The 60,948-nt window shown below is 53.3% G+C and overlaps 1 protein-coding gene across 1 annotated transcript; it reads left to right on the top strand.

Moving 5' to 3' along the window:
- The first annotated feature begins 15,706 nt into the window (after window positions 1-15,706).
- TOLLIP (toll interacting protein) lies at window positions 15,707-51,607 on the top strand. Its single transcript, XM_054438566.2, has 6 exons — window positions 15,707-15,925; window positions 29,634-29,783; window positions 35,341-35,523; window positions 36,591-36,743; window positions 39,776-39,866; window positions 48,714-51,607. Exons 1-6 carry the CDS (start codon window positions 15,893-15,895, stop codon window positions 48,926-48,928), a joined length of 825 nt encoding a protein of 274 aa, XP_054294541.1. The 5' UTR covers window positions 15,707-15,892; the 3' UTR covers window positions 48,929-51,607.
- Window positions 51,608-60,948: the final 9,341 nt, after the last annotated feature.

Below are 60,948 nucleotides of genomic sequence, written 5' to 3'. Positions count from 1 at the left end.
TTGCACTGGTGAAATTTGTCTATCCCCATATCACAGTCTTAATTATTATAGTTTTATAATACATTTTTATATCTCCTCTGACATTTTCCTCCTACTGCCTCCTTCTCCTTTTCTTTCTTTTATGTTTTGGCTATTAGTCAGCCTTTGGGTTTTTTTTGTATGAATTTTAGAATCCATTTGTTAAATTCCTTTTAAAAACATTTATGGAGTTTTAATGGAAATTGCTTTTTGCAGAATGATTTAGGGGAGAATTGACATATTTTTAATACTGACTCTTTCTATCCACGAATCTGGTTTATAGTCCTCGATTTATTCAGGTCTTCATTAATGTCTTTCAATAAAGTTTTATAATTTTCCCTTCACACTTTTGCCCAGTTTAAAAATATCTTATTTTCTGTTCCCTCCTTATTTGTGTTGCTTTTTTCAGTGATACATTACAAAATTGTATCTTCTGGTTATGGCTGATATTTGGATGCATGTGTAGTATGGTTTCTCAATTCTCTCTGTCTTTCTCTGCCTTTATTTGTGACCCAGGAAGCTGGTGTCTAACAAACTGCATCACTTGGTTGGGCTAATGGGAGGCACCTGTAGATGAGAGGCAAGGAGAAAGGTCACAGTTATCTATTTCCTGAGATCCCTTCTTGTAGGCTTGTGGTTTGGCAGTGACTTTATTTCTCTATGTAAGACCACAACTTCTGCCAAATAAGTCCCTTTCTCTGGTAACTATGACCTTCCTTTGTCCTTTCAAGGCCAGGAGTGGTAGCAGCTTCCTAAAGCTAAAAACGTCTTGAGGCTTCACTATACCTTGTTCATTCACTGAACTCTGCCCTTCCTTTGTAAAGAGTCCATTTATTACAATCAACCCAGTCATCTTTTCCAGCTCTCTTTATATTATTGATTTCTCATTTAATTTAACTGTGGTCTGAGCATACTGTATGATTGCTATGATTTTAAATTTGTGAAGATGTGCTTCATAGCCCAGAATATGGTCTATCTTAGTAAATATTCCATGAGAGCTTGAGAAAAATGTGCATTTTGCTGTTGTTGGGTAATTTAATCTATAGGAGTCCATTATATTCAGTTGATTGATGGTCCTGTGGAGTTTAGCTATATCCTTACTTATTTTCTGCTTGTTGTATCTATCCATTTCTGATAAAGGGTGTTGATGTCTCTAAAGTGTATTCCTCTGTTTTAATTAGTTTTTTTTTTGTTGTTGTTTTTGTTTGTTTGTTTTTTGAGACAGTCTCACTCTGTTGTCAAGGCTGGAGTGCAGTGGCCTGATCTCGGCTCACTGCAACCTCCACCCACCGAGTTCAAGCGATTCTCCTGCCTCAGCCTCCCAAGTAGCTGGGATCACATGTGACTGCCATCACGCCCAGCTAATTTTTGTATTTTTAGTAGAGATGGGTTTTCACCATCTTGGCCAGGCTGGTCTTGATCTCCTGACCTCGTGATCCACCTGCCTTGGCCTCTCAAAGTGCTGGGATTACAAGTGTGAGCCACCGCACCCAGCCAATTAGTTTTTTCCTCATGTATTTTGATGTGCTGTTTTTAGACAGATATGTTTAAAGGATTGTTATGTCTTCTTGGAGAAGTGATTCCTTTATCATCAAGTAATACCCTTCTTTATCCCTAATAATTTTCCTTGCTCTGAAGTTTGCTCTGTCTGAAATTATTATAGCTACTGTAGTTTTCTTTTTCATCATGGTATATATTTCTCTTCCTATTTACCTTTAATCTATATATGTCTTTTTATTTATTTACTATTTATTTATTTATTTTGAGACAGAGTTTCATTCTTGTTGCCCAGGCTGGAGTGCAATGGCGTGATCTTGGCACACCGCAACCTCCACCTCCTGGGTTCAAGCGATTCTCCTGCCTCAGCCTCCCGAGTAGCTGGGATTACAGGCATGCACCACCATGCCCAGCTAATTTTGTATTTTTAGTAGAGACTGGGTTTCTCCATGTTGGTCAGGCTGGGCTCGAACTCCCGACCTCAGGTGATCCACCACCTTGGCCTCCCAAAGTGCTGGGATTACAGGAGTGAGCCACCGTGCCCGGCCTGTATATGTCTTTATATTTAAAGTGAGTTTCTTGTAGTCACCATATAGTTGGGTTTTATTTTTTAATCCACTTTGACAATCTCTGTCTTTAATTGGTATTTTTAGACTATTGATGTTTAAAATGATTATTGTTATAGTTGGATTAATATCTACCATGTTTGTTGCTATTTTCTATTTGTTGCCTGATATGGTTTGGCTGTGTCCCCACCTAAATCTCATCTTGAATTGTAGCTCCCATAATTCCCACCTGTTTTGGGAGGGACCCGGTGGAGTTAATTGACTCATGGGGGTGGTTTCACCCACACTGTTCTCATGGTAGTGAATAAGTTTTATGAGATCTGATGGTTTTATAAGTGGAAACCCCTTTCACTTGGTTTTCCTTCTGTCTTTCTTGCCTGCCACCATGTAAGACATGCCTTTTGTCCCCACCCAAATCTCATCTTGAATTGTAGCTCCCATAATTCCCCCCTGTTGTGGGAGGGACCCGGTGGAGTTAATTGACTCATGGGGATGGTTTCACCCACACTGTTCTCGTGGTAGTGAATAAGTTTTATGAGATCTGATGGTTTTATAAGTGGAAACCCCTTTCACTTGGTTTTCCTTCCCTCTTTTGCCTGCCACCATGTGAGACATGCCTTTTGTCCCCACCCAAATCTCATCTTGAATTGTAGCTCCCATAATTCCCACATGTTGTGGGAGGGACCCAGTGGAGTTAATTGACTCATGGGGGTGGTTTCACCCACACTGTTCTCATGGTAGTGAATAAGTTTTATGAGATCTGATGGTTTGATAAGTGGAAACCCCTTTCACTTGGTTTTCCTTCTGTCTTTCTTGCCTGCCACCATGTGAGACATGCCTTTTGTCCCCACCCAAATCTCATCTTGAATTGTAGCTCCCATAATTCCCACATGTTGTGGGAGGGACCCAGTGGAGTTAATTGACTCATGGGGGTGGTTTTGCCCACACTGTTCTTGTGGTAGTGAATAAGTTTTATGAGATCTGATGGTTTGATAAGTGGAAACCCCTTTCACTTGGTTTTCCTTCCCTCTCTTGCCTGCCACCATGTGAGACCTGCCTTTTGCCTTCTGCCATGATTGTGAGGCCTCCCCAGCCATGTGGAACTGTGAGTCCATTAAACCTCTTTTTGTTTATAAATCACCCAGTCTCAGGTATGTCTTCATCAGCAGCATAAAATCAAACTAATACATTGCCCTTGTTCTTTGTTACTATTTTTGTCTCTACTCTTTTTCTGCCTTTTGTGTTTTTTACCAAGCATTTTATATGATTCCATTTTCTCTCCTTTCTTAGCATATCAATTATACTTCTTTTTAAAATACTTTTTTTAATGGTTGCCCTAGAGTTCACAATATACATTTACAACTAACATAAAAGTCCTCTTTCAAATACAACTATACTGCTTCATGAATAGTGCAAGTATGTTATAATAACAACATAATTCTAATTATTCCCTCCCAGCCCTGCATTACTGCTTTATTTTGTGTAATTACTGTGTAATTACACTTACACTTAAACTGTAATCATCAAATATATTGTTGCTATTATTTTGAACAAGCTATTATCTGTTAGATGAACTAAGAATAAGAAAAAACTATTTTACCCTCAATTATTTCTTCTCTGATGCTCTTCCTTTCTTTATGTGGATCTGAGTTTCTGACCTGTATTATTTTCCTTCTGTCTGAAGAACTTCTTTTAGCATTTCTAGCAAGGCAAGTGTACTGGCAACAAATTCTCCCAATTTTTGTTTGCCTGAGAAAGTCTGTGTTTCTGCTTTACCTGTGAAGGATTTTCACAGGATACAGAATTCTAGCTTGGTTCAGTTTTATTTTCCTTTCAACCCTAAATATTTCACTCCACTTTCCTCTTACTTGCATGGTTTCCAAGGAGAAGTCAGATGGAATCATTATCTTTGCCCCTCTATAGGTGTATTACTCTAGCTTCCCTCAGTGATCTTTCACTTTCTGTAGGTTGAATATGATATAACTAGGTATAGTTATTTTGTGTTGTTTTTGTTTTTTGTTTATCCTTCTTGGTGTTCTCTGATCTTCCTGAATCTGTTGTTTGGTGTGTGACAATTAGGAGAAATTCTCAGGCATAATTACCTCAAATGTTGCTTCTGTTCTTTTTTTTTTTCTTTTGAGATGGAGCCTTGATCTTGTTGCCTAGGCTGGAGTGCAATGGTGTGATCTTGGCTCACTGCAACATCCACCTCCCAGGTTCAAGTGATTCTCCTACCTCAGCCTCCCAAGTAGCTGGGATTACAGGTGTCCACCACCAAGCCTGGCTAATTTTTGTATTTTTATTTTTATTTTTTATTTTATTTTATTTTTTTTGAGACAGAGTCTCGCTCTGTTGCCCAGGCTGGAGTGCAGTGGTGTGATTCCAGCTCACTGCAAGCTCCGCCTCCTGGGTTCACGCCATTCTCCTGCTTCAGCCTCCTGAGTAGCCGGGACTCAGGTGCCTGACCCCACGCCTGGCTAGTTTTTTTTGTATTTTCAGTAGAGACGGGGTTTCACCATGTTAGCCAGGATGGTCTCGATCTCCTGACCTCATGATCTGCCCTCCTCGGCCTCCCAAAGTGCTGGGATTACAGGCATGAGCCGCTGCACCCGGCCCTGTTCCTTTCTTTCTTCTCCTTCTGGTATTCCCATTCCCATTACACGTATTTACACCTCTGTAGTTGTCCCACAGTTCTTGGATATTCTGTCCTGTTTTTTTCAGGCTTTATTAATGTAGCCTCAAGTTCAGAGATTCTTTCCTCAGCCATGTCCAGCCTACTAATAAGCTCATCAAAGGGAATTTTAATTTTTATAGCAGTATTCTTATCTTTAGCATTTCTTTTTTATTCTTTCTTAGAATTTTCATCTCTCTGCCTTCATTTTCCATCTGTTCTTGCACCTTGTCTACTTTATCCACTAGGGCCCTTAGCATATTAATCATAGTTGTTTTAGATTCATGATCTGATAATTCCAACATTGCTATCACACCAGGGTCCAGTTCAGTTCTGGTGCTTATTCCATCTCTGCAAATGGCATTTTTGTTTCTTTGTTTTTGTTTTGTTTTTGACTTTTAGTATGCCTTGTAATTCTTTGTTGAAAGGCAGACATAATTTGCTGAGTCAAGGGAACTGCAGTAAATAGGCCTTTAGTAATGTGGTGGTGAGGTGTGAAGAGAAGGAAAGCATTTTACGGGCCTGTGATTAGGTCTCCTGGTGAGTCTGTCCTGCTGGGTTGTGAACCTCATAAGTACTTCTCAGGTTTGTTTTTTGTTTTACACCCCTTTAGGCGGCACAGTGTCCATAAAGGGAGCTGGAGTTGAGGACTTCCCTCCTCCAAAATGGAAAACTAGAGGGAGCTGGAGCTGGGCATTTTATTTCCCCCAGGTCAGTTAGGTTCTGATAAAACCCCAGTAGGGTAGGCTCTGGTAAACTAGTTTCTGTTGAGGTGAGGCCTTTTTAAGAAGAACAGAATGTTTTAACCTATTTCAAAATGGTTCCTTTTCCTTTCCACCTGCTGTAAACCCCAGGAGATTTTTCTCTGCTCTTCACTGCGAGAATCTGGTAGAACTCCTGGAGGTAAAACTCACAAAAGCAGAAGGTGGGGGACGCCTCATTACTGTGGGGTGCTGAAGACTGACTCGGTCCTCCTGAAAGAGCAGGGTGAGGGGGGCTGATGACTGTGGGGGGGCTGATGACTGCCTGGGTCCTCCTGAAAGAGCAGGGTGCGGGGGGCCTGATGGCTGTGGGGGTGGCTGATGACTGCCTGGGTCCTCCTGAAAGTTTTCCCTTTCAGACCGGTGAACACTGAGCCTCCAGAAATTTACCAACTACAGTTGCGGTTTTCCTCCTCCAGTGCGGGTTCTTGCAGAGGTGGAACTCTGCTTTGGTAAGTTGTGATTGTCTGTATCCACCTGTTTATCTCTCTAATTCTGGGGGCAGCAGTTTGCCCAGAGGTCTCACTTCTCTGATGGTTCTAAAAAGAGTTGTTGATTTTTCAGGTTTTTGGTTTTTTTTTTCAGCTCTTTGCTTGTTTTTAGGTCAGAGCATCAACTTTTTTTTTTTTTTTTTTTTTTTTTTTGAGATGAAATCTTGCTCTGTCGCCCAGGCTGGAGTGCAGTGGTGCGATCTTGGCTCACTGCAAGCTCCGCCTCCTGGGTTCACACCATTCTCCTGCCTCAGCCTCCCGAGTAGCTGGAACTACAGGTGCCCGCCACCATGCCTGGCTAATTTTTTTGTATTTTAGTAGAGACAGGGTTTCACCATGTTAGCCAGGATGGTCTCGATCTCCTGACCTCATGATCCACCTGCCTTGGCCTCCCAAAGTGCTGGGATTACAGGTGTGAGCCACCGTGCCCAGCCCAGAGCATCAACTTTCAAGCTCCTTACATGATGGACCCAATTAATTATCTTTCTGAGTATGCCATCGGTTTCATAATGGGACCTTGACTGATACAGTCATTGGTATCGGAATTGGTCCCAAGAAACGGACTCTCAGAATGGGATTCTAGGACTGGCTTGCTCATACATTTGATGAACACAGGGATAAATCCTTGCTGAGGGGAAACAGAACACGGGGAGCTTACGTCACACAGTAGCACCTCAGTTCCTCAAGTTCTCATCAACAGCAGCATGGGGTACCATGCACGTGGAGGGAAAATAGATGGGGAATCACATGGCTGAGACACGCAGTTGCTTCAGCAAAGATGGGGATTACAAAGACTGTGGAATGGGCTGGCTTCCTCTGACGGCTCTAGAAAGTGTTCACAAAGGAACAGGACAATTCAAGCCTCAGATGTGCCAACGCCTCCAGTGAAAGACCACTGGGAACACACCTGTAATGGAGCAAGCTGGGTTTATCACTCGTTGCAGTGAAGCAGAGCACACACACACCCTGGAGAACTACAGGTTAACTTCGTAAGAGGGCACCGGAAAGGACTTACGGTGGCATTGGGGTTTGTGGAGGTACTCTGGGGAGGGTTTAAGGAAGTGGGGTTTTGTTCTGGGTTTGATGCAGTCAGGAAGCAGGGGTAGTTCCATGACTAGGCTTCTTTTTGTTTTTCCTTTTTTTTTTTTTTTTTGTGAAGGAGTTTTGCTGTCGTTGCTCAGGCTGGAGTGCAATCACGCCATTTCAGCTCACTGCAACCTCCGTCTCCCGGGTTCAAGCAATTCTCCTGCCTCAGCCTCCCGAGTAGCTGGAATTACAGGGATGTGCCACCACGCCTGGCTGATTTTGTATTTTTAGTAGAGACGGGGTTTCTCCATGTTGGTCAGGCTGGTCTCAAACTCCCGACCTCAGGTGATCTGCCCGCTTTAGCCTCCCAAAGTGCTGGGATTACAGGCACCTACCACCACGCCTGGCTAATTTTTTGTATTTTTAGTAGAGACTGGGTTTCACCATGTCAGCCAGGCTGGTCACGAACTCCCAACCTCAGGTGATCCACCCACTTCGGCCTCCCAAAGTGCTGGGATCACAGGTGTGAGCCACTGCACCTGGCTGATTAGGCTTCTTAGTAATTTTTCTCTAGAAGGAGGGAAGAGTAGGCAGAGGCTAAAGTTGTAGTTGGTAAAGCAGCAGCTGTCAGACTGGCCAGGGTAGGTGATCTGGTCATTTGTCTTGGACAGTATTCAGACGTGATTAGAGAGTGGTGTGTTTTTGTACCGAGGCATCATGACCACAGAGTGGCCTTGTACGATGCGACTCTCCAGCGAAGCTGATATGTTTAACAGAACACCACGCCCTAACTGGGAGTGCCAGGCCAGCTCATAGCAACACCAAGGCCTCACTGAAAGAGAGCATTTTCACCTCTTTCTCTGATGGAAATTGTGAAAGCCTCAGTGGAGACTTGACAGGAACTTCTTATCTACACCAGCTTCAGGGCAGATATGGCTGAGGCACTTAGCAAAGAAAAGGAGAACGTGAAATGGATGGTGGACTAAGGAAGCTATGAGTATCACCACAGGCCTCATCACAGATACAGAAATGGAGAATACAGCAGTTGTATATTCTGTTTCTGGTTATTGTTTTCCCTAACAAGTCACAGTTGGTAGCTAATGCTCCAATTCTTGCTGTAGGTGGTAATATATCTTAGTTGACCCACCCATGAAAATATGGTGGCGAATGGCACCTTGTGTTTCTCCTATGCTGGGAACACAGGGCTTTTTGTCCAGAACAAAGAATAAGAATCTAAGTAAAAAACAGTATAAAGAGACAAAGAAGGTGGCTGGGTGCAGGGGCTCACGCCTGTAATCCCAGCACTTTGGGAGGAGGCGGATGGATCACCTGAGGTCAGGAGTTTGAGACCAGCTTGGCCAACATGGTGAAACCCTGTCTCTACTAAAAACACAAAAATTAGCCAGGCGTGGCAGCATGCGCCTGTAGTCCCAGCTACTTGGGGGGCTGAGGCAGGAGAATCGCTTGAACCCGGGAGATGGAGGTTGCAATGAGCTGAGATTGTGCCACTGCATTCCAGCCTGGGTGACAGAGTGAGACTGTGTCAAAAAAAAAAAAAAAAAAAAAGAGAGAGAGAGACAAAGAAGGTTATTATATAATGATAAAGGGATCAACTCAGCAAAACGACGTAGCAATTCTACACAAATATGCACCCAACACCAGAGCACCCATATATATAAAATCAACACCATTTAATCTAAAGGGAGACGTAGACTCCAATACAATAATAGCAGCGTCAATAGCCCACTCTCAGCATTAGACAGATCATCTAGACAGAAAATTAACAAAGAATCATTGGACCAAATGTAAATTACACACTAGACCAAATGGACCTGACAAATGTTTACAGCACATTCCGTGCAGCAGCTACAGAATACACATTCTTCTCATCAGCTACACAGAACATTCTCCAGGTTCAACCCTATGTCAGGACACAAAACAAGCCTCAACAAGTTTTTAAAAATCAAAATAATATCAAGAAACTTCTCAGACTACAATAGAATAAAAACTGGAAATCAATAACGAGAACTTTGGAAACTGTACAAATACATGGAAATTAAACAATGTGCTCCTGCTGGGTGCAGTGGCTCATGCCTGTAATCCAGCATTTTGGGAGGCCAAGGCAGGGGGATCACCTGAGGTCAGGAGTTTAAGACCAGCCTGGCCAACATGGTGAAACCATGTTCTACAAAAATACAAATATTAGCTGGGCATGGTGGTGGGCACCTGTAATCCCAGTTACTTGGAAGGCTGAGGCAGGAGAATCACTTGAACACGGGAGGTGGAGGTTGCAGTGAGCCAAGACCATGTCATTGTACTCCAGCCTGGGCGACAGAGTGAGACTCCATCTCAAAAAAAGAAAAAAAACAAAAACAAAAACAAAAAACAATGTGCTCTTGAACAACCACTGGATCAGGAAGGCATTTAGGAGTAAACCAAAAAACTTACTGGAAATAAATGAAAATAAAAGCACAACATAGAAAAAACTATACAGCAAAAGCAGTGCTAAAAGGGAAGTTAATAGCAGTAAATGCTTACCTCAAAAAATAGAAAGATTTTAAATAAATCATCAAATGATGTACCTCAAGGAATTAGAAAAGCAAGAACAATCCAAATCCAAAATTAGTAAAGGAAAGAAATAATAAAGGTCAGAGCAGAACTAAACAAAATAAGAGAGTAAAAAGATGCAAAGGATCAACAAAACAAAATGTTGGTTATTTTGAAAAAAAAAAAGTTGGTTATTTTGAAAAAATAAACAAAATCAATAAACCTCTTGCTAGACTAACAAAGAAAAAAGAAAAGAGACTCAAATAAGCACAATCAGAAATTAGAAAGGAGACCATTACATCTGATACCACAGAAGACAAAAGATCATCAGAAACTATTATGAACAACTATACACACTAACAAACTGGAAAACCTAAAGAAAATGGATAAATTCCTAGGCACATACAACCTACCAAGATTGAATCAGGAAGAAACAGAAACCCTGAACAGACCAACAATGACTAATGGGATTGAATCTATAATAAAAAGTCTCCCAGGCCGGGTGCAGTGGCTCACGCCTGTAATCCCAGCACTTGGGGAGGCCGAGGCGGGCAGATCATGAGGTACAGAGATCGAGACCACGGTGAAACCCCGTCTCTACTAAAAATACAAAAAAATTAGCCGGGCGTGGTGGCTGGCGCCTGTAGTCCCAGCTACTTGGGAGGCTGAGGCAGGAGAATGGCGTGAATCCAGGAGGCAGAGGTTGCAGTGAGCAGAGATTGCACCACTGCACTCCAGCCTGGGCGACAGAGAAAGACTCCATCTCAAAACAAAACAAAACAAGTCTCCCAATGCAGAAAAGTCCAGGACCAGATAGCTTCACTACCAAATTCGACCAAACATTCAAAGAAAAACTAATACCAGTTCTCCTCAAGCTATTCCCAAAAAAATTAAGAGGAGGGAATTCTCCCTAACTCATTCTACAAGGCCAGCATCACCCTGATACCCAGACAAGTATATAAGGAAAAAATACGACTATAGGCCAATGTCCCTGGTGAACATAGACATAAAAATTCTCAATAAAATACTAGCAAACTGAATCCAACAGCACATGAAAAAGATAATATGCCATGACCAAGTGGGAGTTATCCCAGGGATGCAAGGATGGTTCAACATATGTAAATCAATAAACGTGATACATCACATCAACAGAATGAAGGACAAAAATCATATGATCATCTCAATAGACACAGAGAAAAGCATTTAATAAAATTCAACATCCCTTTATGATGAAAACTCTCAACAAACTTGTATAGAAGGAACATACCTCAATATAGTAAGGACCATATATGGCAAACCCACAGCTAACATCATGCTGAATGGGGAAAAGTTGAAAGCCTTTCCTCTAAGATCTGGAACAAGACAAGGATGCTTACTTTCACTACTTCTATTCAACATAATACTGGAAGTTCTAGCCAGAGCAATCAGGCAAGAGAAAGAAATAAAAGGCAAAAAAAAAAAAAAGAGAGGAAAATAATAATTCAAATTGTCCCTCTTTGAAGATGATATAATCTTATATTTGGAAAAACCTAAGGACTCCACCAAAAAATTATTAGATCTGGTAAATAAATTCAGTAAGGTTGCATGATATAAAATCAACATACAAAAATCAGTAGTGCTTCTATACACCAACAATGAAATAGCTGACAAAGAAATCAAGAAGACAATTCCATTTACTACAGCTACAAAAAAAATAGGAATAAATTTAACCAAGTAGTTGAAAGATTTCCACAAGTAAAACTACAAAACACTGATGAAAAGAATTGAAGATGATGCAAACAAATGGAAAGATGTCCCATGCTCACCGATCGGAAAAATTAATATTGTTAAAATGACTATACTGCCCAAAACAATCTACAGATTCAATACAATGCCTATCAAAATACCAACATCATTTTTCACAGCAATAGAAAAAACAATCCTAAAATATTTATGGAACAAAAAAAGAGCCCAAATAGCCAAAGCAATCCTGAGCAGAAAGAACAAAGCTGGAGGCATCACATTATCCAACTTCAAAATATACTACAAAAGTATCAAAACCACAACAGCATTGTATTCATATAAAAACAGACACATAGACCAATGGAACAGAAGAGAGAATCCAGAAATAAATCCACATACTTACAGCCAATTGATTTCTGACAAAGGCACCAAAAACACACAGTGGGGAAAGGACACCCTCTTCAATAAATGGTGCTTGGAAAATTGGACATCCATATGAAGAAGAATGAAACTGGACTCCTATCTCCCACCATCTGCAAAAGTCAACTCAAGATGAATTAAAGACTTAAAGTAAGACCTGAAAGTATAAAACTACTAGAAGAAAACACAGGAAAAACACTTAAGGACACTGGTCTAGGCAAAGATTTTATGGCTAAGATCTTAAAAGCACAGGCAATAAAAACAAAATAGACAAATGGGACTATATTAAACTAAAAAGCTTCTGCACAGCAAAGGGAATTATCAACAGAGTGAGGAGACAACCTGTTGAATGGGAGAAAATATTTGCAAAGTATTCATCCAACAAGGGACTAATATCCAGAATATACAAACAACTCAACAGTAAAAAATCAAAAAATCCCACTTAAAAGTGGGCAAAGGACATGAACAGACATTTCTTTTCTTTTTTTTTTTTTTTTTTTTTTTTTGAGAAAGAGTCTTGCTTTGTCGCCCAGGCTGGAGTGCAGTGGCATGATCTCAGCTCACTGCAACCTCTGCCTCCCGGATTCAAGCAATTCTCCTGCCTCAGCCTCCCAAGTAGCTGGGATTACAGGCATGTGCTGCCACGCCAGGCTAATTTTTTTTTTTTTTTTTGTATTTTTAGAAGAGATGGGGTTTCACCATGTTGGCCAGGCTGGTCTTGAACTCCTGACCTCAAGTGATCCACCTACCTTGGCCTCCCAAAGTGTTGGGATTACAGGCGTGAGCCACCACGCCCAGCCTGTATGTCTTCTTTTTAGAAATTTGTAGGTACTGTTAATACATTTAGACTAACTCTGTCATATATATTGAAAATGTTTTCATTAACCTTTTATTATTGAGATAAAACTTACATCCATACATCAAAATGCACAAATCATAAGTTTACAATCATGTGAGTTTTGATAAATTTACACATTGGTATAACCACTCCATCCCAATCAAGATATATAATCTTTCTACCACCCCAGAAAGTTCCCTCATGGTCCTGTCTAGTCAATCTCCAGTCCCTCACCTCCAACACACATAGATAACCACTGTTCTGAAATACATCGCCATAACATTTTGCAAGATATTTCAATTGACATATAATTTTTTTTCTTTTAGCACTTTAAAGATGTCACTCCATTCACATGACTTACATTCTTTCCAATGAGAAGTCTGCTATTACTCTAATCTTCATTCTTCTGGATGTAATGTGTCATTTTCCTCTGTCTGCTTTTAAGAGTTTCTCCTTGCTTTCTGTTATCAGCAGTGAGAATATGATATGACTAAGTGTTTTGTTTATTTGTTTGGAATCCATTGCTTCCTAAATATTTTGTTTGGTGCCTACCATTAATTTGGAGAATTATTGGCCATTATTTCTTCAGATTTTCTGCCTCATTCTCCATTTTTCTTCTGGAATTCTGATAATGCTTAAGTCAGATCATGTGGCTGTAAGCTTAATGACTTAAAACAACACATACTTATCTCACAGTTTCTGTGGGGCAGGAGTTCAGGCACAGCTTAGCTGGCTTATTGTTGGGTCTTATGAGGCTATAATTAAGGTGTCAGCTGGGTTGCATTCTCATCTGGAGGCTTGACTGGGGAAGGATCAAAGCCCCCTCAGATTCTTGGCAGAATTTGTTTCCTTGAAGTTGTGGGAATTATGGCACCTTGCCTCTTCAAAGCCAGCAACTGAGAGACCCTTGAGAATAAGTCTGAGAGCAAGATGGAGTCTTTTATAACATCAGGTAATCATGGGAGGGACATCCCATCACCACTGCCGTATTCTGTTGTTTAAAAGCAAGCCACAGGCTCTGTCCACCCTCAAGATGAGAGGATTATTCAAGGATGTGAACACCAGGAGGCAGGGACCATGCGTCTACCTTAAAACCTGTCCACCCCATAGGGGAAGAATATTAAGGCAAGAGCTGAATCTAGTGTCTAGCGGAGGTCCTGGTGGGAGATATAGATTTTAGGATCATCAGCATATGGATGGCATTTAAAGGAATGGAACTGGATGAGCTCACTGAGGATGTAGATAGAAAACATGTGCAAGGACTGAGCCATGAGGTGAGGCACTCCGATGTTAAGGAGTCAAAGTGTTACCAGTGCACTCTGGCATCTTGTAATCTCCCAGGATAGAAATAAAGAGAGATCAGCAGACATAGCAGCGAGGAGAAAGAGAAATCTTTATTTAGCTTGTGCACAAGGAAGTCAGCACCATGAAAGGCAAACGGTGGGCTGCCACGTGGGTGGCACGTGGGTTAGTTTCACAGGGAAGGGATTGGTCCAGGCATGGATAGGAGGGGTTTGTCTAGTGCTTCTCAGTAGCTTTGCATGCTTCTTCATGCATCGCATGCAACATTCACATTTTAAATCTCTACCCCTAGGTGTGATTTTTAGCATGAAAATGAGGAAGGGGTAACTATAGTTGAAGTATAAGTCTAACTGCACATGTGGGGCCCGGGGAAGTCCCTAGGCCCCTAAAGCAGGAACTTGTGGTTAATAGCTTCTTGGGTCTTGTGCTGTGGACTGGCTGGAAGTTAAGCTACAACTTCATGAAGGGGCTTTCGTTCTTTTTCTCTACACCCCATCAAAACAGGCAAGCGGCCAGGCTGCCGGTTTTAAAAGGAGAGACTGGTAACCGAGACCTGAAGATGTGGTCTTTGGGATAAGAGGAAAGTGAGAGCACATGGTGTCCTGGACGGGAAGTGAAGAAAGCATGTGTAGCAAGAATGACTATCGATTCTGCTGTAGTTCCCGGAGGACGAGGACTGAGAACTGACCACTAACAATATAGAGAGATCACTGACAAGAGTTTTTAGTGGAGTGGTTGTGTTACCCAAAAAGCGTCCTGATCCAGACCCCAAAAGAGGATTCTTGGATCTTGTGCAAGAAAGAATTCCAGGCCAGTCCACAGAGTAAAGTGAAAGCAAGTTTATTAAGGCAGTGAAGGAATAAAATAATGGCTACTCCATAGAGCAGGGTGTTCCCAAAAGCACGAGGAGGAAGGCGTCCACCTGGGTACGCTTGTTTATATGTAAGATAAAAGCCAAAAAACATCACGGGGGAGACGTGCTGTACTATCTGGGCTCGTCAAAGGATTGCTAATCTTTGCGTAACGCCTGTCCTCCGCAAGCATCTATATCATTATCTTTAAAGCGAAACTTCAACTAAGAATGCTTCTTGTACTTAAGATACCCGGACATCGGGACCTAAGTCCCGGGTCTGCTGCGTAAACGTTTATTAACCTGTTCCCGTGACCGTAAAAGCCCGACTCCTGGGGATGCAGCCAGCGGGGTTCAGCCTCAGTTTACCCAGCGCTGTTCGAGCTGGAGTCGCTCTGGCTGGAGCGCCTGACCGCGAGGGGCGAGGTCAGGCCGGACTGGGGTTGTCCGGAGCGAGCAGGAGGGGAGCGGGGCTCCTGCGGAGCGGCACGGCGGGGCGGCCGAGGGCAGGGCGGGCTCGAGCTCGGGCTCTTCTGGCAGCGCCTCCATCCCCGTTCCGTTCACCCGGCAGCCGCCCCGTGGAGGAACCGCGCCCCATCTTTAGCCCTTTGAAACAGAAAGGCCCTTCCTCCCGCAGGCAGCTGAGGGAAAGATCGCGCTGGAGGGGATGTCGGGTCTGCCACTGTTTTGTTCCGGGCCACAGTTCCCTCCCTTCTCCGAGCGGGTCGCACGTCCGAAGGTCACCCCCACCAGGTGGCTAGGCCCTGCCGCCACTCGACAGAGGACCGAGGAGGAACCAACCCACTGCCCAGACTGCAGCGCCGCCACGCTTGGGCCCGCGCCGACGACCGTCATGACTGGGCATGCGCAGACGGCCCCGCCGGGAGCCATTTCGCCTGGCTGCGGCGCTCGAGGAAAGAGCCGGTGCGCAGGCGCCGGGCGAGAGGCGGTGCCTGCCCGACCCTGGAGCGCGCGTGCGCGCCAGAGCCGGAAGGGGCGGTGCCTGGCGCGGCGCCTGCGCAATGGGGCGGTGCCGGGGGCGGGGCGCGGCGGCTGTCAGCTGACTGTGGCGGCGGCGGCCTCGAGGTGACAACTGTCTCCGTCGCAGGCTCCGGCGGGGGCGCAGGAGGTCGCCCGGCGCGTCACTGTCGGGTCGGCGAGCCACGGGGGCCGCCGCAGCACCATGGCGACCACCGTCAGCACTCAGCGCGGGCCGGTGAGGCAGCCGGGCGAGGGTCGGGCGGGGGCGGCGACCTGCGGTTGCGGGCGGGGCCTCGGGCCAGAGCTACTGCTCAGCTGCGGCTGCCGGGCCGGCTCCTCGGCTCTCCCGGGGCACGCGGGGCGCCCGGCTGGCCGGAGGGGAGCGGCGGCGTCCACACCTCGGGGCGGGGCGGGCCGGACGGACGCGCCCACGCTGCGGGAGGCTTGAGCTCACCGCCGCGCCCGGGCAGAGCTTTGGGGAGGCGGCCCCGGGGGAGGGGGCCTGCGCCTGTTGTGAGCCCCAGATGGAGGCGGGCCCCGTGCCCCATGGTGCCCCAGAGGGAGGTAGGCCCCGCTCCCCAATGGTCTGCAGATGGAGGAGGGCCCCGTGCCCCACGGTGCCCAGATGGAGGCGGCCCCGAGCTCTGACGGTCTCCCGAATGGAGGAGGGCCCCGCACCCTAATGGTCCCCCAGGTGGAGGCGGCCCCTTTACCCTAATGGTCCCCTAGATGGATGCGGGCCCTGCACCCTGATGGCCCCCCAGGTGGAGGCGGGTCCCGCACCCTGATGGCCCCCCCAGGTGGAGGCGGGTCCCGCACCCTGATGGCCCCCCCAGGTGGAGGCGGGCCTACACTCTAGTTGGTCCCATAGATGGAGACTGTTTCCTCTTTCTCCTTTACACAGAGTGAGGGCAGTGGTGACCACTTCTTGGGCCCAGTTGTGTCCCCAGTTAGTGGCCACCGTGCAGAGCCTCAGTTTCTTCATTTGCAAATGAGAGGATAGGCGCCAAAACTTCAGAGAATCTTTCCTGCTCTGAATTCTCTCCCGAGGGTTGCCTGTCAGTTTCTTCTATAGCATTAATATTGCAGGAGAGCTGGTGTAGACTGACTCAGAGATGATGGGCTCCTGGCGTGAGTGGCCTCCTGGCTCACTGTTAGGGCCTTCTTGCATTGCTGTAAAGGAATACCGAGACTGGGTCATTTGTAAGAAAAGAGATTTAATTGGCTCCCGGTTCTGCAGGGTGTACAGGTAGCATGGTGCCGGCATCTGCTCCTGGGGAGGCCTCTGGAAGCTTCCAGTCGTGGCGGAAGGCCAAGTGGGAGCTTACACGTCACATGGCGAAAGCGGCAAGAGAGTTGGGGGTGGGGAGGTGCCACACACTGTAATGACCAGATCTTATGAGAACTCACTATCACCGGGACAGCACCAAGCCACGAGGGATCTGTCCCTGTGACCCACACACCCACCCTGCCAGGCCCCACCTCCAACATTGGGGATCATAATTCAGCGTGAGATTTGGCGGGGACACAGATTCAAACCGTGTCACTCACTGAGGCTGGGCTGGGGCGGGCTGTCGTGAGCGGTGCAGTTTTTGTCAACACTGGCTCTGAACATGCCGTGGGTGGAAAAAGTCCTTTTTCACGATGCTCCAAGGTCCCTGCACTCGCGCAGCCCAGTACTGGATGTGGTGGAGGGGTCACCAGGGCTCCCCACCCTTAACCCTTACCCAGGACTGTATCCACAAGTCCTGGTGTTTCTCCTGAGGAGATAATTCTTCAGGTAGAACATTTTTTCTGAGTTTAGAATGAAGCCCCAGGTTTGGGGCATAGCTGCTTTTTCTGAGGACTTTGAAGGAAACCTCCTGACACTTAGGAGACTCAGGTGTGGAGCCTACGGGTCGGCAGAGGTCCTGGACGGCCTCTGAGACTCAGGTGTGGAGCCTGCGGGTCGGCAGAGGTCCTGGACGGCCTCTGATGTCAGTGTCTCTACCTCTTCATCTTTACTCCACCACAGTGCGTCCCCGCAAGTTGCTGTGGCAGCCAGGTGCTCCTTTCTGCCTAACCGGAGGCTCATAGCAACAAGGGAACCAGCACCCTGCCTTTGTGTCCTCCTGGAGAGCAGGGGGGCATGGTGGCCAGGCAGGATGGCCCCTTCCTTGCTGTGTGGTCTGGGAGACATCCTCAGCCTCCTGGGAACTTGTCCCTTATCTGGAACCCCACTGGGGTGTAGGACTGGGTTTGAATGCATTGGGTGCTGAGCATGCAAGGAGCAGTGGGAGGCAGGCCCTTTCTGTTCTGAGGGGCACCGGCATGCAGCGCTGTTACACCCGCGATGAGGAAGTGGAAGCGGCAGGAGACGTTCTCACACGCGGGGCCTGTGCTGACAAGTGCTGAGGTGTCGTTAGAATCTCCTCTTGCCCGGTGCCTCCTGGGCTGTTTCCATCATGTAGACGAGCAGGTATTTCAGGGGCACCCCCGCTGACCAGTAAATGCACAGTAACATCAGGTCTGGCTCGGAGCTGCCAGGGTCTCTAAGAAGGTGTTGCAGCAACGGGGGTCTCAAGTGCTGCTTGGAGTACATGTGACTTAATCAACCAGCGTTACCGACTGTGGCGTTTAGGATCGCCACGATGCAGGGGACAACCAGGTGGTTCCTGCCACTGGGATCTTCCAGGGCAGCACGGTAGACATGGCAGCACATAAGGACAGCTGAGCCATGTGGTGACGGCCCGGTGGGTCTGTGATCTTAAGGGACAGGTGCTGGGAGAGTTTGTAAATGGTGGCCTCACCAGGGCTGGGTGTTGGGGTGAGGACGTGACATCTCTCGGAGGAGGAGTGGGAGTGGGGGTTGGGCTGGGAGGGGAGGGCACAGAAAGAGAGGCGTGGGGTCTGGAGGTGGAGAGGAGGGAGCCCCAGGGGCTGAGGATGGAGGGAGGCAGGAGCTGGAGGCCGCCGGAGGGTCCTGGGCACAGGAGGACTGGACTTGCCCTGGAGTTTACCGGGTCAGCGCAGCACTCTGTGAAGTGTTGCCTGGCACACCCAAGGCAGGGCCCGCCTTGGCACCAGCCTGCTTCGCTGAGCATAAGCCACCTCAGCCCCTCTGAATTAACTCATAGTGGGCCTTTAGCCAGTTACTAGCACCTAGAGGAGCCCTGCTTTTGCAGGATGTCTTGACACAGTATTTATCGTGTCCTCCTGTTACACTTGTGGTGCCGGAGGGGCAGGAGGTTAAGCAGGGTGCTCGGCTTTCCAGCAGAAAGAGATGCTCCCCAGGGTCCGGGAGCAGGACTCTGGCTCGGGAGACCCTGACTGTGGTCTAGCCGTTGCCTCCCTCTAGTGATGAGGGGAGACAGCAAGATCCCATGGGCCGTGAAGGAGCAGAGGGGCTGCTAATGGGGTCCTGGGAGGGTTCTTTTGTCCTTGGGTAGAGGGAGCTTCAGGGGCCCAGGTGGGTAGGTGTGGAGAGGATGTGTGTGAAGCTAGCCAGCCCGGCATCGTTGTGAGAGAATCATACCGTGTTTAGATCTTCAGGATAATGTTTCCCTGAATAGCCACCAAGGGATGCTTCAGCCCTGGGCAGTGCTTCCCTCACGTTTCAAAAAAGCCAGTATTTTGGAAAGATAACCTTTTTTCAATATCGTCCGCACATTATCAGAAAGCATGGGTAAGTACCTGCAAGGAGTACTGTGGGGGCCCCTGCGAGGAGTATCGAGGAGTACTGTGTGGACCTCTGCGAGGGGTACCGTGTGGACCTCTGCGAGGGGTACCGTGTGGACCCCTGCCTTCTGCAGTGAGATCTCGGGATGTTTGCAGGAGACTCCGCTTCAGCCATCGCGGTGCTGTCAGAGAGGCCTCCTTGGTAGAGGTGGTTGCGCCGTGCTGTGTCCAGGCTGCTCCAACTCCTTGTCCTGCTTTTGGAGGTGCTGGTTGACCATGGAGTCCAGCTGGAGGCGGCCTGGCCCCTCCTTTCTTCCCTGAGAGGCCTGTTCCTGTCCAGGTCCCCTCACTCTTCACATCGTTGATAATTCCTGCCGAATCGGTGACTTCGTTAGGGATGGCAGAGGGTAGTTTCTGAACTTTATCACTTCTTTGGTGTTTATTAACTGGGATTGTTTGTAAAGATTAGCTTTCCCCATCAACCAGTGTCGGCTGGCTGTCCTGAAACACAGTTCGTGAAGGCAAGGCAAGCGAGATGCTTTTCCCTCACCTTCCCGTACCTCAAGGAGAGAGTTGCCTTTCTTTGTAGATGTGTGTGGGCTTTCTCTCCCCCTGAGTGTCGTGAGGAGCCCATGGATTTTCCTGCATCTTGTGTGTCTGATCCAGTGGCACTTACCCGTCTCCGCTGGCTCTGGTGGGCTCTTCCTGGGAGGGTGTCCGTTCCTGCTGACTGCACCTGAGCCAGCGGGAAACGCACTCACCGCCTCCTCACGAGTCCTTTCTCTCTGGGTCCCTGTGAACGTTTGCGCTGGATTTTTTAGGCCGGGTTGTGAGTGTGTACAGGTGTAGAATTGCTGTGCTTGCCTGGAAATCACATCTTTTCACTGTGTGGGGACCCACGGGCCTCTTGGAAGATAAAGGCCTCTTGCCTTTAATTATTTTGTCTGATACTGGCACGGCCACTCCAGCTATCTTTTAGAGAGTATTCACCTAATACTTTTTCCTTCTTTGATTTTACATTTTTCTGAAAATTTTTGTTTAAGATAGGTGCACCATCGACAGCACATAGCTGGATTTTTAAAAAGTCAAATCTTAGAAGACTAAGTCTTTTGATGGGAATGTACTAGTTTCATATTTCTAGTTACAGACGCCTAGATGGATACACAGATTTACAGATTTTTTACATGTTTTCTTTTGTGCTTTTATTTGTCCTACATTTTCTTATTTTTTTTTCTCTCATTGCCTTTTGGATTTATTAAATGGAGTTTTAAAAAATTCAGTTGTTTATCTCAAGTACATACACACTGTGCTGGGAAAGTACAGGGGCTCTCCTGGAAATGGTAACATGCACTTATTAGCTTCTGCCGTGAGGGAGTCTCTGAGTGAACTCTGGCTCCGGAGGTTGCCCGGCTGAAGAATAATTAAAGAAGAAGTTAATCATTGTCTGTGCCACCTCCTGATCCACGCGGAGACCTCGGCCGCCCCATCCCGGCGCTTGTACTGCTGTGCCTTGTGTGGGTGCCGCCTCCCCTTGGGGCTCCCGCAGGAACGTGTTGCTTCTCTCGAGTCAGTGCTTGTTTAGATTTCCTTCTGTGTTTCTCTTTTCTTATCCCTTCTGATGTCTCAGGACTTCCATTTGGGGTCACTTTCCTTTAGCTTCAGGTTCATCTTTTAGAATTTTCCTTGCTGGCAAACTTGATTTTTGCTTGTACATGCCTTTTCTCTGTGTCCTGACAGCTATTTTTGTGTGTGGAACTCCGGGTGGACGGTACTCCAGGTAGACAGTACTCCGGGTGGACGGTCACTTGTCCTCAGTGCCTCGAAGGTGGGACCCCGCCCTCTCCTGGCTCCTGGAGTGGCTGCTGAGCAGTCCAGGAGTGGACGTCCCTTCCTCCGGCTTTCCTTCGTTTTTGCCCCTCTCTTTGCTGCCTTCTGAATACGCTGCTTCTGGCCTGCCTCCCAGTTCACTTGAGGTCTTTTTTTTTTTTTTTTTTTTTACACGGAGGCTTGCTCTGTAGCCCAGGCTGGAGTGCAGTGGCACAATCTCAACTCACTGCAACCTCTTCCTCCCAGGTTCAAGCAATTTTCCTGCCTCAGACTCCCAAGTAGCTGGGATTACAGGCGTCCGCTACCACGCCCAGCTAATTTTTGTATTTTTAGTAGAGATGGGGTTTCACCATGTTGGCCAGGCCATTCTGGAACTCCTGGTCTCAAGTGATCCGCCCACCTCGGTCTCCCAAAGTGTTGAGATTACAGGCGTGAGCCACTGCACCCGGCCCCAGCCTCTGTTCATCTGGGCCTCTAACACTGTCCCTTGACCTGCCCGACAGGCCCCTGGTTAGGCCTGCTGTGCAAGTGTTTCCTGTCCCTGAGTCACTGTCTCCAGATCCTGCGGGCCCTGCCCTGGCACCGTGCTGGTGAGGCCTGCCTTGCTGCCCTGTGGGAAGTGCAGCGTGCCCCTGCCACCCGGCCTTGCCCTGTTTCTTTGCTCAGCGCCTCCTGCCGTTAGCATACAGCATAACTCATGATGCTTCCCGTTTGTTTTCTTCCACTCACGTGTAAGCACCACAGGAGCAGGGGTGCACCAGCACCTTACCATGGAAGCCTCAGGCACACAGTGACATGCAGAGGCCGCCGCAGTGCGCGCCCCGTGCCTGGCGCCCAGGGCCTGCCACGTCACACGCCGTCCCTCTCTGGATCTCTGTCCGCCCTTGGCCCGCTGCTTGACTGGCTTTTGTTTCATCTGAATGAGAACGGGTTTTCTGCCTCTGCCTTGCTTGACCGTCCCAGCACTTAGGATGCAAGCCTGCGTGCAGTGGAGTTCCTGGCGGAGACCGCATTTAAAGTCGCTTGTTCTGTAGTCAGCTTTTATAATCTATGCTTATTCTCATTCCGTCCTGTACTCTTCCCTTTCTCCGCTCTTCAGCTTACACGAGTTCGTTTCAATACTGTCATCTCCCAGCTTCCTTACACAAATTCTAGTGTTTGCTTCGAGACTTCAGCAGAGCCAGGGAACCTCCCGGCATGTTGGCTTTGAAGCGCCTGTTGTGTTTTGTATAATTAAAGGAAGAGGGGAGGGGGTGATAGGAAGAGGGAAGGAAAGCCCTGTCTGAGGAAGGCCCCGGAAGGGGAGACAAGGCACAGCGAATGAGTGCTCAGCGAGGGCTTCTGGGAGGGGCTGCAGAGCGGCCGTGGGAGGAGGTTGTGGGAACTGGGGACACGGTCACCACTGCCCGTCCACACTGGCGTGGGAGCTGCCTTGCCAAGAGCAGATGCGTGAAATGCCACTTGTTTGCCCAAGGGTTGTTTATTGAACGTGCCAGTGCCAGGAGGCTGGCGTGGAGCGTGAGGCCGAGGCTGGCTGGAGTGCCAGGGGCTGCGGGGTCAGGGACTGGTCCAGCTTTTGGATGCTGGTGCTGTGCAGGGTGGTGGGTGAGGGAGCCAGCAGCTGAGTGGGCGTGGGGAATTGCAGTTTTCCTTCTAGCCTTATTTTGGAAAATGCTAAACTTACAGGGCAATGGCAGTGGCCACCAGTGAGCGTCGGTGAGTCCTTTACCTCTGCAGGGCTCCCCTCTTGGCTGTGAGTGTACAGGCCCGGGCGCTTCAGTCTCTGAAACCCTGTGCACTGAGGGGTCAGTCAGCCGGGCAGAGGGACCGCCAGGGCCACCCAGGGTCTGTCCTGACTGCCCACGGCCCTGTGTCTCAGCCCTGGTGCGCGTTCCCGCCCTCTTGCACCCCCGGGTCTGGATGTGAATCACACAGGTGTGCGGGCATCGGGTGGACGGGCCATTTCTCCTGGGCCAGAGTGAGCTCTGACCTGGGTGTGAACCTAGCAGCAGACATCCCCTGTAGGACAGTGGTCTGGAGCAGGCCCCTTGCAGGGCCTTCAAGGCAGGGCCAGCCCCTCAGACACAGCAGGGAGGCTGGTGATGACCTGGGCTCCAGGTTCTCAGCTTCATCTGGACCAACTGTGCCATTCTATGTGAGTCCTGGCGCCCTGACCGAGTCTGAGGCTCCCTTCCTAGCAGACACTCAGACCTCACCCAAGAGGCTTGTGAAACTGACTTCCGCCCATATCCCTAGGTGTTGCTACTACGGGGGATTTATTTCTCTCTGTTTCATTAGCTTCCTCTGTCCCTTTAGCCACGAGCCCAGCCCAGGTCTTCCTGCTGTGGGTCCCAGCTCTGAAAGTCACGTTGAATCGTGGCCATGTTAGGAACTGGAGAAACCCAGGGCTCAGGGTACAGAGTTTCACTAGTTGGGCTTCTGTGTTGGGGCCTCCATGGGCTGGCTTTGTGGCTTCAGGAGCCCTTGACGCTTGTTCTCAATGTGGGGGTGATATTGACCCTGAGAGGACACAAGCGGTTCTTGGGGGAGGAAAATCCTGGGATTTGGCAGCCGTGTGTGCCTCCCCAGCCCAGCTCCTGGAATTCTTGTTCCTGAGTATTTCATTGTCCCTGGGTTTTCTTGGCGTCCCAGCACATGGATACGGAGTTCTCGGAAGCCCACAACACGTGTGCGAGCTCAGGCCTGCTGTGAGGTGGGCGGGGAGGGTGGGCAGGCGCCTGTGGATGCCGTTTGTGTGGGATCCTCAGTGCTGGTGTGAGACTCTGGCTTGGAGAATTGAATGAGAATTATCGACATTTTGTGATTTAGTTCCACAGAACATATTTAGCCCATCGCTAATGATGTCAGTTTGCTGAAAGAATACCAGGCAGCCAGTTAAAAGGTACTTTCTCACATCAAGCAAAAGCTTCAGTTCACTAAGGATATTTTTTACTGTGTTTATATAAGTTGTTTATTTGTACGTGTGATTTGGTACATTACAATTTATGTAAATAAATTACACTCAATGCTGCTCAGCACAGTCATGCAGTGTTAGAAGCGTTTTAGTTTTTAATTTAACCTAATTTGACTTAGTTATGCCAACCTGGCGTCAGCGCCGAGACTCGTTAGAGCCCTGCTTGCAGTGTTTACGTGCCAAATGCAGGTGCACGCATGGCACACAAACACAAACAGCACCTCCGCAGCGTCATGGGGTGGGAACAGTGAGAAGGTTTAAAAAGGCTCCGCAGAGGGCCAGTCATGGAAGTGGCCAGGAAACCCTGGTCTCCTGCTGCCTGCATGTGGCCAGCCGTGCCCCCAGGGTGTCTGTGGGGCGGCTCCTTGGGGCGATGTCTCCTGGCAGGCCTGAGGCCAGGACTGCGTGTGTTCAGGACTCCACGTCCTGGGCTGAGCTGGGCTCTTCCTGGACTCTGTCAGGCAGAAAGTGTGGCCCAAGGAAGCAGCGGCTCTCTCAGTCGGAAACGTATTCATAACAGGTGTTAGGCAGAAAGTGTGGCCCAAGGAAGCAGCGGCTCTCTCCATTGGAAATGTGTCACCAGCAGGAATATTCACAGTGGGTGTTTAATTTGTGTGCTTAAAAAGAAAAATCAGCTTTGGGTTGACTACACACATTGCATGACAGAAGAATTAAGACTTTATTTCTGTGCCAAAACTAAAACTTAGACTTGAAGAGAAATTGTTTTAAATAGAAGTGAATTTTGGAGATCTCTTTTCTTTCGTGTGGAAAGGTGCGCTGCAGTGGTTTAGAGCTCTGGCGTCAGTGAGGGAGGAGTGGTTGTCAGTCACAGGCGTGCGTCATGATCCTCTGAGAGCATCACATGGGGGAGGAGAATCAGCAATTCCAAGAAATTTGAAGTTACATTTTTAAACTTTATTTAAAACAGACTAATATTTATAAAAGTAGCTTTTATTTTCAGAGAAGATAAAATGCAGAGAGCTCTGTGGGATGAGAGCCCTACCCTGTCCTTTTTATTTTAAAAGTAATTCACGAATGTTTTTAAAAAGTTTCTAAAAATAACTAGCAGGATATAAAAGTATAAATAAATTAAAATAGAATCTTCCCTGCCTGTTTCCCTCGAGTTCCATTCCTGAATGCTCCTCCAGAGTTGGTGTCAGCAGAGGCCTCCTTATGGCTCCCTGCAGCAGGTCGTGCCGCACCTCCGCCTCCTCCTCCGCCCCCCGAGTCTCCATGTGTTCGCGGCAGGGACCGACGGCTCCTGTTGAGGCCACGTGGCAATGCGCTGGGTGGATGTGCCTGGCTGGTGGACGGGGCGTTTTGACGGCACAGGTGATGCAGCCGCAGGCATCCTGTGCTCACGTGCCCGAGTGAGCGTTGACATGGGACTGGCTCCTGAAGTGGAATTGTCGGCCTTCACGCAGGCATTTAGACTTGTTAGTGTTGAACTCAGTATGTGCATCTTGTACATGGAAGCAAAATTCTAGAAAAATATCCATTATGTATCAGGAGTAATCATTTTTGTTTTCATATTTCCAAGCCTCTGAACCAGGGTAAAGCATATATTTTTATGTGACCATTGAAATATTTCCTCCATCATAATATGGCAAAAATAAATTTTAGGATTAGCACTGAATTTAAAAAATAAATTCAAAATAGACGTTTATTGAAGGACCAACTGTCGTCACTGAAACGATAGGGTTTACTTCAGCGCCTGGACTCCCTCCTCTGTGACTCGTGGAGCATGAACTGGTAGAACTCCCTCCTCGTTTGCAGGGCTTTGCTCTAAGTTGAGAAACGAGGGCATTGCAGCAGCAGGCGAGCCGCCTCCCCTGGTAGGCAGGGCAGCAGGTTGCGTAACCAGTGTTTGTACGGGGAGGACTGAAGCCCAGTCGCTGTCTCCTGTCTTGCTGTCTTCAGGTTAAATGGAATATTTTTCTGAAAAACCTTGAATTTTGTAGTGTTCAGTTTTATGACAAATTGAAAAGCTGGCATGAAGAGGTCCTGTGTGTCTCACCCATGTCCCCGGGCCGACGCTCCCCTCCCTGGGAACAGCTCTCACAGCTGTGGCGCTGAGCTGGGGGCGTGACTGTTGGCTCCAGGTTTTATTTGGCTGTCCTGGTTTTTCGATGACTGTCCTCTGCTGTCCCAGGACCCTGCCTTGCGTTTAGCCATCAAGTCTCCATCTCCAATCTGGGACTGTCTCTCAGGCTTTCCTTGTGTTTTTGGGACCTTGACGGTTTGAGGAGGACTGACTGGTCAGGGATTTTGTCAGATGTCTCTTAGTCGGGGTGTAGGTTTTTGGGAGGAAAACCCAGATGTGAGGTGTGCGTCATCTCGGGGAGCTGGATGCGCACCTGCCCCGCCACGTGGTGCTGGCTGCGGTCCCCGGGCTGCGTGGGGCTGATGAGCTCCATCCACAGGGAGCTGCTTCTCCCCTTTTCGTGTTCTGTCCACGCGGTTTATGTTTAAAAACCCTCTTTTCCTATTTGCCATTTTATGGTTAAATCCTTGTTGAATAATTGACACTTGATCATTAGGCCTTTGGATATAATTTTATTTTCTCCAAGTAATGAGCAGTCCCATTGTCTTTAACGGACACCTAAAGAGTGCAGAGCAAGGAGATGGAGCGCTGGACGCCTTCAAATACCGGGACAACCAGGAGCCAGAACAGCGAGGGACCCACAGTGCTCCCTCAGACGCCTCTGAACCCCACGTCCACACACCCGTGTGACCACCCGTACCCTCCCCCGACCAGCTTCTCCATGTGCTGCTGTCTCTGGGGCACGAGCCGCCTGTCCGTCCCCGACGTGTGCCCAGGAGGGCACGAGCCGCCTGTCCGTCCCCGACGTGTGCCCAGGAGGGCACGAGCCGCCTGTCCGTCCCCCACGTGTGCCCAGGAGGGCACGAGCCGCCTGTCCGTCCCCCACGTGTGCCCAGGAGGGCACGAGCCGCCTGTCCGTCCCCCACGTGTGCCCAGGAGGGCACGAGCCGCCTGTCCGTCCCCGACGTGTGCCCAGGAGGGCACGAGCCCCTGTCCGTCCCCGACGTGTGCCCAGGAGGGCACGAGCCGCCTGTCCGTCCCCGACGTGTGCCCAGGAGGGCACGAGCCGCCTGTCTGTCCCCGACGTGTGCCCAGGAGGGCGCGAGCCGCCTGTCTGTCCCCGACGTGTGCCCAGGAGGGCGCGAGCCGCCTGTCTGTCCCCGACGTGTGCCCAGGAGGGCGCGAGCCGCCTGTCTGTCCCCGACGTGTGCCCAGGAGGGCGCGAGCCGCCTGTCTGTCCCCGACGTGTGCCCAGGAGGGCGCGAGCCGCCTGTCTGTCCCCGACGTGTGCCCAGGAGGGCGCGAGCCGCCTGTCTGTCCCCGACGTGTGCCCAGGAGGGCGCGAGCCGCCTGTCTGTCTGCCATGTGTGCCCAGGAGATACGGTGCTTTTCCTGCCGTGTCCTCAGAGCTGTGTGTGTGTGGCACACAGGAAGCAGTTGTCACAAATAAACAGGAATTTGGCCTGTGTATGTTAATCCTGAGAACCTGGTTAGCACGAGTCTGTTTCTGCAAGATAACCCATTCCTGGTGAGCAGACAGAGCTAGTCATAGAGCCTGCTGGCATGGGCTATGCCAGGGCCCTGTGGGGTTGGCAGGGAAGCACATCCTGTGTGGCCAGGTGTCCCCCGGGGAGAGACCTCTGGGCTGTGAATCCTTCTGGGAGGCAGGCGAAGGGCCCTGGCCTTCTGTACCCCAGTGTTTCCTGTGTGCCAACAGGAACAGGTGCTTAGCATCTCATGCCATGGGGCCTCTCAGTGCCCTCCTGAGCCAGAGCTTGCTGGTGAGCTGTACAGCGTCTCGAGAGAGTCTGCCTGGGAGAGGCTGGCCTGGGACTCCTGGCATGGGCCCACTCCCCTCAGGCACCTCTGCACCTCCTCGATTGTCCGTAAGGGGAGGGGGTCCCTCCGGGCCCTGGCCTATGCCACACCCTCCGGAGGTGAAGCTGGGGTGCTCTGCTGTTCTCACAGGACGGCTTCTCTCACAGGGCAAAGGTCACTTGTGACGTGTCCCAGTCAAAAACGGGGTAAAGTGTGGGGAAAGGCACAAAGTGTGTTTTGCTTTTTAGAGAAGAGCGGTTGAGCACACACCATGCTGGCTGCTCAGGTTGGGGTGCAACCTGCAGAGAGCTTCCCAAACTTGGGGGTCCTGAGTCCGTAACCACTCGAAGCAGTGCCTGGATTGTCTGGATCCCTTCTGTTTGCTCCCATTGGTTGTGGAGCGCTGACTGGCTTGTGCTCTCCAGGCCTTAGATGGGACACAGGTGAGGAGCTAGCCCCTCTCGGGGTCCTTTGAAGTGCCAGGCGGCCAGAGGACAGCAGGTGCAGGGCTTAACTCAGAACCTCCTGGAGCCCTGCCTGGCACCATGTCATTGGGAGTCCAAGGCACAGGCAGGTACGGGTTTCTGGTCTGCACGGCAGAGGCATTCTGGCAGCCTCAGCATGTGCACTTTGCCTAAGCTCACGTCCGACATGCCCAGGGTTCCAGGTTTCCACTCGGTATTTCCTGAAAACAACTGCCCAGGGCACTGGCGCTGGCCGGGGCCCCTGCGGACGGCTGGTTCTCCACCCGACTCCTCCAGCAACCAGGCCTCCACCCCACTCCACCAGCAACCAGGCCTCCACCCCACTCCACCAGCAACCAGGCCTCCACCCCACTCCACCAGCAACCAGGCCTCCACCCCACTCCACCAGCAACCAGGCCCATGCTCAGGGCCTCATCAGCCACCTTTCACCTGTGGAGCGTGGTTCTTACCCCAGGCCCCTTCAGCCGCTGCAGGTGTGCGGGTGGTTTCGGGATGGCATTGTCCTACCTGGGCCCATCCTCTCTCTTCCCCTCAGGGGTGGCAGCGGTGGACAGAGTCGAGGAGACACAGGATGCAGAGTGGGGAGGTCTTTTGTGGTTGTTTGGAATCGATTTACTTCCTGTGTTCTTCTAGGATACTTTTGAATTTCAGCTGTTTCATGTGGAAACATTTGAAGTATATCAGCAGAGGGTTTTCCAAATCACTTTAGACCTGAGGCTTAGCTTTTGTCTCATTCATTTGTTTGACCAATTGACCTGCAGTTCAGTGGCCCTGCCTTTAGCTGTGGACAAGGAGAAAGAAGCCGTGGGCACACATGGTGCAAGGGAGACCCTTTAAAATGACCTGAAAACCCACCTGAGCAGGCTTTGAGCGGGGGAACCCATTTTTAGTGGCAGAAACCTGCATTTGGGGGGATTTCCTGAGTGAGGGCTGCACCTGTACCGATGGGGGCCAGGCCCCAGGCTGAATACCCTTGACCCCTCGGTTTAGAGATGAGGAGACAGAGGCTGAGCACAGTCCAGGACTTGATTAGCACATGGGTGGGGGCGGGGCCGCGGGAATGCCGGGGGCAGCTGCTGTCGGGCTGCTTTGTGTCCCCACCCTGACTCACTGGGCTCTCTGGTCCCCGTCCCCGCAGGTGTACATCGGTGAGCTCCCGCAGGACTTCCTCCGCATCACGCCCACACAGCAGCAGCGGCAGGTCCAGCTGGACGCCCAGGCGGCCCAGCAGCTGCAGTACGGAGGCGCAGTGGGCACCGTGGGCCGACTGAACATCACAGTGGTACAGGTGGGCCTTGGGGCACCCTCCTGCCTGCCTGGGGCTGGTGCGCTCAGTGGGGGTGGGATTGGGGATTTCTGCGTTTATACTGCATTTCCTAAGTGGGCAAACAGAACTTCTGATTCCCGCTTTTCCTGAAACGTGTGTGATGTTGAAAACGATCTGTGTGAAAGATGTTGGCATTAACCCCGGGTTCTACCAAACATAACTCAAGTGATGAGTAGTGGGTGTAGGTGGGCGTCTGCTCCGTGTAGGGCCTGGCTCTTCCACCAGGCTTGAGTACGCCCAAGGACGCCTCCCAGACCCCCGCTGGCAGCTGGAGGAGGCACAGCCAGCCCCGCCCCGCCACCCGGCGTGTGCTGCGTGAGTGGCTTCCCGTTGGCCCCAGTGCCGGTGCCTGCACGCTCCCTCCCTGCAGAGCAGCCCTCAGTCAGCCTCGGGGGCTGGCCCGTGGTCGCTTAGTGGTCTTTCAAGTGAAAACCAAAATTGCAGATTGAACGCCGATTTTGATCACACGAAAACCATCTGTAAGACCGCAGGAAAAGGAAACACATTGTGAGCCACACAGGCTTTTGTAGAAATGCACAAATATAGCAGGCAGAAGAGTCGCTGTGGACCTCACAAATAAGACTTGGTTTCAGGGGCTTCATGGTGTGGTGAGCACAGCTGCGCCGTCACCCCTTCCTCGCGGCGTGTCTCAGATCCTTGCTTGTGCAGCTGTTACTGTGCTGGTGTGGCCGATCCCTCTGCCCACCCAGTGAACTCCTGTAAGCCCATGCATTCCCGCACCAGCTGCCACCAGGCCAGCCAGTGCCATCACCCATCCTCAGCCGCCACCTCCTGGCAGGGCCTGGTGACTGCAGGGCACTCCACCTCACACAGTTCAAGCTCCAGAGCTGGCTGGGCCTTGGAGGTGGCCCTGGCATTGCCGGCGCCTCTGGCCCCCCTTGGTCCTCTCCCGCACCCTGGAGCCCACTGCAGGCAGCCTGTTTCCTCCACGTGAGCTCACCCAGCCTTCTGTGGCACAGCTCCAGTGGTGGGAAACATTCCTGCCTCCTCACTGGGCCACGTCGCTCAGCCCCTGTTTCCTGCTTCTCTTGGCATCCGGGCGGCCACACACGTGGTTCCCTGCTTGCCTCCCCTTGCTGCTTCCCCTTGTTGTCTCCTGGGGCCCCAATGAGATGCCAAGGGGTCTGGTCCTCAGCCCTCCTCCCCTCTCTGCCCACACCCCAGTGACTTCTGCATCCCTGTGGGTCTAAACACCCACGTGCTGGCCCCGGCCTGAGCCAACCACTCAGCTCCACCCCAGATTCCTAGGTACGGACCATGGCCACATGGCCTCCCCAGGTGTTCCGTGGGCACTCCGGACTCCATGTGCCCAAGGTGGAGCTCTCAGGCCACCCTCCCAGCTTCTCCCCGTGTCTGCAGGTGGCTGCCCCACACTCTGGAAGCTGAGGCCCAAAGTCCTGGTGCTCCTGGAGCTGCACAGTTCATCTCTGCCTCTTGCCCTTCAGGCCTGACCCTCAGCACAGGCGCCACCTTCAGCCTGTCCAGGCATGGAGTCCCCTGCACCCACCCACTGCCTCCGCTCAGCCACTGGAGTGTGGCCACAGCAGGTCACTTCCTGCACAGGCCTTTCTTGTGGGCACTGTCCTGCCGAGCCTTCTCAAGCTGGGGCCCATGTTTTGCTTCACCCTAGTCACTCCTGACCCTCCTGTTCCCTGGCCATTCTCCTCCCGCTTCCTGCAGCTATTCCTCCAGATCCTGCAGCCCACACACTCGGTCCTCCTAGCTGGTCACTCCCTGCAGTGGTGATGACCGTCTGCTGCGCCGTGTGTCTGCCGCGCATCTTTTGCCCGTTGCGGGGAAAGCAGCTGTGCCTGTGTGTTCCCACAGTGTCTGCTGTCTGGCGCGCGTCTCTTGCGCGTTGCAGGGGGGCAGCGGTGCCTGTGTGTCCCCACGTTGTCCGCAGTGTCTGCTGCAGCAGAGCAGCACTCATAGTGAATGGGCAGATGCTTCCATAAACATCGAGGAGGTCGCTTTAGCAGAGCAGTTGATGTCACTCCTAGAGTTTTCTAGCCACAGTGCAGAGGGCAGTGGGAGGAGACGGGAATGAGAGGATGAGGCTGAGTGTGGCAGAAGTGGGCAGGATCCAGTGTGAGCAGGCATCGGTGACAGGCACGGGCATGCTGGTGGGGGAGTCCCACGTGCCACCCGGAAAGCTGGCTTTGCTCAAAGCCTTGAAAGTTGTTAATAAAAAAAAAGTCATAGCAGCTAGGCAGAAACAGCACAGTTACCTGAAAGCTTTGGAAAATCACGCTGGTCTCAGACTTTCTTGCTACATACTTTCCAGAAAATAGGGCAATTTCTAGGGAGTTTAGAGGGGCAGAGTTTCGAGTGTAAGAGCTGATCTAGCAGATCTGTGGGTGTGCAGCAGAAGGGAATTTGAAGCTGTTAGAGGCTGAGCATGCCTGTCGCCCAGGAGCTTCCGGAAAACTATCACTCCATAGTATTCTGGAGTACGCTCTGGCCACCCAAGAAACACGCTAAAATTAAGGACCCAAGAATGGGGCAGTTTTGACATAAAAGGACCGGCCACAGCTTTGGTTAGAAGTGAAAGGAGGGAACTTGTATGTGGACGAGGATAGAAAACAGAGGACCCGGCAGTCCAGAGATGTGGGCATAGGAGGGGAGAGTTCAGCTGTGTGGCGAGGGGTGGTGAGGACGGGGCGGCCGTGCCCTCAGAGGAGGGTCAGCGAGGACAGGGTGGCCGTGCCCTCAGAGGAGGGTCAGCGAGGACAGGGTGGCCGTGCCCTCAGAGGAGGGTCAGCGAGGACAGGGTGGCCGTGCCCTCAGAGGAGGGTCAGCGAGGACAGGGTGGCCGTGCCCTCAGAGGAGGGTCAGCGAGGACAGGGTGGCCGTGCCCTCAGAGGAGGGTCAGCGAGGACAGGGTGGCCGTGCCCTCAGAGGAGGGTCAGCGAGGACAGGGTGGCCGTGCCCTCAGAGGAGGGTCAGCGAGGACAGGGTGGCCGTGCCCTCAGAGGAGGGTCAGCGAGGACAGGGTGGCCGTGCCCTCAGAGGAGGGTCAGCGAGGACAGGGTGGCCGTGCCCTCAGAGGTGGGTCAGCGAGGACAGGGTGGCCGTGCCCTCAGAGGTGGGTCAGCGAGGACAGGGTGGCCGTGCCCTCAGAGGAGGGTCAGCGAGGACAGGGTGGCCGTGCCCTCAGAGGAGGGTCAGCGAGGACAGGGTGGCCGTGCCCTCAGAGGTGGGTCAGCGAGGACAGGGTGGCCGTGCCCTCAGAGGTGGGTCAGCGAGGACAGGGTGGCCGTGCCCTCAGAGGAGGGTCAGCGAGGACAGGGTGGCCGTGCCCTCAGAGGAGGGTCAGCGAGGACAGGGTGGCCGTGCCCTCAGAGGAGGGTCAGCGAGGACGGGGTGGCCGTGCCCTCAGAGGAGGGTCAGCGAGGACGGGGTGGCCGTGCCCTCAGAGGTGGGTCAGCGAGGACGGGGTGGCCGTGCCCTCAGAGGTGGGTCAGCGAGGACGGGGTGGCCGTGCCCTCAGAGGTGGGTCAGCGAGGACGGGGTGGCCGTGCCCTCAGAGGTGGGTCAGCGAGGACGGGGTGGCCGTGCCCTCAGAGGAGGGTCAGCGAGGACGGGGTGGCCGTGCCCTCAGAGGAGGGTCAGCGAGGACGGGGTGGCCGTGCCCTCAGAGGAGGGTCAGCGAGGACGGGGTGGCCGTGCCCTCAGAGGAGGGTCAGCGAGGACGGGGTGGCCGTGCCCTCAGAGGAGGGTCAGCGAGGACGGGGTGGCCGTGCCCTCAGAGGTGGGTCAGCGAGGACGGGGTGGCCGTGCCCTCAGAGGTGGGTCAGCGAGGACGGGGTGGCCGTGCCCTCAGAGGAGGGTCAGCGAGGACGGGGTGGCCGTGCCCTCAGAGGAGGGTCAGCGAGGACGGGGTGGCCGTGCCCTCAGAGGAGGGTCAGCGAGGACGGGGTGGCCGTGCCCTCAGAGGAGGGTCAGCGAGGACGGGGTGGCCGTGCCCTCAGAGGAGGGTCAGCGAGGACGGGGTGGCCGTGCCCTCAGAGGAGGGTCAGCGAGGACGGGGTGGCCGTGCCCTCAGAGGAGGGTCAGCGAGGACGGGGTGGCCGTGCCCTCAGAGGAGGGTCAGCGAGGACGGGGTGGCCGTGCCCTCAGAGGAGGGTCAGCGAGGACGGGGTGGCCGTGCCCTCAGAGGTGGGTCAGTGAGGACGGGGTGGCCGTGCCCTCAGAGGAGGGTCGGCGAGGACAGGGTGGCCGTGCCCTCAGAGGTGGGTCGGTGAGGATGGGGCGGCCGTGCTCTTAGAGGGGGGCGGTGAGAATGGGGCGGCAGTGCCCTCAGAGAGGGTTCAGTGAGGACGGGGTGGCTGTGCCCTCAGAGGGGCGTCGGTGAGGACGGGGCGGCTGTGCCCTCGGTGGGGGGTGGTGAGGACAGGGTAGCGGTACTCTCAGAGGGAGGTTGGTGAGGACGGGGCGGCCATGCCCTCAGAGGGGGTCGGGGGGCAGTGTCTGGACTCTGTTCCACTGGGAAGGAGGAACTGGCGGGCTCCATGTGGGCGGGAGGGCCGGGATGGCTCCCGGGGTCTCTATCACCAGCTCCTGGGGGTGAGCCAGGTTGGCTGCAGGAGAGCGGGTGGCGGTGGTACAGGGAGGCCGTCTGCATTCCAGGCAGGGCGCTTTACAGGCAGCCGGAGCTGCGGGGCTGAACCCAACCCAGCTTACGAGGGCTTTTCTCCTGATTTTTTCTTGTAAAAGTTTTACAGTTTCAGGTTTTATATTTGAAACTGCCATCCGCATTGAGCTTGTTTGCTGAACAATCATCTCACTTGCCGCGGTCTTCTGTCTTATTCTGAACACACGTTCACTCCCGCCCTGAGGACTTCAAATGTCCCCGCCCAGCCGAGCGCCTGGACTGAAGTCGAATCTCATGGTCTACATGTGATGTGGCTTCTTGTGATGGGGAGACACAAGAAAGACAAGTTCCAGTCCCCGAAACCCCACGTACTCCAATAGCACAGGCAGGGCTGCTGCCTTCACGAGGGAGGAAAGCAGCCATGTGGCGTCTGAATTACGCGCAGCAGGTGTCCTCACTCCCACCTAGAGCGAGGATGCACCTCTCCCGGGTCATCGTGCTCCAGGGGCAGGTTCACACTCCCTGTCATGCTCTGGCTGTCAGCTCTGTCCCGGGACCTCCTCCTCTTTCCCTCCTCAGCCGCTTCTGAGGAGGGCATCAGAGAGCATGCCCTTCATGGTGGGTGAGTGGCGGCCTCAGCTGTGTCTGTGAGCGTCGTAGGTTTCTGCTGTCAAGGACGAGCCACGTGCTTTGTCTCAGAACTGCACGATCCATCTGTGGCTCTCTTCTTGCCCCTGGCCTCCTGGGAAGCAGGTCACAGCCGTGTTCAGGCGACTCGGAGTGGCTGTAGTCTATACATTAGGAAAAGGCCTCATGGAAGGGTTCAGGGAGGCAGACGGCCTAGAGAACCCACCCTCTCCTGATGGTTGGCACCTCCTTTTCCTGACATTGGCTTCATTCCAGGCAAAGTTGGCCAAGAATTACGGCATGACCCGCATGGACCCCTACTGCCGACTGCGCCTGGGCTACGCGGTGTACGAGACGCCCACGGCACACAATGGTGCCAAGAATCCCCGCTGGAATAAGGTCATCCACTGCACGGTGCCCCCAGGCGTGGACTCGTTCTATCTCGAGATCTTCGATGAGGTGAGAGGGACGTGCCAGCTATTATGGAGGCCGCACGTGGCTGAGCGTGGCTGCTGTGGGAACACGCCTGCCGACACAGCCACGTTCCTGGCTGGCTTCGATGCGTGGCTCCCCACCTGGTGTTTCATTGGGTGCATGACAGGGTCCTGCTCTCCCCAAGGAATGTGAAAAAGAGATTGTTTCCAGCTCCTTGAACACCCTTACATTTGGAAACATCCCCAGTGACAAGCATGACCCAGGGATAGAGCGTGCACGTGTCCCCTCCTCTGGGCGCATAGGGTCTGGCCGCTCACCAGCAGGTGGGATTTCCAGTGAGTGCGGCTGCCTGCTGGGTGGGAAAGCTGTTCTTGGTGGTACGAGTGGCCATGACCCTTGAGGGTCCTGAGTCTCGTCAGTGGCTGCACCTGCAGCGCTTCTGAGGCAGAGTCAGGTCAGAGCAGATGTGGCGAGGCTGCTGCTCAGTGTGGTCCCAGCACCTCATACCTGTGGCATTGTGAGGCTAGAGCCTGGGTGGGGGGCCGGGGAGCAGTGTGGGGCAGCCCTCCCTGCCTGGGCCGTGCCTTTTCCTCCTGGCTTTTCTCTCCCCGTCCCTATCTGCTTTCCCCTCCCTGGCCCTCAGAAGAGTAGAGAGCGTGTGGGAAGTGCAGAGTCAGCTGTGGGAGGCAGACCCCGTGTCCTTTCCAGTCTGCACCCTGGCTGTTCTGGGGCTTGAGAGGTGGCAGCTGGTGGAGCAAGGATGGGGCCCCGAGGGCTGGGGAGGAGCAGCCAGTGTCCCTGAAGCAGAACTGGAGGAGGACAGCAGCCCAGGGCCCTCGCTTTCCCCAGCCCCAGACCTGGCCCTGGCCCATCCTGGTGGAGAGAGGGAAGGAGAAGTCCCCTACGGAGGCTGATAAACGATCGTGAAGCCTGCACTGCCGGAGGGGTCTCATCGATGGGGTGCTGGTGCAGGTGGGAGCCCTGTTCCACAGATGAGACGGGGACTCAAGGCGGGCCCACGATGGTGCGGCCGCAGGGGCAGGGCGGTCCCTTCCCTGATGCCCGGGGCCTCTCCCTCTTGTCTCCCCCAGAGAGCCTTCTCCATGGACGACCGCATTGCCTGGACCCACATCACCATCCCGGAGTCCCTGAGGCAGGGCAAGGTGGAGGACAAGTGGTACAGCCTGAGCGGGAGGCAGGGAGATGACAAGGAGGGCATGATCAACCTCGTCATGTCCTATGCGGTGAGCTGCGGGCCTGGGCGGGGCAGGGTGCGTCAGGGTATGTTGGAGCACGTCGGGGTTGTGCCGCCCCGCAGACACCCTCGTCTCTTTCCTGGAGGCACTGAGCCCATAAAACAGCAGGGCTCACGTTCTGAGGACAGAGGGCAGGGGCCCCGGGTGGTTTGGTGGCGGAGAGGGGCTGCCCCGCCGACTGCTCCTGCCCATGTTCTCTGTCTGGAGAAACAGCATCGGGGTTGTTTGTGTTCCTAAGATGGGCCCACCCTTTGTGGTGGTCTCCACTGCAGGCCCCTGTGTCCTCGGAGGACCCCCACAGCCGTTCCAAGCTCTGCCCTTATGGTCCAGCTGAGCAGCCCTCCGAGGTCTGAGATACAGCCCTGGGCCCTGCAGAACACCAGGCTCCTCCCCACAGGGCAGGCACTGGCCGGGTTGTGGCAGGGCATCTCTGCAGATGTGGGGGAAGCCCGGGGGCTGCTGCGCTCGAGGTCAGGAAGTCAAGGCCTGGCTGTGGGGCCAGCACGTCAGCGCCCTGGCTCCCAGCCGTCTCCATCCTCAGGGCACCTGCTGCTCCTGGGGGCATCAGGAGGGCCAGTTAGAGGCTCCAGGACGCAGAGCCCCTGCTGTCTCGTCTGTATTATCAACCAGGGGATTTTTTAGGTTGTTGTTACTGAAAAATGGTGCTGTGGGGAATGCCAGGCAGATGTGACAGCAGAGAGGGTGCAGCAGGGAGCTGCTTTTCTGGGCGATCTTGGCTCCTCTCATCCCCTTTTTGTTAATGCTGGGATATTTTAAAGCATGTCCCGGCCGTGAGTGACCATGTGTAAATGTCTCATGACATATCTTTAACAGACGCTTTCATACAAACACAGAACCATCATGACGCTCCAGTGACTTTACCTGCAGTTAACAGTTTCGGGCTCAGAGGCGACAGCGGTGCAGTGACTTATCCGCAGTTGACAGTTTTGAACTCAGAGGCGACAGCGGTGCAGTGACTTATCCGCAGTTGACAGTTTCGGGCTCAGAGGCGACAGCGGTGCAGTGACTTATCCACAGTTGACAGTTTCGGGCTCAGAGGCGACAGCGGTGCAGTGACTTATCTGCAGTTGATGGTTTTGAACTCAGAGGCGACAGCGGTGCAGTGACTTATCCACAGTTGACAGTTTCAGACTCAGAGACGACAGCGGTGCAGTGACTTATCCGCAGTTGACAGTTTCAGACTCAGAGACGACAGCGGTGCAGTGACTTATCCGCAGTTGACAGTTTTGAACTCAGAGGCGACAGCGGCGCAGTGACTTATCTGCAGTTGATGGTTTTGAACTCAGAGGCGACAGCGGTGCAGTGACTTATCCGCAGTTGACAGTTTCAGACTCAGAGGCGACAGCGGCGCAGTGACTTATCCGCAGTTGACAGTTTCAGACTCAGAGACGACAGCGGTGCAGTGACTTATCCGCAGTTGACAGTTTCGGGCTCAGAGGCGACAGCGGTGCAGTGACTTATCCGCAGTTGACAGTTTCAGACTCAGAGACGGCAGCGGTGCAGTGACTTATCCGCAGTTGACAGTTTCAGACTCCGAGACGACAGCGGTGCAGTGACTTATCCGCAGTTGACAGTTTCAGACTCAGAGACAACAGCGGTGCAGTGACTTATCCGCAGTTGACAGTTTCAGACTCCGAGACGACAGCGGTGCAGTGACTTATCCGCAGTTGACAGTTTCAGACTCAGAGGCGACAGCGGTGCAGTGACTTATCCGCAGTTGACAGTTTCAGACTCAGAGACGACAGCGGCGCAGTGACTTATCCGCAGTTGACAGTTTCAGACTCAGAGGCGACAGCGGTGCAGTGACTTATCCGCAGTTGACGGTTTCAGACTCAGAGACAACAGCGGCGCAGTGACTTATCCGCAGTTGACGGTTTCAGACTCAGAGACGACAGCGGTGCAGTGACTTATCTGCAGTTGACGGTTTCAGACTCAGAGGCGACAGCGGCGCAGTGACTTATCCGCAGTTGACAGTTTCAGACTCAGAGGCGACAGCGGCGCAGTGACTTATCCACAGTGGACAGTTTTGAACTAAACTCAGAGGCGACAGCGGTGCAGTGACTTATCTGTAGTTGACGGTTTTGAACTCAGAGACGACAGCGGTGCAGTGACTTATCCGCAGTTGACAATTTTGAACTCAGAGGTGACAGCGGTGCAGTGACTTATCCGCAGTTGACAGTTTCGGGCTCAGAGACAACAGCGGTGCAGTGACTTATCTGCAGTTGACAATTTTGCACTCAGAGGTGACAGCAGTGCAGTGACTTATCCGCAGTTGACAGTTTCAGACTCAGAGGCGACAGTGGTGCAGTGACTTATCCGCAGTGGACAGTTTTGAACTAAACTCAGAGACGAGAGCAGTGCAGTGACTTATCTGCAGTTGACAGTTTTGAACTAAACTCAGAGACGGCAGCAGTGCAGTGACTTATCCGCAGTTGACAGTTTTGAACTAAACTCAGAGACGGCAGCAGTGCAGTGACTTATCCGCAGTTGATAGTTTTGAACTAATCTCAGAGACGGCAGCAGTGCAGTGACTTATCCGCAGTTGACAGTTTTGAACTAAACTCAGAGACAGCAGCAGTGCAGTGACTTATCCACAGTTGACAGTTTTAACTCAGAGACAACAGCAGTGCAGTGACTTATGTGAAGTTGACACTTTCAAACTCAGACACCACAGCAGTGCAGTGTGGTTCCCCCCGGCCGACTTGACACCTACACTGGGATGTCCCTCCTGTCACCATCCTCTCTTGGTCACATCCCAGTTAGAGGGGGGTCTGTAAGCCCGAGCCATGTCACCTCCTGGATTTGAGGAGGTGGTGTGGGGGTGGGAGCGGGGCCCGGCGTCCCCTGTGCACTCAAGGCTCACATCTGCGCTCAGGGTTGGTGTGGGGAGGGCGATTCTGGGCTGGCGTGGGGAGGGCGATTGTGGGGAGGGCAATTCCCGAGGTTCTGATGGGTGGATATTCCTCCTTGACCCCGGGACCATTTCTGCTGTGTTTCAGCTGCTGCCAGCTGCCATGGTGATGCCGCCCCAGCCCGTGGTCCTGATGCCAACAGTGTACCAGCAGGGTGTTGGCTATGTGCCCATCACAGGTGCGTGTGCCCCCTCCCTGGGTGCCTCTCCCCTGGTAGAAACCCCAGGGCCTAGGGCAGGTGCGGGAGGAGGGAACGGGGATTAGAGCGCTGGGGTGGGGACGTCATCCATTCTAGAATCCTGCAGATGTGCTGACTGCACGCAGATCCTTTCAGGCCGGGGAGCCAAGGGTTACGTTTGAATTTTGTTTGCATATCTAGAAAATAGAATTTTTTTTTTTTTCTGATTGTTGGCAGAAATGAGGTGAGTTGAAATTTTCAGAGATGTGGAAATGTGGCTTTGAAACCCAGTTGTGCCCAGCTCTGTGCAGGAGAACCTCATGCCCCTGTCGGGTGACACGTGCCCTGCACTGCACCGTTGTGTCCAAACCTCACGCTCCTGTCGGGTGACGCGTGCCCTGTGCTGCGCCGTTGTGTCTGAACCTCACGCTCCTGTCGGGTGACGCGTGCTCTCTACTGCGCCGTTGCGTCTGTTGTCGTGTGTCACTGTTATGAGTGAGCAGCCTGTGGCTGCAGCAACACCAAGCTGGGATGTCGCTTTTCATGCTGTTGCGTTTTTGGTCCAGCGTGACTGTCGCAGCAGCTGGTGCAAGGCCGGCCCCCACCATGGACAGGCCCAGCCGTCTTTAGCAGGCCGGGAGACCACAGTCCCTGAGAGGAGGTGCTCGGGGGGGAGCCTGTGATCACCCTGGTTCTCCTCCTGAGGTGGCCTCTCTCTCGTTCCGGGGAGCTGGTGTCCAGGCAGAGCACTGGTCCCTCTGCACGGAGGGTTGGAGGCCAGAGGCCCAGGCCATGGAAGTGGCCAAGTTGCGGGCAGGGCGTTGGGGATGTGTGGTGGTGTTGGGGGAGGTGGTGTTGGGGGAGGGTCTCTTGGGGCTGCATGAGGCCCCAGCTGCTTGTGCTCAGGGGCTGCTTTGGGGTTGGGGCGGGACAGAGCTGCTGGCAGGCGAGAGTGCTGTGAGGCCAGTGCTGGTGTCCAGCCCAGCTGGAGTGGAGAGGCCTGGTCAGCATCCCAGTCCCGCCAGCATCCCGCACAGATGCAGAAAGGCCACCTTGGGAGTCGGGACCTCGCCCTAGACCCACCTGATGTGACCTGAAACCCAGCTTGACAATGGGAAGGAGGAGACGGCGCTGGGAGACTCTGGGCTGTCTACTGGTGTTCAGGACATTCTGACAAAACTGCTTGTGAGAACAGCATGGCCTCGCCCTCACTTGCTCACATTATAGACTGTTTCCATGTAAAGCCGCCTGCGCAGGTGCCAGGGCTGCCTTTCTCCAGAGGAAGGAGCAGAGCCTATGTCTGAGCAGGGCCTCTGTGGTGTCCAGTGTCTTAGAAAACCACCAGCCCGGGGCCGGGCATGGTGGCTCACACCTGTAATCCCACCACTTTGGGAAGCCGAGGTGGGCGGATCATGAGGTCAGGAGATCAAGACCATCCTGGCCAACACGGTGAAACCCCGTCTCTACTAAAAATGCAAACAAATTAGCCAGGTGTGGTGGCGGGCGCCTGTAGTCCCAGCGACTCGGGAGGCTGAGGCAGGAGAATGGTGTGAACCCACGAGGTGGAGTTTGCAGTGAGCCGAGATTGCGCCACTGCACTCCAGCCTGGGTAACAGAGCGAGACTCTGTCTCAAAAAAAAAAAAAAACAAAACCACCAGCCCAGCAGAGGCAGCACCTGCACCCCGTCACCAAGGAAAGAATGCTTCGTAGGAAGTGACCAGAGGTGAGCCAGACACGCAGAAGCAGCCTTGAGGTGTTCAGAGTTAGAGGAGGGCGGGCATCTGGGGAAGCGGAAGAGCCAGCACCTTGGCAGAGAAACGGGGGCGAGCACGGGAGCCCCGCAGCTGTTCCTGAGCCTGGAGCCTGGCCAGGGGAGCTCTGCTGCCCTGGGGGCCCTGATGCGCCCTGGCTGCCCCCCAGAGTGGCTCCTGGGGGGTTCTGATTTATAACTGGGACAGCCCAGAGCTGCCGTCGTGGGGTCGAAGTACCTTCTGTGGTGTGCGGTTCCTGGGGCTACTGAAGTTCTGTCTGGTTGTCTTGAGTTGGAGGCCGATGGCCATCCTGAAAGAACAGAGACCCAGGCCCTCCAGCTTCCTGAGGCTGGAAGTCCAAGCCCTGGTAGGCAGGGCCACTCACTCGCCAAGGCTGTGAGGAGGATCCTCCTTGTCTCCTCCAACTTCTGGGCCAGGCGCTCTGTGGCTGCCTCCTTCTCCTCCTGTGAGGACCCCAGTCCGTGGATCGAGGGCCCACCCACCCCAGCATGCCCTCGTCCTCACCTGCTGACATCTGCAGAGACTTCGTCTAAGACCCCCCACGCAGGCTGGAGTTAGGACTCGGCCTGTCTTTTTGGGGGGTGCAGTTCCATCAACTGGATACAGCGCCGGGGTGTATCTGGCTGAAAGAGCATTCAGATGACAGATAACATTGATTGACTTACCTCTTTCTGGTTCCTATCCCTAATTCTCTTTGTAGATGCCTTTCAAGTTTGCTCTAAAACGTTTATTTTAGGAAAGGCTAGACAAACTTTGAAATTTTCTTTTGATAGACATTGTAAATTTTGAAACAGCCCCACACTTCATAGAAAAGTTCCCAAGGAGATGCAGGAACATCTCCCAGAGCCTGTGAGGACTCATGCACCTGGCACCCCACCAGAGCCCCCAGCCCCATGCCCAGGCATGCGTTTCCCATAAGCAGGGGCGTCCCTGGCACAGGACGGCCATCTAGATGAAGCTGACACTGACGCGTTGGGGCCGTCCCCTGCTTGGAGCCCGTCTGAGTCCGCAGCATCCAGGCCGGGGTCACTGGCCCTCCATGGCCTTGCCTCCCTTGGCCTGGAGGGGTCCCCATCTTGCTCCTAGGGTGTGCTTTGGTCAGGGACCTGGTGGCGCTGCTGACGTGGCCTTGCAGGGTAGGGCTGAGTTTCCCCGGGGCTGCTGGCAGAGCCCCGGCATTTTACCCAGGCAGATTCCACCACCGCAGATTCCACCCAGTGCAGGTTTACCCAGCGCAGGGCTAGTGGTGTGACGTGCTCACCCCTCACGGCGGGCTCTGCCTGGCTGCTACCCGGGAACTAAAATATGTCCTGTGTGGGAGGCACCCCAGGACCACGTGAAGATCCCGCCCTTGTCAGCCTCTGAGTTTATCCGACTTCCCCAGCAATGTGGATTTACAATTTCCTATTTATTTATTTATTTATTTTAATTATACTTTAAGTTTTAGAGTACATGTGCACAATGTGCAGGTTTGTTACATATGTATCCACATGCCATGTTGGTGTGCTGCACCCATTAACTCGTCATTTAGCATTAGGTATTTCTCCTAAACAATTTCCTATTGATTTATTTATTTATTTATTTTAATTATACTTTAAGTTTTAGGGTACATGTGCACAATGTGCAGGTTTGTTACATATGTATCCACGTGCCATGTTGGTGTGCTGCACTCATTAACTCGTCATTTAGCATTAGGTATTTCTCCTAAACAATTTCCAGTTTTTTTCCTTGGGTCAGAATCCCTTACGAATGTTATTTTTTCACTCAAATTATTCCAGATTTGGCCAGAGGGAGCCCCCTCAGGCAGGATCTTTGTTCTTTGGCCTCCTCCGATCCTTCTCTGGGCCCCTCCCTGCTTCCTGGCACTGCAGGAAGCCCCAGGCTCTCTGCATTTCCGGCCTTAGCCCTGGTGTTAGCTGTTTATCCCAGGAGCCCTGGTTCCCATTAGGAGAGCATTGCTTTTAGGAGCCTTTGAAGTATTTTTTAATTATCCTAGCACTACTGTAGAGTGTGAGTAAGGCACCCTTCTTCACTGGAAGCTGATGCCCTAATTTTCCTCTGAGTACCTGTGATCACAGCCCATCCTCCCAGCAGCCACTGCCAGCTGAAGGGCGAAGTCTGCGGAGACCTTGGAGAGGCTGGCGGCTGCGTGCTCAGGGCGTCTCGGGCCGACTGGGCAAGCACGGTGGATTCACACCAGGGTTTTCTTCTCAGAAGTGGAATCTCAAAGTGCATCTTGGCCAGAGCATGTGTGTCGCCCACAGCTTCAACTGTTTATGACTCACGTAGTGCAGAAGCCTGTGCCGCGTGCTCTGCCTGGCTGCGCAGTGCTGGCTGTGTGGCTTCGGGCCTGTGTGCACGCAGAGCAGCCTGGCCAAGCCCTCTGGTGAGACGGGGCTGCCAGAGCGGGCCAGGAAAGGAGAGACCGGCTTCTCAGGGCCCTGCTTCTCGCCAGCGCCTTCAGCCGCTCGTTCATTCAGCTGTCGCCTGCTGAGCGCTGCCCAGAGACCCCCGAACAGGGTGCATGTCTTGGGGGCTCACTGTGCACGTTGGGTGGGCTCAGGCCCTGAGAGCCTCCCGTGGTGTCCAAGCCCAGCTGCCACCTCTATGGTGAGTGCAAGCTGGAGACTGAGGGCTGAACACTGGCTGAGCCCTCACGAGGACCGTCCACTTTCCTCAGCGAAAAACCAGAGTCCCCCACAAAGCCACTCAGAAGCCGGGGCACTGAGGTCAGACCGTCTCCTTCACAAAAATAAAGTGTGAGCACAACAGTGAGGAAGGGAGGCTGGGACCCAGAGTACAGCTTGATTATTGAAGCTTGTACGCCATGATCATGGCCCGAAGAGAACAGTTTTAAGTTTTGATTTTTTTAAACAAAGTATTATTTTGATTACCAAATTAGATACTTTACAGATTTCAAATCATTAGTGGTAGGCATCATGTGGTTATAGGGGGTTTTTTAGCCTCAATTTTAAGGAAACATCTAGGCGTGAAGCATCTGGAGACCGCATGGCCTCCTGAAGCACGTTCTCTTCCGCGGAGCTGCAGAGTGGACAGAGACCGCCAGGCTGGCGACAGCAGCCAACTCAATTTCCCGTGCGTTCTTCGTGCATGAGAGACCAGCGCGGGCGCCACTGGGCCTGAGCCCTGCCTGCACTGTCCCTCCAGCTGTCCCTGGCACAGAGGGGCGCTCGGGCTGCAGCCGCTGCCAGGGGTCTGCCCTGAGGCTCCCCATGAGACTGACAGGCGCTGAGGTGGAAGGTGGTGCTGGCCACGCTGTCCTCTGGGGCCCTCCTCGCTTTCCCTCCTCCTGTGGCTTTTACCTCCTTCTGCCTGGTGGTGGGAGGAGAATCGGCGTGGAAAGTGGGGTGTCCAGCGCCTCCCCAGCCTGGCCTTGGACAGGCAGCACCAGGGTGTGCATCGGCTCATTCTGTACTCACCGTGGCTGCAGCTGCCGCTTGACGCTGTTTCCATCTGTTCCCTTGTGCGCCTCCATTTCACACGGGCCTGGAGTGCTTTTCTCTTTTCTCTGCTGCCCCCACGTCCTCACTGGCACAGTCCCTCCCGTCATCCTGGCCTGCGTCTCTGCGGACACAACCCCCACTGGTTTCTGTGGAGCCGACCAGACTGTGACATGAATGCCCGTCCACAAAGTATGAAAGCAAAACACGCAGGTGGACGCCCGCTGCTGGGATGGACAAGGGGGAGGTCCATAGAGAACGCACGCGGTGGCACCACGCACGGGAGCAGCCCGCATTCACAGCGCCTGTGAGCTCCAGAGAGGGCCAGCCAAGGGCTCACCCAGCGGCCCAGGGATGCTTCCCCTCGCACGTGGAATTCCAGCGAACAGGGAGTTTGCAGCTGAGCAGCACATGCCATTTAAAATACAAAATGGTTCCATTCAAATGAGAATTGGATGCTTAAAAGTTTCCCGAACTGTCACATGAAACTCTCTGCTGTTGTGTGTATTAACCCGCTAACTTGGTCGCTTGAAACAAAGAATCACGTAGGTTTTCTTCTTTGTGATACACTTTGTGGAGTGAGAAGCAGCAACAAGCCTTGGGAGTTCCGGAACAGTCTCTGAGCTGGATAGTCATCCCCACCTGCTCTTTGGATGTCTTTCCACTGTCGTGTGAGACGTCTGGGGCCCGGGCCACATGCTTTCAGCCTGAGCAGGGCCGATGCTCCCCTGCCCACCAGCGGCCGGGACTTACCATGCTGCGTGGTCTGAGGTCGGGGCCTTTTCGGAGCAATTTTTCCTGAATAGAAAAGGGACAGGTTTTGGTTTTCCTGGGTACCGTTGTGTTTGTCAGTAGAGAATTTGATTTTGCCAGGATATGACAGCAGATTCATGCAGCGTGAAGAATGTGAGGTGGGGCCTGTTCTGTGCTGCACATCTGTCCACGTGGGTGCAGGTGGCTGGTGGGGCTGAGCGCGGCAGACAGCAGGGACACAGCAAAGCCACCCATCACTCCTCCCAGGGCTGCTACAGGTGGGGTCTGGGCTGCCCCAGGCTCCCATGGCGTCCTCTCTGCCCACATTTTGGGGACTTTGCTCTCCGCCAGGCCCCAGAGCTCCTGGTCTGTCCTCCTGAAGTCCCCAGGCAGCCCTGACACGGTACACTCACTGTTCCCGGAGGGCTTGATGGACACATCCACGCTTGGTAACCAGGATGGGTCAGGCTCAGGCCAGGCACACAGCCTCTGCCCTGCAGGAAGGAGGGAAGTGAGCCGGGCCACTGCCCCTCAGCCCACACCGTGGAAGCACTCACCTCTTCCCCTGGGGGTGCCTGGTCCCCGAGTGAGAGTGTTGGGGCCGTGCTGTTGGGACTCACTTGAGGGCCATTCAGCACCACATCCCCTCATTGTCAGCAGAGCAGGTTTCTCGGGGCACCCCAGGCCGTGACGTCGCAGCGTCGCAGTCACCATCGTCGATTTTGCAGCAGTCCCCTCCTCCCGTCCCTTCCCCATCAGACTGTAAAGGCTGGAGAGAGTGGGAGCGCGGTGCCTCCGTTCCTCATGTTGCCACGCTGTGGGGAACCGTGTGGGCAGGGACAGGTGATGGCCGAGCTCCTGCCCGCCTGCTGGCCGGGGCGCCCAGAAAGCCACGGGGGTCCCAGGGGTCCCTCCAGGACAGGCAGTGCCCGAGCCTTTGTCTTGTTTGAGGAAGAAGAAAGGGTGGTGAGGGTGGCCACATCCCCACCTGGCCATGGTTCGGTTCATTTTCCCTCATTGCCAAAAGGCTGATCAGCGTGGGGATGATGGTGAGGTGTCCAGTGGCCAGGACAAGAGGCAGGTGTGGGTGTGGAGGAAAGGTGGGCCTGGCCCTGAGAGAGAACAGAAGCAGAGGAGGCAGGGGTGGGTGTGGAGGAAGAGTCGGCCTGGCCTGGAAGGAGCTGGGAAGCAGATGAGGCAGGGGTGGGTGTGGAGGAAGAGTCAGCCTGGCCCTGAGAGAGCCGAGAAGTGGAGGAGGCAGGGGTGGGTGTGGAGGAAGAGTAGGCCTGGCCTGGAAGGAGCCGGGAAGCGGAGGAGGCAGGGGTGGGTGTGGAGGAAGAGTCGGCCTGGCCCTGAGAGAGCCGAGAAGTGGAGGAGGCAGGGGTGGGTGTGGAGGAAGAGTCGGCCTGGCCTGGAAGGAGCTGGGAAGCAGATGAGGCAGGGGTGGGTGTGGAGGAAGAGTCAGCCTGGCCCTGAGAGAGCTGAGAAGTGGAGGAGGCAGGGGTGGGTGTGGAGGAAGAGTCGGCCTGGCCTGGAAGGAGCTGGGAAGTGGCGGCCTTCCTTGCTGAGGAGCCCTGGCCTTTGCAGCAGGCACTGGAGGCTCGGCAGCAAGCCCTGTCCACTCCGTTTCCACCCCTGCAGGTCCTCGTTGCTGGTGTTGGTTCAGGCCAGGGTTGAAGTGGCTTCTGCTGCCTTTAGGATCCTCCGAGTGTAGAAAGCAACAAAAGTCCTATCCTAAGACTGGGGCTCTAGCGCTCCAGTGAGCCTAGCTGGGAGATGGTTCGTGCTTTTAAAGGTGAATGAACGGGTGAGCGGTGAACTCTTGCACTGCTACAGCTGCTGCTGCAGGAGGAGCTCTGTGCCTCGCTGGTCGCCAAGCCCCGCGCACGCTGCCTGTGCTCTGTGCCTCGCTGGTCGCCGAGCCCTGCGCACGCTGCCTGTGCCCAGGGCTGCTCATGGTTTTAGGGAGCGGCCACCAGGCTGGGAGGCGAGTCTTAAGTCCGGCCACACCGTGCTTTCAGGGGTGTGCACGCTGCAGTGGCTGAACCGCTGTGCAGCTCCTGCTCGCTAGATTGCATCTCAGTGTGTCCTCCCGCATCAAACACGGGGCGAGGGGCCTGCGTAGCAGCGAGGTGGAGATGCCAGGAACCCTGGATGGTGGCCCCAGTGCACTGAGGGTCCACTGTACACCGCACCTGCTGCCCGACTTGTTTTGAGTTTTGTGAGCATTTTCTTGGTGTAGTTTGTATGTGTGTGTGTGGTTGTCATTCTGGGCATCGGCTACAGCTTTGCTGAGGTCTTCAGTGTCTGTGGTGATTGTTCCCCACCGGCACACAGTTTAGTGACACACTTGCTAAGCTGCAAAAGCATCTTCTAGAATGCCTGATAAAGGAAGAGGCTCAGACGGGGCAGTGTTTGGATCAGCAGGCATGACATTCTGTGTAGTCCATCCCCAGATGAAGAGGACTCTGTGAGCCCACTGGTCAGTGAAGACGAGCGTGTGCAGTGCAAATTCACGAGTTCTGAAGGGATCAAAACACCACCCCCAGCTTGCTAGTTATAAAATAGACTCGGGTGAGATTTGAAAGATCAAACTTTGATTTTTGTATGGAAGGAAGATGAGTTAGTGAAGGAGGCGTCACAGAGGGCCCTGCCCACCTTCCCCGTGGCTGTGCCTGGGGTTGCTGTTTGGGGGTTTGCATTTCCAGGGTGTCTTGTGGGACTGGTGTTTGCTGAGACCCGAGGTGGCCCCTCCCTCAGGGAGGCCGGTGGGATGTGTTGTTTTCTTCCTTCAGCAGGAGCTACTGTGGCACTTCTGGAACTTTCCGACGTTTTTACCAAACTTGATCTTTGCTTCCAGGGATGCCTGCTGTCTGTAGCCCCGGCATGGTGCCCGTGGCCCTGCCCCCGGCCGCCGTGAACGCCCAGCCCCGCTGTAGTGAGGAGGACCTGAAAGCCATCCAGGACATGTTCCCCAACATGGACCAGGAGGTGATCCGCTCCGTGCTGGAAGCCCAGCGAGGGAACAAGGATGCCGCCATCAACTCCCTGCTGCAGATGGGGGAGGAGCCGTAGAGCCTCTGCCTCACTGCCATGTCACCCCAGCTCTTTGGACACGCCAACCCGGCACTCCCCAAGGAATGCTGTCCCAACAAGATTCCCGTGAAAGAGCACCCGTGTCGCCCCCTCCCGTGGACGTCTGTGCCGCCCCGTCCACACCTGTTCTTGGGTGCATGTGGGTTTTCAGTTCCTGGCGGTCCAGGACGGGGTGGGGGCTCCCCTCGCGTCTCGTGCTGGGAGGTCTCAGCGCGCTGTCCTGTCCCCGGGACGTGCGTCTCCCCTTCTCATGCCGTTCTGGAAAATGCTCTTGCTGTGGAGAGCAGCTGCTTCTGCCAGGGTGTTGGAGGTGGTGGAATGCCTTCTGATTCCATTCATGGCATTTTGTGATGTGATGTAATTGGAATAGAGCTGTTGATTTAAGGCACACACAATCCCTCACACTGATTTGTGGGTTTTTTTTAGAACTTCCCAGCCGAAAACTCACGCCCTTGCCCTAACGCGCTTTTCTGTGAGTCTGGCCCTTGCCCAGGGCTTGGGTCTGGTGAACCGAGCCGCTTCCTGTGGATGGTGTGGGGCTGGCCTCTGGCCTGGCTCACCTGGCCACTGTCCAGCCAGCCTTGTGACAGACTTCGGCCTAAAGGCAGAATGAACCCACACCTGGCGTGAGGAAGGGAGCCTGGCACGGTTGGCCGGGCTCTGCCTGATTGCCAGCCAGCGGGCATCTGAAGCCGGGTCCTTCGCCCGCCAGAGGCTGCCGTCCGTCTCTCCTGCTGCGCTCGTGCCAGCTCCGTGGGTGTCCTCCCAGGGGGCTTCTCTTCTCAACAGGCCTTGCAAGGCTGGGGTGGGAGGTGATAGAGGCAGCACTGTGCGTGATTCTGAGAGGGTGTGGCGGCACGGCCAGCCGACTGCTGACAGCTTGGGAGCTGCTGTGCCCGGGACCTGGGTTCAGCGTGGGCGAGGAAAGCCTGGCGAGCGTGGCCCTGTAAAAGCTTTCTGAGGCGGGAGGCGCTCGCTCACCTCTGACTGCCTGGGCGCCGTGTGCAGCATCTTGGCTCACAGGACAGATTTTAGGTGACCCTGGTTATGAAAGTCAGAAATGTGAGAAGCTTCTCACAAGTGATGCACTTTAAATAATCCGCATGCCATCGAGACACCTGCATGTCTGGTGTTTGTGGTTCAAGTGTCTGCCCCCAGCCTTCGGATGTAAACCCACTGATACGGACAGAAAGAGAATGCCCACAAGTGGGTCTTCTGTGGAAGATGCAGAAGGAGGAAGTTAGTGCTTACATTTTAGTCTTTTTCTCCCTCGAAAAAATGTTAAGTTTCAGTGCCAGCTAGAAAATACTGCTTTCTGCCACCGATTGGGGGTGGTTTTTGTCAAATATACTGTGGATAAATATTTATTTTTGTAAACTTGAAGTGTGTGGTGGCTGTGGGGGAGGGACATTCTGGCAGCAGGCGCCTTCTTCAGCTGTGGGTCCTAAAGGCCTTTGATCCTTTGAAGAAGAAAGACATGGTATTTGTTCAGCAGACGCCAACCACTCAGACGGAGGGTCCCCTGGGATTCCCTGTCTCAGATGGCCTGGTCTTACGCCTGTGTAGATTTCTTCTCCATTGGGAATGAAGGTGTCAGGCAGGACTGGAATGTTCTAGATGATATGTTCCGTGATATTAACAACTCTAACCCAGGACGGACCGCAAGCCACACTCGGAGGCCTCACTGTGCTGGGGGCTTCGGCGTCCAGGCGCCCAGGTGTGGCCACCAGCACCAGTTTCTGCCTTCGCGTTGCTAGGGTGCAGTGAGACTGCCACACGCATGCACATGTGGCTCTGTGGGTGTCTCCTAGAGAGGACGTGGCCCCTGCTGCCAGCCCCTGAGCAGCCCGTGTGGGGGCCCGAGGGAGCCGCACAGTGGGGACCGGCCTCGCTGGAGGGAGAGCAACCCTTCGCCGATGACCACGCTTGCCGCCATCTCTTAGTTTTCTTTTTCACGAGCACTTTATTTTTTTAATAGACAAATCACATTTTGTAAGGACTTTAATTAAATAAGATTCTTCTTTCCTTCATTTTATGCTTTATTTCCTGTTTGAAGGCTTACTGTAGAAGTGGCTTACTGTAGAAGCAGCTTGCTGAGCCCCTCCAAGCAGTCCCCAGAATTAGCTGGTTCACACCCCCCCACCCTCCCCCGCCCCCGCCCCTGCCCCTGCCTGTGTCAGGTGTGGATGAGGTCGTCACACTCAGGACAGGCTTTGTCCGCCAGCTCACAAGGGGAGGCTGCAGCGGGTTTGGGAGCTGGGTTTAGGCCCCTGGTGTCTGAGGGCCCGGGCCTTGCCAGGCCTCTGCTTCTGCTGCTCCTGGGTTTGAAGATGCAGGCTGATCGCCAGCTCCTTGGCAGCGGTCACGAAGGACAGCCTGACTGTGCCATATCGGAGCCTCAGGCGGGGCTCTGGAGATAGAAGACAGGTCGCCGAAGGCTCCCCCTCCTCTCCTCTCCCCTCTGCAGATGCTCCCTGGGCGCTGTCTTGCAGGGTGCCGGCAGGAGTGGTCTCAGAACGTGCGCTTCTGATTATTTTACCGGGGTCCATTGTCCAGATTTTTCTTTGATTGTAAAATATATTTTTACTTTTTAGCCTTCTAATTTAATAAATGATCCATATAAAAATAGAGAAATAAAGTCCTTTAAGGGAAGGTTTACCATGTTTGTTCCTGAGTATTTTTTAACTTAATTCACAATATGCAGGCGTAACGAATCAGTCAGAATCAGAGTTCACTCGTTAACAGACTCGGAGCAGGAACCATACACCTTCAGACCAAGCCTGGCCTTTGTTTTCCAGATTGAATTAGAGGAGGGAAGTCCCGGGTGCTCCTTCCTCAACAGTGGCAGTGGGCGTGGGTCTGCTCTTCCAGCCCAGGCACCCTCTCCCCGCTGGGTGGTTCTGTGGTGCCTTTTCATTTCCAGGCCATTTCCATCTGGGAGGGAGCGTGGAACATGACCCCGTTCTGAGAGAGCCCACTGGGACCGTGGTACCCCCAACTCAGGAGTCTGAGCCCCTAGTGATGACTGGCTCATGCTTAGGGAGCAAAGTGCCCATAAATGTGAGCAGCACTCCAGAGACCCCGAGCCACCCTCACACCCGGGCACGGACCCCGAGCCACCCTCACACCCGGGCACGGACCCCGAGCCACCCTCACACCCGGGCACGGACCCCGAGCCACCATCGCACCCGGGCACAGACGCGTTGCTGGAGCGTCCATGGACACGGCGGAGTGTCTGCCCCCTCTCTGCTGCCAACCCCTGAGCATGCCTGCCGGTTCCCTGCCTCCACCTGAATGTAGCCTTTCTGCAGTGTCGACTCCACAGTAAACTTCCAGCCGTTACCTCTGTGATTCCGTGAATATTTTTTGCCCAAAACAGCTGATAGAAGCTGAGCCTGTGTTAGTGCTGGACACGAAGCCAAGAAACGGCACCTCTAAAAGCCTGCGACAGAACACCAAGCTTGCTGGGAAACCACAGTACCTCAGGGCACAGCCGGGCTCCCGGGAACGCGGGGAGGGCCCCGATGTGGGGATGGGGAGTGGGCCAGTGATACCAGCAGGCCAGGGCTCAGGGACCCACGTGCGAGTCTCCAGCGCGTTTGCCGAGGGAGCTCAGGGTGCCACATCCCAGGCGTCCTGGGCATTCGCAGCCAGCGGGTCTGGAACCTGTGCTTCGGCAGCCGGGAGACGTGGCTGAGCCCAAGAATGGGGCCCATCTCATGCCAGGAGGTTGGGAAGGCCGTTCCCTGGTTGAAAGGTGGAGCTAGGAAGAAGCCCACGCGCTGGGACCCAGAGGCCCTCAGAGCCCAGGAAGCCATGACCACACCTCCTACCCCCCAATGAGCTTTGGGATTGGTCTGCACCCAGAGTGGTCCAGGAAACCTCCAGGGGCCGAGTGCATTCATGTGGTTCTTTCTGAAGGGGCCCTGTCCACACAGGCTGCTCAGGGATCCACCCAACACGCACTCACCATTCAAAGAGCAAAATGGGCTGGGTGCGGAGGTTCACACTGGGAATGCCAGCACCGTGGGAGGCCAAGGTGGGCAGATCACCTGAGGTCGAGAGTTTGAGACCAGCCTGGCCAACATGGTGAAACCCCGTCTCTACTAAAAATACAAAAATTAGCCGAGTGTGGTGGTGAGTGCCTGTAACCCCAGCTACTCGGGAGGCTGAGGCAGGAGAATTGCTTGAACCCGGGAGGCGGAGGTTGCAGTGAGCTGAGATCGTGCCACTGCACTCCAGCTTGGGCGAAAGAGGGAGACCTTGTCTAAAATTTTTAAAGAGGCAAAGCACTGGGATTTTGTTCTATGATATATAAAATATTTTATGGTCCAGAGTCAAAACACAAAACAAGGTGAATTCACAGAGACCACATTTTCCTCGCCTGTGCTGCTGTGCGCATCTGCTCTCCTCCCTGTAGGCGAGTGTGTCCATTCCCCTTTGTGTGGCCTTCCTTGGCCTGGTGTGTATTTGATGCAAGCAAATCACACATGCACGGAAAAGTGGAGATCCCTCCACACTGTCACGGGGACCCTTCCTTTCTGCAGCAGCCTGGCCTGTGTTGTGTCGCTTCCATGGACGTCTGGGTCACTCTCAGTTGTGGCTATGACTGATGGCATCGGTTCTTCTGTGGAAAAGACCCCTGGGCGTGGGACTCCTGAGCAAAGATGGACCCGCCTCCCCTGCCCAAATCCCAACCCGCTTCCTGGTGCCCTGTCCCCATTACCTGGCATCCCCATCACTGGGCGTCCCCATCGCCGGGCTGGCCTCTCCGTCCCAGTGCTGTCTTGGTGCAGCTGCAGTTAGGATCTCTTTTATTTATTTTTTATTTTTTGTATTTTTATTTTTTAATTTTATTTATTTATGTATTTATTGTTGAGATGGAGTTTCGCTCTGTCACCCAGGCTGGAGTTCAGTGGCGCAATCTCGGCTCACTGCAAGCTCTGCCTCCCGGGTTCACGCCATTCTCCTGCCTCAGCCTCCCAAGTAGCTGGGACTACAGGCGTCGGCCACCACGCCCGGCTAATTTTTTTGTATTTTTAGTAGAGACGGGGTTTCACCATGTTAGCCAGGATGGTCTCGATCTCCTGACCTCGTGATCCGCCCGCCTCAGCCTCTTAAAGTGCCGGGATTCCAGGCGTGAGCCACCGCGCCCAGCCAGGATTTCCTTTTTTAGGAGCGAGGTTGAGCACAGCCTTGCATTCCGGTCCCGTGTTTCCCGTGGGGCTGCCTTTTTCTTTTGTCTCCTCAGCTCCTTCCACGTTACAGACGGTAACTCCGCCATATATGCTGCACGTTCTTTCCCCGCTTTATCATTTCTTTATGTTGCTAATGATTTTGTCTCGTGTAAAATTTTCTTTTTTAATGTTGTCACGTGTTCATCTTTTTCCTTATCGTTCCTGGATTTCTGTTGATCATTAGGAAAGTTTTTCCACATTCAGGTTTTAAAGGCTCTCCTCTCACGTATTTTCCTTTTTTTTTTTTGCCCTTCATCACGGACCCCACTGGAGACACCGGGCCCGCTGCGCAGGATGGACCGACCCTCACTGTGCGGCGGGTTCGCAGCCCCCGGATCCCCTGGGCCCGGCCTGGCCTTCCCGGCACCCCCGCCTCCTGCATTCCCGCAGGGCTGGCCCGAGCCCGGCTTCTCCTTCTAGAGGCTTCCTGGCTGTTCGTGTTGGGACTTACCAAGGAACTTCTTCCGGATAAGCTTGTTCAGAGCTCACTTAATGAACTCGGGGAAAGTAGCGTCCCACGCGCGCATCCATCGTGCGGACCCCCGGGGGCCGCTGCGCTGAGGGGTGAGGGGGTCGCTGGCCGCCTGCGGGTCCCTGAACTCCGGGGGTTTCCATCCTTCTCGTGGTTTCCATGGTTACCTGGCTCCGAAAGAGACGACTTCTCTTTCCCTCCACCCTGGGCTCTTGCTGCAGCATCCCAGGCCCTCGCGGGGGATGAGATTGGGGAGGGGCGGGGGGTTCCAGGGCGCGGGGCGGGGGGCGCAGGGCGGGGAACGGGGGGAGCAGGGCGGGGAGGCGGGGGGTTCCAGGGCGTGGGGCGGGGGAGGGTGCAGGGCGCGGGGCGGGGGGCGGGGGGAATCTAGGGCCCGCCCCACCTCCCCGCCCAGACGCGGGAAGCGCCCACCCTGGGGTGCTGGAGGCCGGGGCGCCGCAGGTGCCGGTGAGAGGAGCAGGGCCGGTCCTGGGGACCCGCTGCGGGGGTGGGAAGGGGCTGCGAGGCGGGGTCCTGCTCCCTCCCAGCGGAAGGCGCCCCGGGACCCACTCAGACCGCGGTGCATCCCAAACGTCCCACCGACCCTTAGTTGGAGAAACGGGCAGAAACCCTGCAGGGGGTGGCCCGGGCCCTGCGTGTCCTCTGGGGCCTTTGCCGCGGCTCCTCCTGCGCCCCGCACCCCACTGGACGTACTCTGTGTGGGCGGGAGGCTCAGCCCTGCGCAGTGGCCCCAGGAAGTGCTGAAATGAACGAGGTCCCCTGGTCCCCGCCCCCGGGGCCTCCTAGAGTAAAGGGACCCGCAGCACCAGCAAGGTGCCCCAGGCTGGGGGAGTCCCAAATGCCGCTCCCAGATCCCTCCTTCCCAGCTGGAGTGGAGAAGAGCCCTCTCAGCCTGGTTCCGGCCGCTGAGCAAAGGGTGGACACTTCTCTTGGATTTTAGTTTTGAAAACAGTGTTCAAAGCATCTCTTTGAACTGTAGATTTCTGCAGAGCAACGTTTTTGGAAGCAAAACCCTGATACCAAGTTTTACTCAAAACGGAAAGTGCCAGGTAGGGAACAGAAAAGGAAGGCCTGCAGGTGCGCGGCTTTCCCCAGCGCTTGGCAAAAGCCTTGTTACCTTAAATTTCTAGCCTCAAAAATAAAATGCTGGTGCCACACTCCCCGACACAGAGCTGGCCTCACTGCTGAGCGTGAGAGTCAGGCTTGAAATATCTGCCTTCCCTTGAACGTGCTGGTGGGCATCGCTGTGCAAAGCATGACACCTGACCCCGTAGGAAACCCCTTCTTACTCATTTGCAGTGTCACTGAAAGAAACTTATCTCCCGTGCCTGTTAACTGTCAGGTATCACTAAAGTTAAAGCAATAAAGCTCACTTAAGAGAAAATGGAAAAGTGAGAAACAGCGAAAATGACAGTGCAGACGTCACAAACTCAGCATGAGTTTCCTCGAGGCATGACACTGGTTTGTGATTATGACCAGCAGGCTGAGCAGTGCCCAGCGTGAGGCGTTTGCCCCAGTGCAGGCAGGAGGGGCTGCGGTGGGCTCTGCCTCTCGGAGAACCCGAGGCTCCCCCAGGGCCCTCCCCTCAGCCCCTGCTTGCTTTGTGGAGTGGGTGAGACTTGGCCTTCTTTGCTGACTCACCATACACCACTCCAGGCCCCGCTGCCGCAGGCCAGCTCCCTCTGCCTCCTCAGCGCCTGTTCTGGGCCCTAGAAGAGGCTGGAAGGGTCCTCAAGTTCTCGATGGCCTCCATTCAGCTAGGGAGCGATTCAGGGGAAATGAGGAGGGAGGTCCCCAGGGTCACCCAGAACCGAGGGCAAGTTGTGGCCAGAGAGCTGCTCGCTTCCCACAAACACCACAATCACCCCTTGCAGGATAAAGTTTCGCACAAGTCGCTGAGTGCAGAGAGCCTGGGCCAGAAGGCCAGGCCCTGAGTTCTGGAATAGGTGAGGACCCACCCAGGCTGCCCCATCCCTCCACCCTCAGTGAATGGCGACAGCCTCTGGGCTTTCTACTGCCTCTTGGTCCCCAACCCAGACCAAGCCCCTTCCCTCTGGTGAGCCTGGCGGTGGAGGTGGGTTCACCCCGACGGCTGCGTCCAGGCGTCAGCAGGGCTGGAGAAGCCCTGACAGAATGCACGTGGCCCACCAGGCCGGGCATGTGGTGACGGGTCAGGGTCCTTTCTGGTGGGCCAGGGACTCCCAAGGCCCAGGACCAGGGTTCCAGAGGGAAGGACAGCAGGGCCCCAGCTGGATCCTGCATCCAGGGCTGGGGCATGGGAAGAGAAAAGTTTCAGGAGCTGAGACTCGGCCCTTGGCCCCAGAGTCTCAGAGGGCAGGGCCAAGGGCCAGGTAAGGACCCACAGAAGCAGGATGGTCTTCAGCACAGACACCTCATCGTTAAGCTCTTCCTCATGACACTGTGGACATGTTCTCCTTGACTATGGAGAGGAAATGGAGCCAGGGGGATGCAGCTGGTACCAGCCGAGAGAGTGAGCTCAGAGAGAGTGTGTGTGGGCACAGGCTCCAGGGATGCAGCTGGTCTCAGCCGAGAGAGTGAGCTCGGAGTGTGTCCAGTCACAGGCTCCAGGGATGCAGCTGGTCTCAGCCGAGAGAGTGGGCTCGGAGTGTGTCCAGTCACAGGCTCCAGGGATGCAGCTGGTCCCACCCGAGGGAGTGAGCTTGGAGAGAGTGTGTACAGGCAGAGGATCCAGGGGGAGGGGGAGCAGGACTGAGCCTTCCTCCGCCCGCAGAGCCTCAGTCCTCTCAGTGGGGACCACAGGACGTCGGCACATCAACCAGTGCTGGCAGAGTCCCGAGGCCTCTCCCAGGAGAGCTTTGGCCAGAGGTCATTAGAAGCCAAGGGGTGTCTCTGTGTTGCAGACATTCACTGGAGCAGATGCACAGCCCCAAGGGGTGGGTTTACAGCAGCTCAGGCGGCCCCCTCACAGGAGCCTCCAGAGCCCCTTGATGTGGCCACAGCGCAGCTGGCCCCTTACAGGGTGTGCATGGGCAGAACTGATAGGCACTGCTATACCTCTGAGGCCTGTATCCTCTCTTGAAAGGGGACACCTCATCCCAGAAATCCAGCAAGGTGGATTTATTGAGACCGTCCCACTGAAAACAGCCCAAAATGATGGATATCATATGTTTTTAAATTCTTCCTGGAGTTTTTGAAGAGATGACAAAGGAAAGGCGAACCCAGAGAGGCGATTGCAGCAAAGTTAAGCTTCAGTCCAGGTGGTCTTGTGGGGATGGAGGGTGGAGATGTACAATGTTCATGGATTGAAATAGTCACTATGTAAAGATGTCAGCTTCTCTCAAATTAATTTAGTCAGTATAATCCCAAAGTCCCAGCAAGCCCCGTTTTGTTGTACTGTTTTTTTTGTAAAGCTTGATAAGTTAATTCTAAATAGCTAGGAAGAGTCAAGACATTCTTGTAAAAGAAGCACAAAATGTGAAAGCTTGCTCAAATAGATATCCAGGCCAGGCGCGGTGGCTCACACCTGTAATCCCAGCACTTTGGGAGGCCGAGGCAGGAGGATCACTTGATTTCAGGAGTTTGAAACCAGCCTAACATGGCGAAACCCCACCTCTACTAAAAATGCAAAATTATCTGGGTGTGGTGGCGGGCACCTATAATCTCAGTTATTCAGGAGGCTGAGGCAGGAGAATCGCTAGAACCCGGGAGGTGGAGAATGCAGTGAGCTGAGATTGCAGCATTGCACTCCAGCCTGGGCAACAGAACGAGACTGTCTCAAAAAAAAAAAAAAAAAAAAAAAAGCCTGGGCACAGTGGCTCACACCTGTAATCCCAGCACTTTGGGAGGCCGAGGCGGGCGGTTCAAGAGGTCAGGAGTTTGAGACCAGCTTGGCCAACATAGTGAAACCCCGTCCCTACTAAAAATACAAAAAATTAGCTGGGCATGGTGGCGGGTGCCTGTAATCCCAGCTACTTGGGAGGCTGAGGCAGGAGAATCGCTTGAAGCCGGGAGGCGGAGGTTGCAGCGAGCCGAGATCATGCCATTGCACTCCGGCCCGGGTGACAGTGCAAGACTCCATCTCAACAACAAAAAAAAGATATCAGGACTATCAAGACTATTGTCTACAGTAAGACAATAAAGAGTCCAAGGAACAACACGGAGACTGTAGAGATGACAGGGTGGGGAACAGATGGCCTTTTTAGTACATGATATTGGGCCAAGCAGCAAGATCTGTGAAATAAAATAGAGTCAGACCCCCTACTTCGTGCCACTTTCATACACCAGTTCTGGGTGGATTCAAAATTTAAAGGCAGAAGGCAAAATTGCAGAGCTTTTAGGAAATAATTCAGAGGAAAGTATTCCTGATCCCAGGGCAGAGAAGGGTTTTCTTAAATAAGACCAACAGGCACTAACCACGAAGGATTGAGTCGTTAAAGTTAGCAACTTCTGTATTGTGACCTGTGGATTTCTGTTAGGTGCGTTTCTTATTCGGATATAACAGGGCATGTAGGCCGGGCACGGTGGCTCACACCTGTAATCCAGCACTTTGGGAGGTTGAGGTGGGCAGATCACCTGAGGTCAGGAGTTTGAGACCAGCCTGGCCAACATGATGAAACTCCGTCTCTACTAAAAATACAAAAATTAGCTGGGTTTGGTGGCACATGCCTGTCATCCCAGGTACTCGGGAGACTGAGGCCAGAGAATCACTTGAATCTGGGAGGCAGAGGTCGCAGTGAGCCAAGATCATGCCACTGCACTCCAGCCTGTGCAACACAGTGAGACTCCATATCAAAAAAACAAAAAACAAAACAAAATAAAAAACAGGGCATGTCACCCATTTCTTTGCTCACCATTATGGCATGCGTGTGACTGCACTTGGCCACTGGCCACCTCTGTTAGTAGCTCATTCACAGAGGATCTGTGAGAAGTGACCTTCTCAGTCCGTGTATGTCAAAAATGTCCTTGTCACTCTCAAATGGCAGTCTAGTTGGAATAGAATAGAATTCTGTGTTGATTTACCTTCCCTCAGCACTTTGAAAAATACTATGGCACCCATCTTGCTGCATCCAGTGTTACTAATGAGAAACCAGATACCTGTCTGGTTCTCATGCCTTTGTAGGTGAACTGCCTTGTCTTTCTGGTAGCTTTGAGGTTTTCTCTTTCTCTTGGGCGTATTTTTGCTTGGCCTGTCTTGGCACTCATTGAAAGCTTTGAGTCTAAGACTTCATGTTTTCAGTTCTGAAAATATGGCCTCTCTTCCACTCTCTCTATTCTTTCCTTTTGGGGCTCACTAGAAAAAGTGTTGAGATTTCCAGATCTGTCCTCCAAATCCTCTATTAAACCTGATAGTTTGAGCGCATGGCCTTTGTCTTTCTCTACTGACAGAGCGTTGCTCTCCTTCAGGATGTTAGCATCTCTGAGCTGCTTGGTGGTTTCAGGCTGAATGCCCATTTTCTGTAAAGTGATGTCAGACTCTGTGTCCCCACCCAAATCTCACCTTGAATTGTGTCTCCCAGAATTCCCATGTGTCGTGGGAGGGACCCAGGCAGAGGTAATGGAATCATGGGGGCCAGTCTTTCCCGCACTATTCTCGTGATAGTGACTAAGTCTCACAAGATCTGATGGGTTTATCAGGGGTTTCCACTTTTGGTTCTTCCTCATTTTTCTCTTGCTGCCACCATGTAAGAAGTGTATTTTGCCTCCTGCCATGATTCTGAGGCCTCCCCAGCCATGTGGAAATGTGAGTCCAATTAAACCTTTTTTTCTTCCTAGTCTTGGGTATGTCTTCATCAGCAGTGTGAAAATGGACTAATACAGTAAATTGGTACCGAGAGTGGGGCATTGCTGAAAAGATACCCGAAAATGTGGAAGGAATTTTGAAACTGGGTAACAGGCAGAGATTGGAACAGATTGGAGAGCTCAGAAGATAGGAAAATGTGGGAAAGTTTGGAACCTCCTAGAGACTTGTTGAATGGCTTTGACAAGAATGCTGATAGTGATACGAACAATAAGGTCCAGGCTGAGGTGGTCTCAGATGAAGATGAGGAACTTATTGGGAACTGGAGCAAAGGTGAGTCTTGTTATGTTTTAGCAAAGAAACTGGCAGCATTTTGCCCCGGCCCTAGACATTTGTGGAACTTTGAACTTGAGAAAGATGATTTAGGGTATCTGGCAGAAGAAATTCTTAAGCAGCAAAGCATTAAAAAGGTGACTTGGATACTGTGAAACATTCCATTTTAAAAGGGAAATAGGCCAGGCACAGTGGCTCATGCCTGTAATCCCAGCAC

The sequence above is a fragment of the Pongo pygmaeus genome, chromosome 9 (assembly GCF_028885625.2).
Source record: "Pongo pygmaeus isolate AG05252 chromosome 9, NHGRI_mPonPyg2-v2.0_pri, whole genome shotgun sequence".
In the NCBI taxonomy this organism is placed as follows: Eukaryota; Metazoa; Chordata; class Mammalia; order Primates; family Hominidae; genus Pongo; species Pongo pygmaeus.
The sequence above is the reverse complement of the archived record's forward strand: the minus strand, read 5'-3'. Positions and strand labels throughout refer to the sequence as shown.

Coding starts and splice junctions, on each gene's coding strand:
- TOLLIP (XM_054438566.2), top strand. CDS start 15,893: ATGGCGACCACCGTCAGCACTCAGCGCGGGCCG. Junction 29,784..35,340: donor TGAACATCACAGTGGTACAG/GTGGGCCTTGGG, acceptor GCTTCATTCCAG/GCAAAGTTGGCCAAGAATTA. Junction 35,524..36,590: donor ATCTCGAGATCTTCGATGAG/GTGAGAGGGACG, acceptor TGTCTCCCCCAG/AGAGCCTTCTCCATGGACGA.